We start from the raw sequence: 69,959 nt of genomic DNA, 5'->3' as shown, positions 1-69,959 counted from the left end.
GAAAGTCTCTCCAGTGCTCCCGCAGGGAAAGTCACACCAGCAACAGGGTCCTCGGTGGGACCACTAGCTCGTCTGGACACCCTGATGCGTGGAGCGACAGAGCCAGTTATTTATCACCCAGCAAAGACACCTCAGTGGGGAGCTTCTCCAGCAGCAACTCCTGCTCGCTCAGGGCAGAGGCCTGTCTCCGGCTGCAGGAGAAGGGAGTTGGAAGTGGGGCATGGGTATGGAAGGGAGGCTTGACTATAGCCTCAGCCTGGCCTGGAAGATGATGCGGGGGGGCTTCTAGGTGGGCAGAGCTCAGTGGAAGACCTCAGGCCTCCCTCCTCTTCCGCTCCCTCCAGCCCAGGGCGGGCCTGGGAAAGGTGGAGGCGAGCGCGTGAGGCTTGCAGCACAGAACTCTTCTCTCCAGATTTGCACCAGAGAAATCCTGGGTCACATTACAAAAACCACTCCTGGGGCGACTGGTATGAGGCATCAGAAACCAGATCTCTTTCTCAGAATGTGACACACAGCAGGGGAGCTTTCGTACCCCCGAGTGTAACCACAAAAAAATTAAATGATGCTGTCATGTAAAGTTAGACAGTGATGAAAAATAGATTCAAAATTCAAGCCCTGGTTTGTCTTTTTACAATGAATTTCCCAACTCTTCCCTGGCGCCACAGAAATGGAAGAAGGCGTGAAGAGTCGGCCAGAGGGAGTGTTGGGCTGGGCACGCAGCCCCTCCCCCACGGTCACCCCCTTCCTGGCAAGAAGTGACCTAGTAATACCTGAGCCCAGGAGGGACACAGCCTCTCTAGGAGGCGGGAGATGCAAATTAAGACGACAAGGATAAGGGCCCTCTTCACGGATCACATTGATAAAATTAAAACTCCGATAAGATCAGAAGTCGGTTAGGATGTGGGGAAGTTGCTACTCTCACGCTGCCGCTGCGGGGGGGGGGGGAGGGGGAGCGGTCCGGCCGCCCTGGAGGGCAGTTCTGCGCGCCTTTGAATTCGCACGCGTCCTCACGCAGCACCTCCACCTTCACTCCCCTGCTTCTTCTCTGGGAAAGAGGCGCACGCGGGCCCCAAGCAAACGGACAGGGCTGTACGCGCGTGAGCAGACAGACAAAAAACCACGGTAGGAAACTTATCCCCAACCAGCGGGGATGGAAATGAACTACAGACGCTCCCGCCCCCAGGACAGAATACTACATCGCCCTTTCAAAGATGAGCGGGGGCTCTGTCCCAAGACATGCCGCAGACGCGGTCAAAGCCACATGCAGAACTGTATGTTCCGTGTGCTCTTGTGTGCGGAACACCCTGCTGATTTCTATAAAATCAAAGCAATAATGGCAGTGACATCTTAGAAGGAATCAGGATGAGGCGGTATCCAAAGATTTAGCAGTATCTACAGAGTTTCCATTTCTTGCTTAGAAGATATATTTGTAAATTCCTTGTGTAATGAAACACACCATTTTTTTCCATTGAAGAGGGGTTTTGCTCTATAGAAAGGAAGCCCATGAGCGTCAGCCAGCAAATACTAGCAAAGCCCCGCCAAGGTTCTTCTCACATTCCTTCCTCCCTTTATCTCCCGAAGACCCGGGTCATCAGCAGAGGGCTGGGAGGGCTGGGGGTGGGGATAGGATGGTTCTCTAGCCAGTCTCTGTCCTGTTACAGTGTCAGCAGCCCCCTCTGCCCTCTGTTGGGAGGGGGTGTCTCATATTGTCCCATTGAAGAGGGATGGGAGCACCTGCTTGTCCCCCTTTCCCACCTATACTCTCCCTCCCTCTGCCTGAGCCTACCCAACCACTCTCTACCCCCTGCCCTAGGATTCAAAAGACTATCTCCCATTCCTCCCTTCCGCCCTCCCTCCCCAGACCATCTTCAGCCAGCGCGGCCAGCTTAGGAATCAGGGCCGTGTAGCAAGGGGAGTCCCAATCCCAGCCTCTTCTGGCCAAGGGAAGGCCCCACCTGGCCTGTGGAGACCCCAGGGGACCACACCGGATCTGCCCAGGACCTCCATCCACAAACAGCCCACCCCCCGCAGGCAGCCCCCTCCGCTCAGGGAAGGATAAATAAATGAATAATCCCCGTTTCTAGCCTGTCAGCCACCTTCCCACCTGTCACACTTGCATCTTCAGGTCCCCTGCTTGTCACCTGCGCCCCCTCACTCCAGCTGAGCGGGGAATGAGGCAGGGGCATCCCTGTCCTCCCCTACCTCCCACGTGCCCCCGGCTCCCGGCGCACAGCGCAGTGCTGGGAAGGCGGCAGGGGAGGGGGTCTGGACTGCTGGCCTCCCCAGGCTCCCGACACCCCCTTACCTGCGGGAAGGCTCGGAGCGCCCCCAGGAGTAGCATTCCCAGAACAGCGCGGAGGGCGCGCATCCTGCGGGGCGGCCGAGGGCTGGGCACGCCGCTCAACTCAACTAGATGGCCTGGCAGCAGACCCGCCACGCACCGCGCCCTCGGCGAACTCGGCCTTAACTCTTTCCTCTCTCTGCCTCCCAGAGGCACGGTGGTTAACCCAGACGGCTTCAAAGAACAGGCCACTGGCAGCTGCAGAAAAAAAAAGAGGGGACAGACACGTGCAAAGATGACTCAGAACAAGTCACACCCCCCTTTTGCTGTTTGAATGGCTCACCCTGGATTTGGCAGAAGGGGTTGGGGTGTCCCCAGTTCAAGGAGACTGAAGAGGGACAGCAAGGGCAGCTCCCGCCCCTGGAAGGAGGGACTCACAGGAGGCTGGGAGTCTCCAGTGGGTCCCATCTCACCCCCACTCCAAGGAAAAGCCTGAGCAGCTTCCTGCTCCTGACACTCTGATCAACTCAGACCTTCTCTCCTGCCTGGAGACTGTCTGAAGAAGGGACACTGGAGTGACAAGATGGCAGAGAAAGCCACCACCGGCCCCGCACCCACCCCCATTCACACTTTTACCGTGAGGTGGGTCAGTAGGTGGATGATAGAAGGATGAGTAGGCAGGTGGATGGGTGGGTGGATTGCTGAATAGATGCGTGGATGGGTGGATGAGTGAGTGGTAGGAGTGGGTAGGCAAGTGGGGGGGATGGGCAGGTGATTGAATACACAGCTGTTTCCCTGACCCCTGAGAGTTTTCTGCCCAGAGGAGGAGCCTAGAGTCTTACCTGAAAGAAAGAAACTATACATACAAGCTTCATTGGAATGGAGTTCTCACGAGCAGCGGGATCATTTTCCTTACTAGTGCTTCTCTATCCCATGGGTTGTCTGTTCCTTTCATTCCACACTCCATACGTATTCACTGCACACCCAACTAGGCTGCAGGTCAAGGGTTGCTGGCTTGTCTTGGGTTTGTTTTTTTCATATGTCTGGAAACTGAGGCCCGAAAACAGGCAGCCAGTTCTGGGTGCTCTGACGGCTTTGCCTGCGCCGAGAATGGCCCAGGGACCCTCATGGTTCTGCACCTCAGGCCCCCTCTTGTCAACCTGGCCCGCTAGCAGTTGTCTCCCACCAGGACCCACCCAACAAAGCCTACAACTGACCGCCCTTTGCCCAACCTCCCTTGAGCTCCTGAATTCCACTTGGAAAATTGCCTGCATTGAGTGCCCTCCCAGGAGACCCACTTCTGGGCTCTCCCCTGGCTACACCAGGCCTGAGATGTTGACCTGGGACTATGTTTTTTGTTTTGTTTTATTGTTTTTGTTTTTTTAATTTAAAGAGAGGGGAACATAGGGAGAAAGAGAGGAAGAGAAACATCAATGGGAGAGAGATACATCAGTCAGTTACCTCTCACACACACCCCACCTGGGGACCAGGCCCACAACCCACATACGTGTCCCAGCTGGGAATTGAACTGGTGACCTTTTGCCTCGTGGGATGATGCCCAACCCACTGAGCCACACTGACCAGGGCAAGCTGGGACTATGTTAAACAATAAAGGAGGTGATGAAGGAAGTGACCCTGCCTGGTGTTCACAGAACCACGCAGGGTCAGGGGCAACCCAGGATGCCTGCTTCCCAGTCCAGAGCGTTCTACTATAGAATTGCTGGTGCTCCAAATAAATGTGAGCTTTTTCAATACACACACACAACCAAACAACGTCAGGATGGCTGACACAAGGGGAAGTACAAATTAACATTAATTACACATTTTAGAAGTTCCATCTTTCTAGCAATTGAAGAGATGCAAATTAAAACAAGCTTTGATCCTGCTAAAACATTAAGTCATCAGGGTTTTTTTTTTTCTTTATAAAAACAACTATGGTAAAATCCCACCCCAAAGTAGAATGTACACTCTCACTTTGCTGGTAAATGCTACAACCCCTTTCAGAAAGCAATCAGCGATTCTTAGCAAAGTCCCCCTGACCCACCCCACAAAAAGTGTCTATGACTGTGGTTCAGTAATTCACCCTAGTAAAGAGAAACTAAGAAAGTAGTTCAATTGGGAAAAGAAAACTATAAACACAGTAATGTTTCCTAAAATATTATTTATGTTTTTTGGAAAATACCCCAAGAAGCACAGAAACAAAGAATGGTTAAGTAAATTGTGGTATATTCCTTTAATGGAATACTACACAGCCGTTAAAAATTATTGTTATGACAAAGGGCACCTGTCTCTCCCTCCCGTCCTTCCCTCCCATGGGCTTCTACAGGGACCATTCGCCAAGCCTCCTCTGAATAGAATCCTTGCAGAGGTGTGGTGGGGCCAGGGAGGCTGGGAGGTACGGTTCTCATCACCTGAAAAATTATAGCATTTACTTTTCTTTTCCTCACTTGAGGGCACTTTTTCATGGCTTTTAGAGAGAGAGGAAGGGGGAGAGAGAGAAACATGGGTGTGAGAGAAACATTGATTTGTTGCCATCTGTATGCCCCAACTTGGGGGTTCGAACCCACACCTAAGCATGTACCCTGACTGGGAATCAAACCTGCAACCTTTTCGTGTACGGGATGGCGCTCCAACCAACTGAGCCACACCAGCCAGAGTATATAGTATTTACTTAGTGGCAATAATAACAGATGCCTTTGAGCACTTACTTTATGCTAAGAGTTTTCAGGCATCAGTTTCTTACATCCCCAGGGGAGCTCCATGGAGATCCTATTTTTGTGCCCATTCTGCAGGTGAGACATAGAGTCACAGAGCAGTGACTCTGCGAGGCTGGCGTTCCCCAGCCAATGGTACTCAAGGCCCTTCCCAACCTAGCTTCCCTTTCAGCCCCTTCCCCTCATCGCTGCTCCATCCCCTCGGCCCGCATGCCCCTCCACGCCTTTGGCCACGCTGGTCCTACCCTGAGGACACACCTCAGGCTACCGTGTACCTCCTCTTTGCGGCCTTCCTGGCACTGTTCCCTCCCCTCCCCCAGCCGCCTTCCCAGTCAGAGAGGCGGTTTCAGTTGTTTTCTGTACCTCAGTTCTAGAACTGATGTCACTGGGCCAGGACTGTGATGACTGGCTCATGCATCCATTGGCCCCAGGAAACCGTGGGCACCTGGAGGCACCTGGAGAGGCAGGAGGGCTGGGACGCTGAGGCAGGGCCCGGCAGGTGGCTGGGAGCCAAGGACCACAGCCAGGGCAGGGCTGGATCCCCGGGGCATGGGGGAAGTCGCCTCTGCTGCAGAAAGTGCAGGAGCCTAGGAAAATGGCAGCTTGTGGGACTCTAAAGAGAGGGCCCTGGATGCAGGCGACTCAGGTTTCGGTGTCTTCTGCAGGTCTCAGGCATTCTGGAACCCCCAACGCTTGTGAAAGTGCTTTGAAGAGCCAGGAGGGGAAGTCCCTAGGTCCCCTGAGGCTCAGCAGCAGGCCCTGTTGTGGGATCGCAGGGGGTCAGAGGCCCCACCTGGGCAAGCTGCAGGAGCCAAGCCCCCCGGGCCTGCACGAGGCAGGCAGGTGAGCAGAGGCTGTCAGAGGAAGCGGGTGGAAGGCAGGTGCAGCAGAAAGCCCGGCCCGCCGGAGGGAACTGGAAACCGGAGCAAGCAAAGGGATGCTGAGCAAGACCCCAGGTTCTGACTTGGCTCAGGAAACTCAGGGACTTCCCCAACAGCTGGGAACCCCAGCCCTAAATGGCCCCGAAATACCCTCAGCAGATAAAGGGATTATTTCAGCCGCAGGCAACAGCAGACAGGTAGGAGGCTGAAACCCGGAGGGGGAAGGCCTGCCTCCTTCTGCTGATTGGCCCAGGTACCTTTCAGAGTACCTTTCCCAAGAGCCTGGATGAAAACAGGGCTCTTCCTCAGGGGGCTTCTCTAACTCAAGGCCCCCAAACTCTCCCCTTCTCAAGGCCCAGGACACTAGCTGCACTTGGCCCCTCAGCTCTGGTCCCCAGGACATTGGTGAGAAGTGGCCGCTGAAGGCTGGCAGCAGGGAGTTCACCCCTCAGAGTTGGGAAACAATAAACATTAGGGGCTCCCAGCTGCCTGGGTGAACCCCAGCAACACATTCCCACAAACAGAACATCCAGGCCCTGGGCCAGGCGTTGAATCCTGGCAGCAAGATTTCAAGTCAATATTGCTATCTCAACTTCACAGGTGAACAGAGTAGTTAAGTAACTTGCCTGAGGCCACACAGCTTGAGAGGGGCAGGGCTGGGATTTGACTCTGAACCTGTCTGACTTTCAAGCCTCAGCTACCTTCTCTTTCCTTTCCAGGCCACTGTGGCCCTTGCTTTTCACAGGAGAAAGATAACTGATATAGGTGTCCTGGTCTGGCCACATGACTGTGGACAAGTTGCTTCTCTTCTCCGAGTGTTTGAGTTATCTAAATTCAAAACACTCAGATTGGGATTCAATTCCCAGTCAGGGCACATACCTAGGTTGCAGGTTCGATCCCCAGTAAGGGTGTGCACAGAAGGCAGCTAACTAATTGATGTTTCTCTGTTTCTCTCTCTCTCTCTCTCTCTCTCTCTCTCTGTCTCTCGCTCTCGCTCTCGCTCTCGCTCTCGCTCTCCCTCTTTCTCTAAAATCAATAAACCTATCCTCAGGTACAAAGCCCTTTGGGATGGAAAGGAGAAATATAAAGAGCTTAGCTGCTCTTTGCTCCACTCCCCCTGGTAGCCAGCCAGCTGCTCTGGCCCCAGGCTCAAATGCTTATAGCCTGGTTGTCTCCTTAGCATTTACCTTAGCATTCCCCACTTCAGCCAAAGTGAGTCAGGCAGGGGCTGCAGGCACTGTGGCAGGACCACAGGCTGGCAAGAACTGTAAAGGTCAGAGGTCTTCCCCAGCCATCAGGTGATGCCAGAGGGTGACCATCCCCTGTGCCTCCGCACAGGCCAGCTTGCTGGTCACACAGCCACCGTGTGGACGCTGCCCCACGGCTCTGGCACCCAGGCGGGGGCTCCTTTGTGGCTCCAGCTTGGTAGGTGGCAGCTCTGGGTGTGGGAAAACTAGACGGAGAGTCAGAAGCCTGGGTTGGAGCCCGGATCTGCAAATAGCCATGTGACTTCCCCTCTCTGGGTCTCAGCATCTTGACTTGTAAAATCAGGAGCTGGGACATGATGATCTGCTTAAAGGGTCCTTTGTCTGAGGCTCCAGGGAGAGTTGGGAAGATAGGAGGTGTGCTTCCCATCTGGGCCTGGGAGGCATTTCCAGCTCTGTTCCTGGGAGCTGTCATAGACCCTAGAACCAGACAGGGTCAAATCCTGTCTCTGTCAATTACTAGCTATGTGGATTTAGGCAAGTCGCTCACCCTCTCTGAGTCTCAATTTCTTCATCCATAAAATGGAAACAATGATGTCCATAGCAAAGGGTGGCAGTGAGGATTAAAGAGGTGAATGTGAACAGCACTATGGGGGAGCCCTGCTATCCCAGGCTGAACCCAGGAGACTGCCCACCCTCCTGAGCTCCTGGGACTGGTCCCTGGGAGGAATTTCCACTGTTCTTTCCAGTTTCCAATATTTCCTCCCACCTTCCAGAGACACACAGAGGAGGAAGCCAAGACCAGAGAGGGAAAGAGACCTGGCCAAGGCCCATAGCATGTAGGGGACGACCCCATGGGCCGTGACTCCCCATCACAGAGTCCCTGTCTCCCCCGAGACTATCCTGCTCACAGGACCGTTGTGAATGGGGTTAGTCATTTAGATGCTCAGGAAACCAAGCCTAGTCCAATATTAATCATGGCACCAGAGGTACTGGGGGAAAAAAAAAAAAAACAGAAGCAACTGACAGTGACAGTAACTCTGTCAAGGGCAGTGCGTACCCTGGGCGTTGTCTGTGAGGGAAGTCCCCGATCCTGTACATCCAGACAAGGGGGCCTGGGGTAGCCCCTCAAGAAAAAAGGAACCAGCACTGACCTGGCAGCTCAGTTCGTTAGAGCGCCGTCCCCATATGCCAAGGTTGCAGGTTTGATCCCCAGTCAAGGCATATGCAATAATCAACTGATGAATGCATAAATAAGTGGAATGACAAATTGACTTTTCTTTCTCCCTCCCTCTCTCCCCTACAAAAAAAAAAAAAAAAAAAATGCAGGATGAATAAACCAAAGGTGTTTACAAGGTACCTGATACAATAGCCCTTCAAAGGGACAATTTTGAAAACACCCATGGGAAAACGGATGCTCAGAGAATCACCTGCCCAAGCCACCCAGTTAGAAAGTCCTAGAGTCACAATTGAAACCCACGCTCTAAAACGAGCCTCTGCCCCCACCCAGAGCCAGAACTTCTGCCTCCACTACCCCGCCCACCGACCCCGGTCCCCTAGCACCAGCTCCAGGCTCCCATAGTGGTCAGCTGCAAAGGATTCACTCTCCAGGAACTGGCTTTGTGTCCTCTGTCACCCCACTTCTCCCCCACGTGGCCTTGTGTCTGGCAGTCAGGTCGGAGGGCCTCCCAAGGAACAGCCGTGGACGATTTGAGGGGACCACAGGCGCCCTGCCCTCACATGGTGCTTTACAACTCAGAACATTCAAGAAGCCAGCGTGGCCTTCCTGAAGGCTGAGGACGTAGGGCCCCGAGGAGCGGCGGATGAGGGCGCTTTCCGCCGCCGGCCCCACAGCCTAAAATGTCACCATTACTGACCCCTTCAGGTGAAGGTACTGATGGCCCCTGTGAAAATGTAAATCATTTCTGGGGGAAACCGGTTACTAATTCATTAGCAGGAGTCACTGCCCCACAGGCTGGGTTCCCCGAAGAGCCTGGGTGGGGAACAGGACTCCAGGGTCAGGAGGCCGCTCACGCCCCAGTCACCAGGGCATCAGAGTGCTTAGCTTCAGCCCCAAACTCCTCACCTCAGACCAAAAGGCACCCAGGCGGGGCCCCTGCCCCCTCCCTTACCCTCTGTCACAGTGCCCTCCCTGCCCTCTGTGGAGCCACCAAGCTTGTCACTGCCCCAGCGCCCCTGTACTTGCCCATCCCTCTGAATCCTATTCCCCAGCTCTTCAAAGTGCGTCCCCTCCAAGGAAACTTTTGGGGTGACAGATATGTTCGTATCTCGGTTCTGATGGGTGCGTACTTGTGCCAAAACATATCACGTTGTACACTTTAAATAAGTAAAGGTCATCCTATGTTAATTATACCTCGATAAAGCTGTAAAAAATAAAATAAAATTTAAAAATGCTGCCTCTTCTTACCTTTCACGTGTTGGCTCGGATGAAACCCCCTCAAAAAGGCCTTCCCTGTGGCACCTCCCTGTTTATCCCCTTCCAGGGACACATTCCACCACCAGCTGACTCTGTCTATTTGCCAGTACCCCAACCTTCCTCCTAGGAAGGGGCTGTCGGCCCTGTCCACCGATACGAATGGGGTTTGGCCTAATGCACATTTGGGGGATGACTGAATGACCAAGGCCAGGGCCCCTGAGCAGCATGGCGGCCGCCAGCCCTGCCTCCCGGGACCCCTCCAGGGGCGCAGCGGGGAGACAGCGTTCAGAAAGTGAAACCCGGAACACAGCAGTGGCCCGAGAATCCCCGCCACCACGTAGGCTGTCATCGCGGGCAGGAGGTGGGAGCACCCCAGCTCCTGTTCCCAGCGGGAGCTGTCCATCGGAGTGTGTTCATTCAGAAGATCCCTCTGGGATGTCCCCCCTCAGCCCATCCATGCTGCTGAGGGAGGGTCACCCCCACCCCCAGGACCTTCACTCTCTCCAAATAGGAGCCAAGAGGCATTAAGGCCTGCTCAGGCCTGGGGCTCACCAGGCATGAAACCCTCAAGATCTGGGGAAACTGATGCATGGCCCAACTCAGACCTCAGCTAGGTCTGGAAGACTCGTGGGTACCACCCGGAGGCTGGGACCAAAGTCTGGGCTGACAAAAACCCAACGGCTATCACCCACAACCCCCGGCCACTCATTTCTAACTAGTTTCTGGTTTAGGCAAGACGGTGGGCCAGAACATGTGAGCCGACAGGAATCTAGAGACTTTGTCTCCTTCCTACCCAACGACCCCTCCCCCAACTATTTACACTGACCCTGAGGCCAGAGGTTGCAGCGAATGCGTGCAGGGGCAGCCTCAGTCCCCAGCTTCAGACCCCACCCAGCCCCATTTGCCACCACTGGCTTTATCTGCTTATTTGAAGTCTTTGGATCATCTGCCTTTCCCAGGGAGCAAAGGCTTGACCCCAGAGTTTCAGACCCTGGCAAGGGACAGGGAGGCAGAGGGTCTGCTCGGCTGTCGTGACTGCAGCGATGACGGACGGTCAGGGGTGGGGAGCCGTAGGCCTGTTTAAACGCTGCATGCCCAAATGCACGCACATGCACATCTAGGGCAGAACACACGCAGCTCCCAGCCCCAGCGCCTGCCAGGCAAACAGCCACGACAGGTTACCCACCCACCGCCTGGAAACGGGCCTGTTGTCTGCTTAGAGAGATACTGGGGACATAAACATCTCGGCAAAGATAAGAAACGGGTGTGTTGTGGGCCCATGCCCACCTCCCGGGGTCTCTGTGTCGTGGGATTGACGCTTGCATTTTGAACACCTGCTAGTTTAACTGGCTGCAATGTCCCAGAGGAAGCAGCCTGTCCCTGAGGTCGCTTGCAGCCTGGAGTCTGGCCACTTGCCAGTGTCCCACACTCGTGCTTGGTAGCAGTTAGAGTGACCACTGTCCTGGCTTGGAGGGACCCTGCACAAGGGACCAGGGCCATGGCCTCCCAGCCAAGTAGAGCAACTGTTAGCACCTGCCAGGGCCGCCACTGGGTTCCCCACCCCTGAGGTCCCTTCCTTGCTGTGCTCCAGAGGCTGGGATGGGCTGTGTGGCGTGTCCAGGAGAGCTGGGTGCCCACCAATGCCTGGCGCTCTGCCGGGCCTGCCTCTCACAGGACCCACCGATGCTGCAGCGTCTAACACGCCTGCAGGAACAAGAATGTTTGCATAAAAAGAACTTCTCTACTTGTCTGAGGGGTGAGCGGCAGAATGTTATTCATTCATTCACTCACTCAACAAACATTACTGGCGTGTGGGCACAGGCCCCGGCCGAGGTGCTGGGAATGTATCAGTGAGTATAAGACTCAAAACTCCCTGCCTTTGAAGAGTTTCCATTCTTGTGACGGGAAGACAGACAACAAATAAAATCGATGGGTCAAGTACACGCATATGAGAAGGGAAGAGCTGCCGCAGAGGAGCACGGGGAACAGAAGGCAGGTGGGGTGTATTGGGTAGGAGGGTGCAAAGTTAAGTAAAACGGGGGCCACTCGGGAGCTGGGAGCGGAGGAGAAGCAGGACCTGACCTGTGACTGCAGGGTCAGGGGAGAGGTCATGGCTGCTCAGAGTAGGAGGGAGTGGCGGGGGAGGGACCGGAACTGGGTGAACTTGAGAAGTACCATGGACAGAATTTGCTGACAGAGGCTTTGAGAACAACTCAAGGGGTCTGGCCTGGGAAACCAGAAGGATGGAGGTGTCTTCCGCTGAGATGGGACAATGGGGCAATTCGTCAATTACCCACGAGTGGCTGTTAGAAGGGAGGGCAGATGCTGCAGAAGCACATGGCAAGGGCCAGCTAACCAGAGGATAACCGGGTGGGCGTGGTGGTTAGAGAGGGCTTCCCTGAGGAGGTGACAGATAAGCTGAGGCCTGAAGGAAGAGCTCGCCTAGGGGAGAAAGGACAAGAGGCTGCTGGGAAGACCTGGACGAGGGCAGTTGGAGGGAACTTCCAGCAGCCCCAAGGGGCCGGGTGTTGCTGAGGGCCAGGAGAGCGTGCCAGATGCGGCCAGAGGTGAGCAGGACGGTTCGGGCTGCTTACTCAGCACCCAGAAGGAAGGAGGTTTGGCCCTCGAGCAGCCCAATCAGACCGAGAAATGGAGACGAGTAATAAATAGCCACAGATGAGTCATCTCAAGCCCCCATTTTGAGCCTGCCTTGTAGCACTCCCTGCCTGCATCCTCCCCAGGAGGGGCCCCTGATTTCAGAATGACCAGGTCAGGCAGACCTCAGCCCCCAGGGCCCCCTTGCCAAACCTCAGGGGGCAGAGCAGCTTTTCCTCGAATAGCTGAATCCTCATCACCTCCCCCCAAGACTCAGAGGGAAGCGAACAGCACACAGAAAGCCTCATTCAACTTCTCGGGGCTTCAAATTCAAAAGAAAAGGGAAAGCCTCATACGAATCAAATGTGAATGGAGATATCCAGGCGTTTTTAAAACAAAAGCATTTGGAAAGTCAGGCCAAGCTGGGTTCAAATCTCACCTGTCGCTGCCACACGTCACACTTGAAGCAACTGGGCCTTTCCCCCCGCTGCACCCCGCTGGGCAAAGATTAAAGATGGTAAACTTAGCGGGGCGCTGGGCACACAGGAAGCCCTCAAAGGCAGGAATCAGGGTCTCTTCTAAATACATGGCCACGCACTCAGGGTCCAGCCACACGGACAGGGGAGGACTTCTTGTCTATTTCTTTGGTGCTTTTTGACCCAGGACTCGGTGCAGTAACTATTTGATTTAATGAGCATAACCAGCCTGAGTTAATAATAATAATCGTCAAGCAGCTGGCTTGGCTTGTCACACTTCCATAGATTCAGGTGAGCTGTGTCACAGTTTAGGAGCCCCCCAGTCTCATAAGACAACCTGCTCACGTGTTGTCCAAGAGGACATTAAACTTTACGACCTGGGACAGGAAGCAAATCTCCGTGGGGGAGACTGGAAGACTCTACCCTCCTGGAAGGTAAATAAATCTGTTCTCTGAACCCACAGGGAGACTCAGTCTCTGTCCGGGACAAAAACTGGCAATAAGACGTGGAGAAACACCAGGGAGAATTCCCTCCCTATGTCAACACTGACTAGACTAGCAGTTCCTGCGTGTGTGCCAAGGGTGGCAAGACTCACCCTTGTATTAGTTTGCTATTGCTGCTGTAACAAAATAGCACAGGGTGGGTGACTTCAACAACAGAAACGTATTTCTCACAGTTCTGGAGGCTGGAAGTCCAAGATCAAGGTGCCGGCAGCTTTAGCTTCTTCTCCCCGTGGCCTGCAGATCGCTGCCTTCCCTCAGCACTCACCCAGCCTGTTCCCTGTGTGCGCGCATCCCTGGTATCCTTTCCTCTTCTTTTAAGGACGGTGTCCTATTGGATTAGATCCCCTCCCTGATGACCTCATTTAACCTTAATTACCGTTAAAAGGCCCGCCTCCTGATACAGTCACATTGGGGTTTGGGGCTTCAACGTATGGACTTTGGGGGACATGCCTCAGTCTCTAACCGCCTTATCTGCGCGAGCTCATGAGTTGAGAGATGACTTGTCCGGTGTCACATCAGAAAAAAAAGGGGGAAAGCACAATTTCCTGCTGTTCCAGGGACTAACATACTTCCCTGTGTCCCCTCCCCCAACTCCAAGTGACTTTGGAAGGAAGAGGGAGGTCCTGGGGCTTGATGTCTGAAAAGTCTCGAAGCAGGAAGAGGCCGCTTTCTCTCCGGGATTGCCTAGGCCAGAGCTGCTCTGCCAGCAAAGGCAAGGCCAGGCTGGACGGAACGGGGTGGGAGGCCAGCTGGCAGACCCCAGGCGCGGCGAGGGCTTCGACTGCTTGGATCACAGAACGCCCCGCTGAGGAGGCTGAGTGACACTCCGACAGTCCTGGGGTCCGGCTGCAACCCCAGCCCCTGCAGCTCACGTTCACACATCCTTCCTCTCTGCTGATAGGCAGGGGGTCCGGGACCCGGTCCCTGCAGAGTGGACATCTCACAGAGGCAGGAGGTGGCCCCGGGAGGTGTGAGGTTCAGGCTGCAGCCGCTGGCGCTGTCAAAACCGCAAGAGAGAGAGAGATCGAAAAAAAAAAGTCCTTCCCAGTCAGAATGAAAAGTGAGACAGAGAAATGGAGTGAGAAGATCTCGGTAGAAGAAAAGGCAAACATCGGCTTCCATGAAAGAAACACAGCCCCGTGGGTTGGTAGATGACTAAGTGCTGGGGCCACAATGACAGCGACAGGGTCTCCTGCAGCACGTGTGTGTGCGCGCACGTGTGAGGGTGAGCGTGAGGCTGTGTGCATGAGGCTGTGGGCCCGCAATGTGCGGGGGGGGGGGGGCGTGTGTGTGAGCAGGCACAAGCTGTGTGCGCATGGGGGGAGTGCACCGGAGGGTGTGTGTGCTCATGGCTGTGTGTGTAAAGGTGTGCATGTGTGCACGTGTGCGAGGACAGTATGGTCAGCACAGCAGGAAGGACCTGCCCAGTGCCACAGCAGCCTGGGCAGCAACGCCATCGCCAGGGGAGAAGGGAAGGCTCGGGGCAGGGAGGTGACTGCCAGTGTCACCCGGTGCGGGGACCACAGACAGGCCCCAGGCTGTGCGCAGGTCCCTGCTGAACTGCTTCCCCAGGAGACCAGGAGTCCAATCCAAAGCCAATACCAGGACATTTGCCACTGAGGGCACAGGGTGCGTGGATTCTGGAGTTCACGGGGGTCCGACGTTCAGTTCCAGCTTGGTCACATACTAGCTGTGTGGCCTTAGGCAAGCCACTTAACCTCTCTGTGTCTCTACTTCTCCATCTGTAAAATAGGGATCATAACCTTCCCTCACAGGGTGGTTCTGAGCTCTTAGACTAGCGCCCGGCACACAGCAAGTGCCGCCTAAATCTGCCTGGTTATCATGATAAGCGATGTCTGCTCTGGGGACAAATGAACCCCTAGGACTATACAGTCCCAAGATGCATCAGATGCTGGAACACCCAGACACCAAGGGCAGGGAGGCTGAGTCCCAGCCTGGTGGGGAGGGGAGGGCAGACAAAAGTGTGGGTGGGGGCCCTGCCCCCAGGCCTGTCTGCTGCCTGTGCCACCCATCCACCCCGGAGTCATCTCCTCCACGCATCCTCCATGTGAGGCTGGTTCCAACGGGAAGACAACTCACATTTACAGTAAGAAAAAAACAAGGCCCGGGCCAGGATAGCTTTGGGGTTCAGTGACGGAGAGGCAGGGGGACTGTACAGGTTCCCTTCCCCCGGCTTCCCTCCACCTCCTCAAGCCCCACAAGGAACTTTCTGGCATGAACGGTGTGATAGTCTGCTCAGGCTGCCATAGAAGAGTACGTTCTACAAGCTGAGCAGCTGAAGCAGAAAGCTACCTTCCAACAGGCCTGGGGCTGGAAGTCTGAGATCTGGCGTTGGCAGGTCGGCTGCTTCCGAGGCCCGTCTCCTCGGCCTGCAGAGGCCGTGGCCCCGCTCGCTGCAGCCTCACGTGGGCTTTCCACTGCACGCATGCGTCTCTGGGACCAAATTTCCCCCTTTTATAAAGGCACCAGTCACGTCGGATTATAAACACCTCACTTAGACTTAATCACCTTTTTGAGGCCCTTATCTCAAAACCATTGCATTCTGGGGTCACCCAGGTTATGGTTTTAACAAGAACTTTGCAATTTTCCAACAAAATTTTGCAATTTTCGCATTACCTCAGAGTTCTAGAAGCCGGAAGCCTGAAGTCGGGGTGTTGGCGGGGTCGGGTCCTTCTGGAGGCTCTGAGGGAGAAACTGTCCCATGCCCCTCTCTGCAAAGACCCTTATTCCAAGTCAGATCGCATTCCGAGGCTCTCAGGGGACACATGTGTTTCAGGGCCACGCCAGGGCCGCATGGCCACAGGAGAACTGCTGGCTCCTCCCAGTGCTGGAGGCCACTGAGTCCCTTGAGAGCATTTACTAGCCGGGGCCTCATCCTGCGCTCAGAAGACCCCTGCCCTGCAAGGTGCACCAGGGGAGCCCACCTGGCCTTGGACGAGAGACACAGGGAGATGACAGCCCATACAGTGGCCCGGGGCAGCGGGGGCTGGGGAGGACGAGGAGTGTGTGTGGCCAGGCAGGGAGACCGAGGAAAGGTTTGGGTGATTGCTCCTAAAGGCAGCCACGAGAGAGGCTTCCTTCTGAAGGAGGGGACAGCGGGAGGCCTGCGTGAGCCCCACGGCCCTCGCCTGTTACTTTCCAGACCATGACGCATGCTGTCACCCCCAGAATTCAAACGGGAGGTTTCCCGGCAGGGCCCAGGGGGTTTCCAGGCCTCCGACCCTCCCGGCCCAGCAGGGCTCTTCTCCCCTGTTCATCCACCAGACTCCCCCAGGCATGCAGGCCTACGGGGTCCACTCCAGCAGGGACACGGGACAGAGGCGTCATCAGTCATTACCGGAGAGGCTGCTGAGAACGTTCCCTCTTGTCCTCCCTCATTCCTCATGGCTTCAGGTCAGGTGAGGTGGACTCCCCAAAGGCAGGACCCCCATCTCACAGTACACACACGGGCCCTTGTTTTCAAATAATAAATAATATCTCACATTTATTAAACACCAAGTGCCAACTACTGCATTAAGCATTTCATTATCTGATCCATTCATTTAACCCTCAAAACACCCCTCTAAAGTAAGTAGCATTTTAGTCTCCATTTTACAGACAAGGAAACCGAGGTTCAGATAGGCCCACTGACTTGCCCTGAACCCCAGGCCTGCGGCCCCACGTCTGGTGGTCTCCCCACACAGCTGGTACCAACTCCACGGATCCGGGAGGGTTTTCCTTCACACTGCTTCTCCCCATCCCACCAGACTCTGCCAAGAAAAGGCAGGGAAGCTTATCAGAATTTGTTGGGAATGGGAAGGAGGGGCAACTGGGTCGCCCTCTGGGCTGGGGTTTTCTGACCTCTCCCCACCCCCAGCCCTGGAGGCAGGAAGGATCTCCCCCATCAGATCTGAGATCTCGAAAATTCTCAAAGCCTCCCTCTCCTCTGCTCTCCTGGCTAAGACCCAATCAGGCCCCAGGGCTAGCTGGCCTAGAACAGTCCCTGCCGTGGGAGCTGGGGTCCCTGGTATCCATCCTGTGGGGTTGGAAGGAGGCCAAGGGTCTCTGCTGAGTTTCAGAGGCTGTGCTGAGGGCTGCTGGGGGCTTCTGGTGGTGGAGAGAAAATCCCAGCCACCTTAGCCACAGACCAGGCGGACCTAAGGGTACCGTGGTCAGGGCTCAGCCTGGTGCCACGGCAAGGGGATGTCCCTAAAGGCCACCTAAGCCACCATCAGGCGCCCAGTCACTGAGACCCAACCTCATGCCATTCCCACCAGCCACAGGTGGTACGGTGAGGCCAGGGTTCCCACCCGAGACTTCCTGCGCAGCCTCAGCCCATCTACCTCACAGCCTCAAGGTGCTGGACACCACAGCCCCGAGAAGCCTGCTCTGCTTCCTGCCACAGCCCTTAGCAAGAGCCCCCACCCCCGTCACGGAGCTGCGAGAGAGCAGACAACCTTTCTATCAATTTGCCTGCTCCTGAGACTCTATTTCTGGTCCCCTCTTATCTCCCTAGGGAAGGTGTCAGCATGAAAGAGTGAGTTCAGAGAGGACAGGTATGACATGATGGGCTGGGGGACAGAAAGCGCTGATGACAACAGTGATGTCTACCGCTTATCGGCCTCTCCCGGGGTCGGCCCACGGCCAGGCTCTGCCACTGCTCCTGCTCACTTTTCCCGGCCGTTACCTCCTGTACAGATGATGAATCCAGCTACAGGGAGGTGGACAGCGTGCCAAAGACTGCAGTCAGGAAGCAGCCAAACCAGGGGACGGGGGGGCGAGGGGGGCCTGAGCTGGACCCCAGTCCTTTGAAGCCATGCTCCCTGCCCCTCTACCGGATCAGGCGTCCAACACAGCTCCCCACCCAGGTCTGCGAGCTCGGGGTGAGGCTGGCAGCAAATAGGAACTTCCGTTGCACCAAAACGCTATCGATTCTCAGCAGAATGCTACATTCAAAAGGCACGTGGGGAACCAGTTCTGGAAGACACGTAGTTTTGTTTTCTTCTGGGCCACGCAGGGCCCACCTCCCTGAGGACGGAGAAGTAAGCTGTGGCCACTCACCACTCCAGGGAGCGTCACCCTCTGGGTGGCCGTCAGGAGCTGCTTCTGCTGCTTGGGCAGCTGGAAGGGTCCCTTGGAAGGCCAGCTAGCGTTCGTTGCTCTCCATACACTACTCATCTGCAGGCAAGGGGCTAGGGCTTGCAGCTGGAGGCAGGACAGGTGCAGAAGTTCTCAGGATGGAGGTGTCCCAGCTTTCCCCATCGCTCCCCACCTCCCACCCCAGGAAGCCAAACCCCGTGATGTCCTGAAAATCAGAAATGGCCTGAGCATCTACGGCCTCCTGGTGCCAAGTTCCTGGGACACACACTCACTTCAGGTCCCAGGGCCATGTGGCCACTCATGTCCCAAGGCCCGGGGGATCATTCCCTGAATCGTTCATCCAACATCTGTTTATTCAACACCTACCACTTGCTGCGTGCTGTACTAGGATAGAGCTGAGGGCAAGGGAGGCCTGGTTCCTGCCCCCGGGATCTTACCACTGTGTGTAACCGATGACGTGAAGCGTCAGCAGGGCAGGGTCTAGGACTCAGGGTGCTTAGCTCCCCAGTTGGACCCCCAGGTCCGTGGGTCTGGGAAGGCCCGTGAGGAGAGGACGCGGAAGCCGAGGCCTGAGTAGGAGTTTGGTGGGAGGGAGAGGGAGCAGTGAGGACGGGCTGGAGGCCAGCGGGAGCCAGCAGACTTAGTGAGAACCCGAACGAAGCTTCAGCAGGGGCCTTCCCGTGGGACACGCAGGAGGAGACCCTGGGAGAGAGGGAAGCGGCGGTCTGGCCCTGCTCTGGTTTCTCCCCGGCACTGGGTGCCACCTGACACATGTATGTGTTCCCTTGTTTCAGCCCGTGTCCCAGCACTAGCATGGGGGCTCCCAGGGGGCCAGGTCCCTGTGGTCTGGCTCACCACGGTGTCTGCTGAGCCTGGGGCAGCGCCTGGCACGCAGTAGGAGCTGGCTCCGGGTGTGGCGAGTGAATGATGAATGAGTGAGTGACCTGTGCAGGCCCTGTTTCTACGCTACGACACAGGCAACGGAGAATCAGACCCTCTGTTCTTATTTCTAAAGGACAAACACAAGATATCAATTTTCAAAGTGGGTGGGCTTGCTTTTTGCCTTTGGGATTTATGCTACATTCTTGGAGGGGACAAAAGAGAAAGGACACTATTAATCTGGAGGAGGGGGACATGTAAGCTGTCCTAGGACGTGTGCCTAACCACGGGACTCGGAGGAATTAAAGCATCCCACCCATCACCTGCATGACGCAGGCGGGAAACCAGGCTAGAGGCCACATCCTGAAACAGTTTAGCCACTGCTTTAGAGGAAACAGGAAAAAAATCCAAGAACGAAACACCATCTCTGCTGTCATGGAGCTTAAGTTCTAGCAGGGGAGACGCTAAGCAATGAGCCTCACGATTAGCAATCTAATAACGTGGAAGGGCTGAGATGGAGGGGCACTGGGAGCTGGAGAGTGTGACGGGGTGGGGTGGGATCGGGGTTCAGGGAAGCCTCCAGAAAGAAGACACTGGCTGAGATGAGGAAGGTGAGTAGGAGCTGCAGGGGGTGAAGGTGGGGGACAGGAAGAGATCCCACAATCCCAAGCGAGAGGGAGGGGAGGGCCCAGAAGAATCAGAAACAGCTGGCAGGTACCTGACAGAGCAGTGGAAACAATCCATGGGCAGTTGGGATGGGCAGGTGAGGGATTTGCTGGACGCCCAAAGCTCTGTCTGGGGGCTTCTCTGCCTATGACCTTCATTCTTGGGGGCCTCGGTTTGAAAAAACCTAGTTCCCAAACTGAAGCAGTCAAACGGAGCGGCTCTGGGGAGGCAGTGTGGGCAAGACAGAGCCCATAGCCCGTCTTCCTCCAGCACCTCTCTGCAGCCTTTGCAGGCAGAACAGTAGCAAAGGTCCGGCAGAGGTGGCTGTCCCCACTCCAGCTGACTGCTCCAGACAGCCCCAAGGAGGGGCCAGCGAGGGTGTGCAGAGCCCCAAAATCAGTACATAAAAAGACCAAAGTTCTTAGGCTTAAGACTTTCTGCATCTCGTTAAGATGCAAATTCTTTCACACTTTTTCTTTAATCCTCACCTGAGGACATGTTCGTTGACTTCAGAGAGGAAGGAAGAGACAGCGATGTCAGAGAAACATCGAATGGTTGCTTCCTGTACATGCCCTGACTGGGGATCGAACCCACAACCTAGGCATGTGCCATGATCAGGAATGGAACTCACAGTCTTTTGGTGCACAGCATAATGCTCCAAGCAACTGAGCCACCAGGCCAGGGCATCTTTCACATCCTAACATCTCTGAAATCAGCACTCTGTATCAGCCAGAGTGTCAGCTTGGCAGCACTTTTCCTGGTGGCACACAGTCAGGCTTTCAGGTGGTGGTGTCACAGGCTTGATGAAACACTCTGGAGACCTCAGGCTGTGGCTTCCCACACATGCAGCTGACTAAAAGCAGAAAGGCCAGAAACTCACTAACTTCTCAGAACTGTCCTTCCAGATAAGCCTGATGATTTGATGGAGTCTGGACTTTTATGGGAAACATTTATATCTTGTTCTGCATCAGCTGAACTGAAAAACCTCAGCTGTTGTCATTTTTGTCTGACAGAAGGCTTCCTGATTCTCTTTGCCCTGTAGCCTAACAAAACCACTGACTCCCACAGGTCCTCTGACTTAAAATTACATATGAGACTACAAGGCCCTCTTCAAAAAGGGGCCCAGGGCTTAAACAGACATCTCTCCAAAGGCAGGAAGAGCCTCTGAGCACACGAGAAGATGCGCAGCACCACTAACCGTCAGGGAGGCAAACCGAAACAGCAGGGAGACGCCACTCACACCCACCGGGATGCCCGTTACCAGGCCAGCAGGGCATAAGCGCTGGTGAGGCTGTGGAGAAACTGGGACCTGTCGTTGGCTTTGCCGATAGGGGTGTAAAATGGGGCGGCTGCGACCCAGGACACCAGGCGCCCGAATGGTGTCTCATTCATAACGTCGATGAGATGTCGTGGGAACTTCTCTCTCGTCCACACCGATAAGCTTGTGGTAGAACTGGTTTCATTACACTTGTTTCGCGTACAGTCGCAGAACCTAAGACACTCAGTGAGGACTTGCAGAACAGTGGCTCCTCAAAACATTAAACGCAGAGTTACCATGTGATCCAGCGATTCCATGTCTGGGTCTCTAACCAAAAAAATCGAAAGCAGGGGCTCCTACAGATACGTGCCCACCGTGTCCACAGCAGCACTATTCACACTAACCAGAAGGTGGAAGTGACCCGTGTCCACCATGGATGGATAAACAAAATGTGGTAGATCCATACAATGAAATACTTATTCAGACTTAAAAAGGAAGGATATCCTGACCTGGCTGGTGCGGCTCAGGGGATTGAGCGCCAGCCTGTGAACTGAAGGGTCACCAGTCCAATTCTAGGTTAGGGCACACGCCTGTTTCGGGGCAGGCCCCTGCTTGGGGGCGTGCGAGAGGCAACTGAGGTTTCTCTCCCTCTCCCTCCCTCCCTTCTCCTCTAAAAATAAATGAAAAAAAATTTAAAGGTTTTATTTTTAGAGAGAAGAAACATCAATGTGTCACAGACATCCATCAGTTGCATTTCACATGCCCCCAACTGGGGGCCTGGCATGCAACCCAGGCACATGCCCTGACCAGGAATCAAACCAGAGACCCTTTAATTCACAGGCCAGCTCTCAATCCACTGAGCCACACCAGCTAGGGCAGGAAATTCTGATACATTACAGCATAAACAAACCTTGAGGATATTATGCTGAATGAAGTAAGCCAGTCACAAAAAAAGACAAACATTGTCTGACTCCACTTACGTGAGGTCCCCAGAGCAGTCACATTCATTGACACAGAAAGCAGAGTGGTGGCTGCCAGGGGCTGGGAGGAGACTGGGGAGTTGTGTGATGGGTATGAATGTCCAGGTTTGTTTTTTAAAGATATTTATTTTCAGAGAAAGGAGAGGAAGAAAAGGAAATAGACTGGTTGCCTCTCGCACACCCCCGAACTGGGAACTTGGCCTGCAACCCAGGCATGAGCCCTGACTGGGAATTGAATCAGCAACCCTTTGGTTTCCAGGCCAGCACTCAATCCACTGAGCCACACCAGCCAGGGCTGAAGTTCCAGTTTTGCAAAATGAAAGTAATTCTGGAGATGTTTGGTGGTGGTGATGACTATACAACAATGTGAGTGTGCTTAATGCCACTGAACTGCATATATAAAAATGGTAAATTTTACACAATTAAAAATAAATTTTAAAAATTCCATGTGGAAAAGGCTGTTTCTTCAGGTGCTGGAATCAAGAGGCAAACCATGACCTGCTGTGAAATCTGCCCAGACAAGTATAGTTTGTGAACTTGAAAGCCTTCGGGGGGGACATGTGCTCAGCAGGTGGCCCTGGGCCCCACCACTCCCAATCACCTCCCCTGCCTGGCTACGGACGCCATTTGAGGTTGAAACCCCAGAGAGTGAGAGGAGACTTCAGGCAAGATTCTGTAGTGCCTATTACTCTGCCAGTGGCCTCTGCGGCCCTGGGCCTGGGGCTCTGCAGGGACAGAGCTGGCAGAAGTCAGGTAACAGGACATGGGAGGACCATAATGCTCACCAAAAATCTCAGGAGCCCCCTCCACGTCCCAGCCCCATGCTGTCAGGTGGGGGGCCCAGGTGACCAGCTCTGGCCAATGAACCATAAGCAGAAGCAAACTATGTGTCAGGTTACTGGGCTAAAGCAACAGGTGATGTCCCCAGGGTAGAGCCTCCACTGGTCTAGGGCCCCAAGAGAAATCAAAAGCAGAGGCCCCACGTGACCCATGACAAAAAGGTAGTATGCACAAGTCAGCAAGAAATGAGCCTTTGTGGAACCACTGGGAACTGGGGGTTCACTTGTGACTGCGGCAGAACCCCACTTATCCTGATACACGTGCTGTGTACATGGTTAGAGAAGGGGTGTCAGAGCTTCACAAGCGCTGGGTGGGAACCACGGAGTCCACAGCCCTAGACCCGCCTCCCTATGCTGAGAAACCTCAGAAAACACAAGCAGCTTTCTCCGGGCTTCAGTTTCCCATTTCTACCTTAGAAAAATAAGAATTTCATATCTTTCAGCCTATGGAGGGAAAGATGGATGCTGCTTCTTAATCTAGGAGGGAGATCTGGGCTCTCTGCCCATGTTGCCTCTAATTCGCCCGTAGCTTCTAGGGTTGGGCTAGAGAGGGAAGGAACCATCTGGCCGAGGGACTTCAAGGGAGCCTCTCTATGAATGGACCCCAGCATCAGGGACCAAGAAGGGGAGCGCTCACTCACTCCCGTTTGTCACAACTTCAGCCTCATCTACAGGGGACAGCCTGAGCCCCTGAGCCCCTTGCAGAGATGGACCTTTAGGTCACTGACCTTGACCTCACCTTGTGTTGAGAACCCTCACCCCGACCTGGGAGGCCACCTACCCAGAGTTGGGAGCGGCACAAAGAGCCAAGCGCAGGGCACTGGATCCACCCCGTCCAGCATAGGCTCAGTGTCTCTCCCCGATTGAGGGCACACGAGGCCGAGGCCAGGGCACCTCCTGAGCACTGCGCGGATCAGGACAGACCTGGCTCACGTGGGAACCTGGAGCTGCAGAGAGCACTGAGCTTTATTTCTAAACATGTCACAGAATGCCCTTACCTCCCCTCAAAGTCCCCTTCTGAGCCTAGGAAGGAGACAGGCCTGGGAAGGAGATGCCTTACCCAGCCTAGGAGAGTGGGGCCAAGCCTACCTTCAGCTAAGGCCAGGCAGGGCTCCCCTCTCATGGGTACCCCTGCCAGAGATGAGAGGCAATGGCAGGGATACTGCCCTCCTCCAAGTGGCCAGTTCTCAGGTCTTCAGCCAGGGAGCGTGGGGCCAGGCACCTAGAGTTCTGACCAGATTGGGGTGGAGGTTGGGACCACACCGGCAGGGCCTGGATGGTGAATGAGGAGGTGTCAGAGGGCCACTTTGGCGGCAGGTCAGCCCAGTTCCAGTCTCATCCCATTCTTGATCTTAGAGTTGGAGTCCTTCTTGGGTGGGATGGGGTAGCCAGTGGGGAGTGCTGGAGCCTGGAAGGATGCCCTGGGTCAGGGCCGGGAGAGGGGGATGGGCCTCTGTGGGGAGACACCCCAATCCTGCTCCCAGGACTCTGTCATCCCTGGCATCTGTCCTCCCAGGGCACCATGGACCATACCAGGTGGGAAGGGCCCGCTGACAGCTTCTGGTGCTGGGCCTCGGAGGCGACACAGGACCAGAGGTCCAGGCTCTTGGGAGCAGAGCTTTGCTCAGGTTTTGGAGGAAGTATGTCCCAGCCCAGCAGACAGTGCTGTGGAGAGCAAGGGTTTAAGGCCCCCGGCATGGGGCAGGGCTCTCCCCAATCAGTCAGGTGTCCCCTGCAGACTGAGGTTCCCCCAGGGCAGGGGCTGTGTACACCCCCTGGGCCTCCCTTTCCTACCCGGCGACCCAGGCCCCAGCCTGACCCAAGACAGGCGGAGGGGAGGGCAGACACCGATGGAGCACTTCCTATGTGCCGGCCTCTGCCCCGCGCCCGCAGGTCTCAGTTCCTACTCCGTCTCCCCACACAAACCTGAGGACGGCATCTTGTACCCATTTTACAGACAAGCAAGCCGACTTTCCTTGGCAGCCTTTCTCCTCCCCCAGCCTCAACTGGGAGTGACTGGGGTCCTCAATGACCCCCCTCCTACCCAGGAGACACAAAGGACATTATGGGCAGCACTATGGAAGCATAAGGACCTGGGTTCAAATCCCAGCTCTTCCACCGGGCTGACCTTGGACAAGTCGCCTCCCCTCTGCCTCAGCGTCATCGGTAAAGAGGGACAGCCGTGGAGCCAGCACTCTCAGCTGCGGTGGCCCCAGGAGACAGTCATCCTAAGGGCTGTACACGCAGCGCGTGTGCACACAACACACAAGAGGCCAACACGGGGCCACTTACGCCACCGTGTGGGCAGACACTTGTCCTGGACGCCAGGGAGTGGGCAGGGCGCCCCACCCCCCGGGGAACAAGCAGAGCACAGGTGACTGAAGCAGCCTGGCCTGAACTCTGGAGATCTGAGGGTTCCTCCTCCTTGAGCTCAGCCTCGCTGCGGGGCCTTGACAACAGTCCTTGGCCCTCTCTGGGCCCCAGTCTCCACCCGGGCACCTGGGACAGACAGGGGCAGCCCCACGCCCACGCCCACCCAGGCCCCATGTGGCTGCTCACCCGGGGCAGGGCCAGCGTGTCAGAGGCATCAAAGCTCTTCCGCCGATGGATGCGGTACCGGTGCGGGGGGGCCAGGGTGGACAGTGGGATGCTCACCCTGGGCGGGGGTGACAGCGGGAACATTGCCACAGACTGAGGCCCATCTTTCTCTCCCTCAAACTGGTGGGTCCCAGGCTCTGACTCCCTCCTCGGCTCCCACTGCCCCCAGGACAGCCCCCAGGTGTCCTGCCTGCTCTGGCCACTCACCTGACCTGCACAGGGTCCGCCAGGGTCTCGGGGCCCCTCTGGTCCCGGGGCGTCCTGCACAGACGGCAGGGGGTGCCAGGATCCGCAGGCACCAGAAACAGGCGCCGGCTGACACGGTAACAGTACACACCTGGGAGGCCCATGAGATGCAGCAGCGCCCCCTCAGCCTAGATCCTGGGGCCTCTTGCTGCGCCCAACCACATGGGCCCGCAACCCCCCCAATCACATGTGAGCACACACGGAGCATGCACACAGACTTGTGCTCCCACACAAAACACAGAGCACACAGTTCTACTCAAGCATGACACACCTGTGCCCACACCCACACACCAGCTGGCATGTTGATATGTGGAAATGTCACGTGAGCAAATATGAAGCAGGGCTTCAGTCACATTCGTGGACACAGACGCACACACCTATACTTGTAACACATACGTTCACACAAACACCCCTCACACAACATGTACAGTGTACACTGCATATGCACACCCACAGCAAAGGCTCACGTGCTCACGTGACTAAGCCAGGACCCCCCCAACAGGCGACACGTGTGCAGAGGACAGGGTGTAGGAGTGGGGGGCACATGGGAAGTAAGGCAACTGAGAGGGAAACAAAGGCTGCTGGGGGGCGGGGAGTGGGGCGACCCAGGGCCGACCCCAGTCCCCACGCCCCGCCCAGGGCCTGCCCTCCCTGAGTCCCCAGCACACCCCAGCCGCCCCCCAGGCCCCCATGACCTCGGCAGGGCTTGCGCTCACATTCGTGGTCTTCCTCGGCACCACCGCCCTCCTGCGGGCCCCGGAGCTGGGGTCTGCAGGGCGAGAGCGGTGAGCGGGCTGGCGACAGGGCCCCCGGGCCGCCTGCCCGCCGCTCGCCTGCCCCTGCTCACTCGGGGTCACTGTGGACACACTCCTCCTTGTTGGCTTCCCGGAACGCCTGCAGCTTCGAGAAGAAGTCCTCGGGCCTGCTGCTGACGGGCGAGCTGCTGTCCAGGGACCCTGAAGTGGGCAAAGCACAGGGGCTACTCTGTGGCCGTGGGCCACGGCTTGGAGGACATTCGGCGCTGGCACCCCTGGCCACCTGCTTTGCCCCCATCAGGCCTCACCGACCTGAGAGGGACCCTCCACTCACTGTGACTGCTGGTTTGGTCTCAGTGTCCGTCAACCCTGAGGCATGTCCAACTGTTCACGCAAAAAGTATGTCCAGACACTGTTTTACGTGCTGGGGAAAGCAGAGAGCCAGACAAAGCCCCTGCCCTCACGAGGAGTACACACGAATATGGTGGCCACAAACTAATCACCAAAAAAATGTGTGATACCACACTGAATGGTGACACCTTCCAGGAAGCAAAAGAAGAGCAGAGCCAGGGAACCCAGCTTGATGGCCCAAGGGTGCTAGGGGAGGCCTCTCTGAGGAGGTGACCCCTGAGCAGAGACCCGAAATGAAGGAGGGAGCCATGTGGACAACCCAGGCAGAAGGCAGAGCCAAATGCAAAGGCCCTGGGGCAGAAGTGTATCTGAGGAGTGGCCAGGAGGGAAACTGGTTGGAGGGGAGTGAGGGATGACAGGGGAGGGGGTGAGACTGGGAAGCCAGCAGAGGGCTTGGGGACAAGGAGTGATGCAATCTGATCAGCCACGTATTTTTATAGAACTCCCCCTCTGGCTGCGGTTAGGCGAGGGAAAGCAGAGGCACCAGGTAGGAGGGGACCACTGGCATCCTGGGAGAGAAGTACTCGGATGCTAGAAATGTGTTCAAGGCGGGGCTACCAGGCTGTACTAATGGACTGGCAGAGCAATATGTAAAAAGGAGAGATGGAAATCAAGGTGAAACCCAAGGTTATGGCCTGACCCATTATTAGGTGTCTAGCGTTGCCATTTACAAAGATAGGAAAGACTGCAGGTGCGGAGAAAATCACGACCCTGATTTTGGACATGAAAGTAATAGACACACCTACTGTGCCCTATCAAGAAGACAGCCAGATAGTCAAGGGTGTAGTTCAGAGGGGTGCGGTGGGCCAGGTGAAAACGGGGGAGTCCAGACGAGCACTCGTTGAGCGCTGTCTCTGTACTGGTCCCTGTGCCGGCGGCCGACAGAGGAGACATGGTACAGAAGGTGCTCTCCCAGGAGGGCGAGGCAGTCAGACACTGCAGCAGCACCGGGTGGGGGCCCAGACAGGTGTGTAGGCAAACTGGGGCTCCCCTCGCAACCCCCAGGCAAGGTGTGTGCAGGGGGTGGGCCACACCTGCAATCCAGTCATAGCCCAGGTAGGGCCTAAAGCGCCAGCTCTTCTCAGGCACTGCAGACTCCTTGTCGAAGGTCACTCCTGGCTGATGAGGCAAAGAGGGAAGCGTCAGGCCAGTGGGCCAAGCCCAAATGAGGCCCCGGCTTGGGGGAAGGAAAGGGGCCATATCTTAACTTACACACTGACATGGGCCCCAGGGCTCAGCTGAGGGCTCCAGAGCTGAAAGACAAAACTTTTGGCCCCTGCCCCTCTCCATGCATGACTCTGAGTAAGTGTGGCCTCTGAGCCTTCATCTTCCCGTCTGTACAACGGGGCTCATCGCCTTCTGTCCGAAGTGCGGTGTGACAGCCACCACTTACCCAGCCCTCAGGCTGGGCTGGACGCGCCCATGGCATCTCCTGGAAAGCCTTTCACCTCGCAAGCGAAGCTGCCCGTGAGTGCATTTGTCAAGCAGGGAAACTGAGGTTCCAGGAAGCTCCTACCAACGGATGCCCCACTCTCCCATGTTACCTTGGACAGCTTGCTTTGCTGATCCAGGGTGGACCTCGGGGCCTGGGCCTCCAGCTCTGCTGAACACGCTGGGTCATCTGAGTCTGAGGTGGCCGCCAACGGTGCCGAGCATGGCCTCGGCGGGCTCAGGGACTCCTGGTACTGGCACTTGGCAGATGGGAGAGCAAGCATCCCCAAGCTGGCCCCACCAGTAGAAGACATATCACAGGGGTCACGTTGGTTGGCATCCTGTGGGCAGGAGGCTCTCGGGGCCACTGAGGATCTCTCTTGCGACGATGGCATCTCTGAGTCGCTGCTGCTGCGAGAGTCCAGGCTTGACTGGTACAAAGAGGCCAGGTCACTGAGCCACCCAGCCACTCCCCCAGCTGGCACATACGGGCATAAAGGCCTGCGTCCGCATGCCCGCTCCAGCCTCTGCACCCATCCCCTCCCTGGACCTCAGCTTTCTCATCAGTAATAAAACGGGCACGCTGCACAAGATGAGCTCAGAGACCTGGATTCTGGCCTAAGGGTTAGCAGCCCCCCTTGTCCCCTGGGAGCTCCCAAGGCGGACACCCACCTCCGCGGCTGCCTGGGCCACTGACCGCCGCATGGCATCCTGACCGACCCACAGCTGCCTCAGGAGCTCCAGGTTGAGCTGCCGCAGCTGTGCCAGGTCCATGGTCCCCACCATCCCAGGTGTACCATCTGGCTTCCCACAGAGCATGTCGGATGTCGCGGACTCCTGCGCTGTCGAGTGTCCCCAGGGCTGAGTTCCAGGCCCAGCTCTGCTACCTGCAGTCAAGACAGCATGACACAGGGATAAGGAGGTTGCCTGTGGAGCTAGAGGCCTGGGTTCAAATCCCCCCCACTCTGATACCCCCTGACTATGCAGCCCCAACAGGTTATTCAACCTCTCCTTGCCTCAGTTTCCTCATCTGCCAAGCAGAGATGATAACAGTATCACCCTCATAAGGTTGTAAGGATTAAATGAGCTACCGCGTGTCAAACCTCAGGACAGTTCCTGGCACACAGTAGGCACGCAATACGTGGCTATTATTATTCATCTGGCAGAGTGTGTTCCCTCACGTGCCACAAGGGAACGCTAGCCTTTTAGCGACCTGAACTATGACACTAGACCAGTTTAACTTACAAAAAACAATCAGGGCAATTCTACAAACACTGTACCAAACAAACTTTATAATCTGTGACTCCAACGCAAACCAAGCTTCTGAAGGGACTCTTTCCTTTCTCCTGCACGCCCTTCCTGCTTCCCTTTCTTTGAACAAGTAAATAAACCGAAGTTCAGAGAAGTTAAACAACCTTGCTCCAAGTCACACAGCCAGGAAGTGGCACAGCCAGGATTTGAACCCCAATCTAGCTCCTGGGTCCGCGGTCACGCTAGCTTTTCCCTGGGAAGCTGCTCCTCCCACTCGCAGTCTCTGCCCTCCCCCATCCCCGCCCCCACCCCTACCCCCCGCACCCTCCAGGGATCCAAGCTCAGGGATACCCGGAGGCCTCTGGAAGGAGTTTCTGCAGGCAGGCTAGGGGCCTGGCTTCCCACCTCCCTCAGATCCCCGACCAAAAAGTCTCGCTCAGCGCTCACTATCCCTTCTTAACCCGGGGTCCAGTCCGACATCCACTCTCAGAACCCCTGCCGCTGCGCTCCCATCATACCCTGCCTGGGGGCCGCCCACACCGGGGGTGAGGGGCTCCTCTGCGCCCGGCTGCAGGGGCTCAAGCGGAGCAGCCGGACACGCGTACGCGGGGCACCCCACCCCCCAGGGATGCCCCGCGGTGAAGGAGGAGCAGAGGAGATGCGAGTACGCACGACTCTGGGGCGACGCTTGAATGCCAGCGGGTCAAACAGCCGGATCCGAGACCCTGGGCCTTACCAAGGGTCCCCGTTTTCGCACCGGGCCAAAGGGAACAGCCTGCACGGCCCTCCTCCGGCTCCCGCCCAGCTCTGGAAAGCTAAAAGCTGCGCAAAAGCAACGGGAAGGCAACGTGCAAGAGAGACACGTGGGCAGCAAAAGCCCCCGAGGCCGTGTCGGCGGACGCAGGGCCGGGGGCCCCGGGAAAGGGCAACTCAGCCCACTTAGCACTTAAGAGCAAAATCCACCTTTCCCATCGCGGCCCCACAACCCTCCGCGGCAACCCACGCAGGGAGACACGCGGGGCCTCCCGCCGAGTCCCCCCCAGCCCATCCTCGGCCCCGCCGCTCCGGCACTCACAGGTCGGAAGCCCCCGACCCACGCCGCGGCCTCCCCCGGTGCAGCCTGGACTTCCGTACGGCCCACCCTACGTGACGCCACGTGGGGGCGGAGCCCGACTAGGCTGCCCTGATTGGTCGGATGAGGGGACGCACTTGCAAGCGTTAACTCTGCGTTCAGAAGCGGCAGTTTCAACATGGAGGCGGGACTCATAGCGTTATTCAACAGATAATTGGTCAACTTCCCAGGTCAATTCCACCCCCCGGCCCCGGAACGAGGCGAGCTCTGATTGGTCAGTACGGGGCCAGGAGCTGCGCAGTGTTTGGCTCAGGCAGTTTCAGAGTCTGCACCTGACCCTTCTCCTAAGCCGTGGGATGCGGCGGTCGCATAACCTGGGCGAGTGGGAATAGGCGGCACCTGGCGACCCATTCTTCCATACTTTCCTTCGGGCGCTTATTGTACCTACTTTGTGCCACGAGGCACAGTTCTGGGCACTGGGAGGCAGGTTAGAATTAAGAGGAGTCCGTACTGGATGCGGGAGAGGCAGGGTAAGATGCGAATACAGACTGTAAACTAGGAGTAAACTTACGTGGAGTGCCTACTGTGCTCCAGGTGTCTCCCACATGCCAGCTGCATGCCGGCCTTATAAGTGTGCTTTCAGGTGTGACTGATTGCCCCATTTTACAGGCAAAACAAAAAACGAGGCCGCGAGAGAAGTGACTCGACCAGAACAGTTTTAAATCAATCAATATAATTCCCCAATTAACAAAGAAGAGCCATCTCAATAGACGCAGAAAAAGCCACCATTGTCCCTTGGAAGTGGGAGTGCCACCATCTGTCTTTTACCTTAGAGAGATGTCCCAGCATTTGGCAAATGTAAAATAAAATTACAATGAGATAACACTATATAGTTATATGTCTAAAATTATGGTATGAAAATTTAAAGACACTATACCAGGTGTTGGCGAGAAAGAGGGGAAGCCGGAACCCACAGGATCTGCACGTGGGAGTGTGAAGTCTACAGCCACTTTGGAAAACAGTCTGGCAGTGTTTTTTAAAAGTTAAATATAAATTTACCATGTGACCCAGTGAATCAGTCCTAGGTATCTACCCAAGAGAAATGAAAACATGTCCACACACAGACTCGGACATGCATGTTCCTGGCAGCATTATTCACAATAGCCACACACACAAAAAAAGAAGCAATTCAAGTGTTTATCAACTCATAAATGAATAAACTAAATGTGGTATATCCATATAATGGGGACCATCAATGAAAGGAACAAAGTACTGACACAGGTCACAACGTAGATGAGGCTCGTAAACATTACGCTAAGGGAAAGAAGCCAGACACAAAGACCTCATATTGTGTGATTCCATTTATATGAAATACCCAGAAAAGGTCAATCTATAGAGACAATACATATTAGTGGTTCCCAGCGTCTGGGGTGGGAACAGGAAGTTACTGCAAATGGGAGGGATCATTTTGAGGTGATGACCAGGTTCTAGAATTGTGGTGATGGCTGCGCACCTTTGTAAACTTGCTAAAATGACTGAATTGTATATTAAAAATGAGTGAAACTTATGGTGTGTAAATTACAACAATAAAGCTGTTTAAAAAAAAAAGTTAAACATGCACGCATTATACGATCCAGTTATTCTACTCCTAGGCATTTATCCAAGGGGAAAAAATTGTCCATACAGAGACTTGCATATGAATGTTCATAGCAGCTATCCTGTAAATGCAAATATCTGTCAAGAGGTGAATAAACAAACTGTGGACAATACTCAGCAATAAACATACAGTGGACTATACTCACCAATAAAAATGACACACGCTATTGGTACACACAACGATTTGGATGCATCTCAAAATAATTGTGCCAAGTGGAAAAGCATGCATCCTGTATGTGCCCATCTATATAAAACTTTAGAAGATGTAGACTAATCTATAGTGATTGAAAGATCAGGTGGGATTGGGGGAGAGATGACAAAGGGACATGAAGAATATTTGATAGTTTCTCAGGTGCATACATGTGTCCAAACTTAGCAAACTGTACACTTGTAAACGTGCAGTTTAATGTATACAAATTGTATTTCAATACAGCTGTTAAAAGATGTGAGGCAAGTAAACAAACAAGAACTTGGCAGTACATCTGCACTAGCTGTAAAGGGACAGCTGCCCAGCTGCCACTCTTACCACAACAGGAGTGGTCCTGAAGGGCGAGGATGCAGGTTAACCCTCCCGGGGGACAGAGCTGTGAGCTGTGCAATTGTTCATCTGTTCACGATGAGGGATGAACGCTCTGAGGAACGGGATATATACAATCTCCTGAGCTGTGGCCAGTGACCTGGATGGCGCTCAGGAGTTTTGGAGAAAAAGGATGGAAGACTGGGGCCAAGGAGAACTGGGGGAAAGGAAGGAAGATGAGCCAAGGGTGACCAATCGGAGGGCCCACAGAGGATGGAATCCTTGCGTCTCGCATTTCCAATCCATCGGAGGATCTCTGCCGCAGGGCAGATGGCCAGCAAGCAGCTGGCTGGATGACGTGACTGGTGGTTGTCGGTCAGCCTGTCCTCAGCCACCCTAGTGCCGGTACAATGGGCCCAAGGACAGAAGGAGCCACAATGATGGGGGTGAAGTGCACTTCCGTCTGAGGGCTTTAGATCACCTGGTACAGCAACATGGTAACGACGCACTGCCTCACACCAAGGGACCCATTTGGGGACAATGGGTCTCTGACTAAAGGATCCACTGATCTTACCAAAAACCCCAGCACCTGAGTGGCATAGCCTGAAAGGCTTAGCTCTGGGACCAGCCCCTACAGCTCCGTTCTCCGGGAAGGTGAGGATGCCGCTGTGGCCCCTGCAGCTGGAATACATGGGTATGGGAAGCAGAGGGTGGAAGCAGTAGCCCCTTCTCCATTATTCCTGGTGACCCACTCATGGCATTTGTTTCCTGTCCCTGCAAGCATCAGTCCTGTTAGGCTGGAGGTTCCAGTGCCTGTGGGCAGGAAGCTTCTGCCAGGGGACATAATAGGGTCCCAGGGTTCCATCAGATGAAGATAAGACCATCCCCTGGTCTTTGGGCCCTTTCTGCTGGCGGACCATCAGGCAGAGAGGTGTCACACTGCTGGGGGTAATAGATCCCAATCACTGTAAGGAGTCAGGGCTGCTGCTGCTTAAGGGGGCAGGGGTTTGTGGAAAAAACACCCTTGGGTGTCTCGGTGTCTCCATACCCACCGATAACAGTAATTGGCAGTCACAGCCTAACCAAGGCAAGACAACCAAGGGCTCAGACCCCCAGGGATGAAGGTCAGGGTCACCCCACCAGGAAATAACCAGACCAGTGGCGGCATTAGGCCAGGATAAGGGAAATCTAGAATGGGGGTGGACCAGGGACCAGCAGCTAGGGCCACTAATCCTGAGGCACAGAAGGTGCTGGCTACCACCTGGAAGGGGATCCTACACCTCCCCTCTTGGCCTTCCTTGCCTTTTGTCCCAGCTCTGGGTGATTTGATGCAAACGCAAGCACAACCTGCCCCGCCCCACACCTGCCCACACCTGCCCCTGCCCCTTTCTTCCCCACCACCTACCATCACCCTTGCATTTACACACGCAACCCAGAAATGCAGAGAGTCAATCCCCCATGGGGCAAATCTTCAACCAATGGGAAGAGGAGACAGTAGATAAATTCTTCCCCCTTTCTCCCCACCAAGAAATGGTGCTGAGACTCATTTACATGGCTTCTCAGGGTCACAGTCTGTCCATTCTGCAGCCTCACTTGGTGGCAGCCAGCTCCATAATGCCTCCTCCAACTGGCTCTCCCTGCTTCCGACTTCTCTCCCTCCCTCCAGGGTTGTTCCACAGAACAAAATGAGGGCGCATGGGCCCTCTGCTTCCTGGGAAACCCCGGCCAAGGCACTGTCCACGTGCTGACTCACCAAGTATCCCCAGGTCAGACTTCACTAATCACTGAGCTCCAAGTTTGCATATCTAACTACAGAAGTGGAACCCAAATTTAACATGTCCAAAATGGACCTCCTGATCTTTTCCCCAAACCCAGTCACCCGAAGCTTTCCCCACCCTACCATGTACTCAGGACAAAAACTTGGAGTCACCCACGACTCATCGTTTCTATTTTCAAAAGGTCTCTAGAACATGAACGCTTTTCACCGCCTCCATCACACCTGCCCAGTCCCAGGCAGCATCCTCTCCTCCCTGGAATGCCGTAGTCGCCTCCAGACTAGCCTTCATGCTTCTATCCTGAATCTGTTGTCTGCTCTCTAGCAGCCTGGGACTTAGGATGTAATGTCAGCTCATGCCACTCCTCTGCTCACAATACCAATCACCCCTACCTCGCTCTCAGGAAAAGCCAGCCCTCACCCCAGGCTGCTGCTGGTTCCTTTTCACACCTTATCTCCTCCTCTCCACCTCTCTTGTTCTGCCCTAGCCACCCTAGTCTCTTTTCGTTCCTTGAAGATATTGGGCATGCTCCCACCTCAGGACCTTTGCATATGCAGGTCCCTCTGACAGGAATGCCCTGCCCCAGATAACCACAGGGGTTCATTCAAGTCTCTTCAAATGTCTTCTCAATGACACGTACCCCTACCACACTATTGTTACACCCTGCCTGCCTCATTTACTAGTCTTTGCCTTCTGACACAGGGTGTCTTTTACTGGTTGGTTTTGCCTATTGTCTGCCTTCCCCCACTAGCGTGCGGGCTCCGTAAAGGCAGCTCATTCACTGCTGTGCCTCCAATGTTTAGAAGCATGCTTATTAGCACACGTAGTATACTCTCCAATATTTTGCTGAATTCATGAGCCTCCTCATTTCTAGAGAAAAACAGGCCACTGGGTTTTTGAGGGAATTTGGGTTCATGCACAGAAGCGTGACACATGGAAAGCTCACAGTAAAAGCTGGCTGTTCTCATCTCAAGCTTAAGAGTCTGACTCAGACACAGAAAACTATTCTGGAGGTCAGAGTGAATTCAGCTGACGCCTGTGACGATGGCCCAGAGATACAATCCTGGAACATACTCTGTGATTCAATGGGGACACTGTGTTGAGAAAGCACAGGAGTGAGCTTGGCCTTGCCTGGGAATCAAGAACCCGGTGGGGGGTGAGGGAGGCGACATGGGGTAGAACACCCTTCTCCAGCTGCACAGATCGCCACCCAGGAGCAGCTGGTGAACAATTCAGCGAGTTGCCAACAGCTGCTTCGTAGGGAGAAAGCACCTGGGGATTGCAGACAGCGTGATGACTGATGTACAATTTTTGGTTTCACTTACACGTATATGTGTTTACTGGATCATGATGTGCACCTAATTGTGGGTCAGGGTGAAAAAATAAGTTTGAAAGTCACCGGGCTCGTGCAAATTAGGTCTTGGACTCCATCCAATCCAGGCTCCACCACCCATCCCACCACCGAGACTGGAACACTTGGGAGCCCCCAGCATGACCTACAGGAAGCTTCCGGTAGCATTTGTTCCGTCCCCTGCTGCTAGAGGGCTGTTAACTGTGTGGCCTGCTATGGGGACAGGACGCATTAACTCGGCACGTGGTCACTGAGCTGACTCTGTCCAGGCACTCGCCTAGAGGCTGGGCCCACACCAACCAAAGAAACAGGTGAACACTCGGCCCTTCAGAGCTTACATCCCAGCAGGTAGAGGCATGTAACGATACTGCATGTTAGAGGATGAGTGTTATGAAAAAACACACGTGTTACACACATGGCAGGGTGAGAGGCCTTGAAGTGCTGGGAAACAGGGGCAGAGGGCTTTTAAGTAGGATGGTCTGGACAGACCCAGAGAATGAGGTGGCATTCCGGCAGGCGTGGCAGGAAAGGAGTTAGGTAGCTGTGACGAGATCTGGAAAGAGAGGCGGATGGTCAGGCAGGCAAAGGACCTTGTGAAGTGTGTCGCACAGTTTCAAGAAATGGCAAGGAACTGGTGTGGCTGAAGCGGAGGCAGCCGGGAAGTGAGGGGCGGCCGGAGGCAGTGCAGACCCTAGAAGCCACAGCAAGGACTTGGGCCTTGTTCTGGGTGGGATAGGGACCAGAGCAGTGTGCGGAGCAGAGAAGCAACATGATCTGAGTTCTGTTTCAAATCTATGCCAAGGTCACTCTGGCTGCTGCGTGGACACAAACACAGGAGGGCAAGGGTGGGAGGCGGGGCCAAGCTAGATGGCAGTAACCTGGGTCAGGGGGTGGTTGTTTGGGGGGCTGGTGCGGGGGAAAACTGGTCAGGCTCTAGAAATGGACAGGTTAGATGCAGCATATTCGCCCTGGCCAGGTAGCTCAGTTGGTTAGAGCATCATCCCCATACACCAAGGTCATGAGCTCAATCCGCAGTCAGGGCACATGCAGGGATCAGCCAATGAATGCAGAGATAAGTGGAGCAACCAAAATCAATGTCTCTCTCTCTCTCTCTCAAACCAATAAAAAATAAAGTGCTTTTTTATATGTAGCATGTGACAGTGGAGTCCAGGATGGCGCCACGTTTGTGGCCTGGGAGTCTGGATGCTGGGGGCCAGGCCGCCACCCACCGACATGTGGGCACCTCAGAAAGGGGCCAGCAGTGCAGGCAGTGGGCGGTGCCTCTGCCCAGGGACAGGGCCGAGGGCCAGGGGAACGGACTAGTCACGTCCTAGTCCACAGCCACTGCTAAGGCCCCTTCCAAAAAAAAAAGAAAGAAAAGGTCACAACCAAGTTCTCAGAAGGCAGGCTAGGGAGGACCAGTCTGAGTCACAACTTTTTAAGTGAGTAATGAATGGGGTTAGAGATACCATGAAATCTGTAAAGAAATCACTCTACATTTCCTGGTCCTTAAGAGATCAGTTACGCCCTTTTTCTTCTGAGAGTTATCAGATTCCTTCTAGGAGTGAGGAGGAGCCCACAGGCAAATGACAGAGGGAACTTCCCCTAAACGAAGTTAAGGTCGTTTTAAAAATACTAGCCTGTAGATGCACTTCTGTCAGAGGGAGTGTGCAGAAGAACAGCAAACGGAGAAGACCCCACAGGGGGTTCCCAACCAGTTTTATTTTAGTTTCCAATATTATCAGCAATGATGCAGGAATAATTCAAGCAAATTTATCACCTTAAATACATGTCTCGCACTCCAGCAAACAAACCTAAGAACAGAGGACGAAGTCAGCAGCATTGTATTGAAGTGTTTCTTCTGCCACGGCTCTTTCAGAAACTCTCCCCCTCGGTGGCTCGTGTCTCGTTTTCCTCACTGCATAAGCTTAAAATGTCTTCACTGCCCAGGGGCTACATTCAAAAACATTCATGTTCAGCTATACCTAATTAATTTTCTCCCCCCAAAGCACAAAATTCGCTGGACTTGGGCGACAATGATGTCTCCTGACCCGCTGTGCGGTGACGGCCAGCCAGGCCCGCAGATACTCAGCAGCCCCCCTGCCGGGCTGGCTTCAGCCGCGCCCCTCCCAGCAGGGACCTGGATAGGACGTCCCAGCATTGCCAGAGGAGGCCACAAACTCTCGTTCTGATGCCAGAGAGCAGGTGGACTCAAAGGAGCAGGACAAGCCCCAGCTGCCTGCCTGGGCCCCGCCCCTTGCTGGAAGAGGCTGCTTGTTTCTAGCATGTTCTCTGACCTGCATGCAGAGGCTGCCCCCAAAGGCTGCTTGCCCAGTTAACACACTGGAGATAAGAATCTGCCCCCACTTTAACCAGTAACAATCCCTAAACCCAACAATGGAAAACATTTCTCAGAGATAACAGGAGGCCACATGCATGTCGGTCCGAAGCTCTGGGATTGGGGAGCGCGGGAGGTGGGGTCCCAGGGTCCCCACATGGCCTCTTGGCAAATGCAGCAGGACTGGCACAGGAGACTTGGTGCACAGGACGGGTGGCCAAGGGCAGCTTGGGCCAAGCTGGGGGTGGGTGGGGACATGTCTCTTAGAGGGCATAACAGGGATGCAGTCAAGCTCGTGGGGGGGCTCTCAGACCCCAGGAGTCCCTCCGAGTGAGGGCAAACGGAGGGCCCTACTCTGCACTGACCCCGCCTTCTCCAGCCGTCCCCAAAGGGGGGCCCGCTCCCCGCAGCCTGCTGCCAACATCCTCCTCCTTCCACTTCCTCCTTTAACAACCTGGACCAAATCTCCTTCCACTAATAACAGCACCAGACTCCGCAGGCCACGGACCAAAACTAGAAAAAGGACCAATGAAGAGCAGAGGCCCGTCCCTCCTTGCCGTGGAAACAGCCACCCCTCCGACACACATACAAGCTCCCTAAGCTATTCTCACCGCTCTGCTCCCCCTCCCCCGCTTCGTGACACAGGACGCGCTGCACCAGAACCCAAAGTGTCCGCACGGAGCCCCGCCACCAGGACGTGACCGAGAGGCGCTGCGCACAGGACAAAGCGCGGAAGCGGAGGGACTGAGCCGACGCGAGCCCCGAGTCCCTCTGGGACAGAGCCCTGCCAGTGCACTCTGCGGAGAAAGCCCAGCCCCCCCTACGGCGGCCCTTCTCTGCAGAGTGCGGGGCACAAGGCGTTCAGGCCTGCAGGAGGCAGCTCTAGTGCTGGCCGGAGGAGGGGTGTGCCTGGCACCCTGAAGGGCTCCCAGCAGGCATTCTGCACACCGGGAGACCCCGGGACCCTATCAAGCACGCCCATGGTGCCCAATCGTGTGACCCTGACAAAGCAGGGAGAAGACTCGACTTAACTCCTCGGTGCCACACTGCCCACAGTCACTGCTTAACACGTCCCCTTTAGGGGCGGGAGCCGGAAAATCTTCCCGCGGCGGCAGGCGGGTGGGGGGGGGGGGGAACTAGGGTCGAAGGGCTCAGAACGGTGTGAGACTCTGGTTTCACTCTCACGGTGGCGGCCGGCCAGGAGCAGCGTGTGGCCCTGGTGGCGGTCCCACGCGGCTGGCAGCGCCGCCCTTCTCCACGCAGGCCCCGGCTCCAGACTGCCCACTATCTGCTGGGCTGCAGGTACTGGTGCATGAACATGTTGAGTTCACTGTCCATCCAACCACCTTTATTCCTGCAGAGAAATGGTGATTTTGCAGCAGTAAGAGCTGATAATAGCTAATAGCATTACATGGCAACCCCTATTCTTGGCAAAACTCTCCCCCAAAACCCCCTCCTTACACATGAGGAGGTGACAGCTGCCTGCGGGTCTGACCCGCAGGCCGTGTCTGCTTCACCCTGGACCACGGGCAAGTCTGCGTCCTGGTGGGAACTCAGTTTCTCTGCCTGTCCCATTTCAGGTTCACCCTGTCCCCGTGGCTGACAAACAGCACACACTCCCCACACACAGCCTGAAAGTTCCCAGGGGATGACTGTGTCCCTGGGAAATGGCGCCCCAGGTGCTGAGCGGGGAGGACACAGGGGTCCCGTGAGTCCACCTCCCTGGGGTTGGAGCCCCTGCCCATGAAGCAGCTCCCCGAGAGCTGCCGTCGGGGGCAGGGGCGGGAAGCCCAGCATCCCGTGAGCTGAGGTTACCACCGGCTGAGCCAGGACCTCTGCGCGGCACTGTCCCATTCAGCGCTGTGCCTGCGTCATGAAACCTCACTCCTTGCACAGGTGAAAGAACACAGTGAGACACAGGGAAGCTCAGTGATCTGCCTGAACACCAGAGCGTGGACCAGAACCCAGGATCTCTGACTCCTCAGATCAAAACTCTCTCCAGCAAACTCGGTTTCCACAGATCTGGGTTCCAGCCCGAGTTCTGCCAGTTGCCTGCTACCTAACCAGCGTCCCTGTGGGGAAAAACGCTGACATGCCTCTCTTCCTGAGCTCAGAAGGAGTAAACGGAGTGGGGAGGGTCTAGCCCGGGTTCCCAGCACCCAGTGGCAGGGGGCCCCGGAGCCAGGCACGCCTGCATTCTTCTTCTTCTCCTAGCTGGACCATTCGCTGTGAGGCTCCCGACAAGTCGCTTAGCCTCTGCAGTTCCAACCCCCTTTCTCTAAACTGGAGATGGCACTGTGGCCCCGAAGCGAACTGAAGGCTGAGTGGACGGCTGCAGCCAAGTGCCCGAGCTGCTGCATTGAGAGAAGGGGCCAGTGAGCTGCGCCCTCATGGTCCCGCACAGCTTAGTTCTTCTGCTGTCGCCGTCGCTGTGATGGCAAGCCCTGGGGGGCAGTGACTGCGCCCTGTTGAGCCCCCAGTGCTGGCAGCACACTGCGTACCCAGCAGGTGCTCGGCAGACGCCTAACACAGGAGCTAAATCCCCGCCAGAGAGATGTGTGTCTACGTCCACGACGCAGACAAGCGCCAGAGCTACCACTGCACGTGCGCCGCACGCCAGAGCCCACGCCTCCCGCCGCCCAGGCCAGGCTCACCTGAGCAGTTTCGCTTTGCTCTGAAGCGAATCAAGAACCTCAATTTTCTGGTTCATAGCGGCAATTTCCTGCTCCAGGTTCTCCCGGGTGATATCGACTTGCTGGCACAAATGAGCAAAAGTCCCAGACAGCTCCCTGAGGAGGAGAGAGTCAGGGTCAACCTCGCATTGTGGGTGTTGTGGCTAAATGCAACCCACCCAGAGCAGGACAGCAGCCAAGCCCATCTGCCACCTGCTGGCGGTGCCACTCTGCCCTGCCCCAGTCCTGGCTGGGCAGGATCCTCCCTACCCATCCTGAGACTGCGCATATCCCAACCAGCGCGTGCGCAAGCACACACACACACACAGTACACACACACACACATGCACGCACACACACACAGACGCGCTCACACACGCACGCATGCGCAGTGTGGGAACCAGGAGCACAGGACAGTAAACCCCAGCCTGGGCTCAAGAGACTAGGAGTCAGATCCTGACTCTGCTGCTTATCAGCCCAATGACAGGCGACAACCGACTACTCTTCAAGTCTCTCTCTTCATTTTGAAAAAGCAAATGCCAAGAAAAACGTCTACCTCTAGCTCTGACTGGTGTGGCCATGGGTCGGGCGTCATCCCACAAACCAAGAGGTTGCCAGCTAGATTCCCAGTCAGGGCACGTGCCTGGGTTGCGGGCCAGGGCCCCAGCTGGGGGCATGTGAGAGACAACCGATCGATGTGTCTCTCACACGTTGATGGTTCCTTCCCTCTCTTTCTCCCTCCCTTCCCCTCTCTCTAAAAATAAGTAAAATCTTTAAAAATAATTGTTTTAAACTCTGCCTCTAAAGTGTTGGAGGAGAAAGTGCCCAGCGAAGGGCCTGCCACATCGTGGGCAGCATTCACCCCGCCATCCAGACCAAGTGACCCACTCCCACCTGACCAGAGCTGTTCCATGAAGAACGGGTTGTGCCTTAGGATTAAAGCGGCATCAGCAAAGCAAGCCCCTCAAGGCAACCTTTAAAAAATCCTACAAGTGACATCCCTCATCTTCCCACGTTCTCCTGCCTCAGGGAGCCAGACTGCTACCTGGTCCCAGCCCAGGACAGACGTGACCCTGGAGAGAGGCTTCTCCCCATCCCTGGCCTCAAGTTAGCCTGCACAGCTGAAGGTCAGTGTCCGGTGCTGTTCAGGCTGCGTTTGGAAGGGAACCCAGAGGGAAGCTGCCCAGGGGGCGGGTGCTGGGCTCCAGGCTGCTGGCACTCACTGCTGGACTTGGTGGCTGCAGTTGGAGCCGGTGTAGCTGATGACGAGCTGCAGCTTCTCGCTGGCGTACTCCACGAACTGGCGCTTGAAGGCCCTCTCCTTGGCCTTCGTGGTCCAGGTGAGACGCTCATAGACGTAGAGGAGGCCGTAGAGCCCGAAGGACAAGGCGATGAGCCGCCAGCCCACCGCCTTCCACACCTGCAGAGGCACAGCGGTCAGCCGCCACAGCCTCTCCGCCGGCCCCCGCCCGTCCCCTCGGCCTGTCCCTGCCGGGACTGTCCCAAGAGCCCTTTGTCCTTCGACTCAGAACACCTCTTTCAATGTCTCCTTTAATCCTGCAGAGGCCAAAGGAGCAGGGACCGGCTAGTTCAGAATAAGGGGACTTAGTGTGTGCACACGTGACTGTGCACAGCAGGGGCAGAGGGATGAGGGGGAGCAGTACGGGCCCAGGCACACAGCGCTCCTAAAACTCCATGTTCTGAGGACACTGGCAGGCCGGGTCCTACACAGCATTCCCCAGCAGACGGCTTCTCTCCTGGGCAGGCTTGTGAAACTTTGCTTCAAGGCAGTGTGGCCTTATTCAAAGAGCACTGGACCTGGAGCCAGAAATCACGGCTCCAGTGGCCTGCCACCCTGGCTGTGTGACCTTGGGCACGTGTCTACACACCTGTTTCCTCTCAAAAGCAGCGTAACAATGGTCTTCCCCCAATCCACAGGGTTGTTTGGGTAAACTGAGACAGTGTAAAGCACTACAGAACCACCCGGTGTCAGCGTCTCAGCTGAGGACCCTTTGCCAGGTCACCGCTGTGAAGGAACCAGAGCAGGTGCCTCTGCCACTGAGGGGGCCAGGGGCCTGGCTGTCTCACCCGGTCTCACAAGCTGAGAACACGATTTTGTTACATTCTGCCATCACTTGTACAAATCAAATGTCCAGGACACACAACTTGCTCACATCATCAAGAAAAGTCAAGGTATAAGTTTTCCTGGCTGCCATGTCTCTCAGATCAGGAAGCACAGACACCTCAGTGATCAAGAAGGCAGCCTGCAAGGTCAGGCCTGAGGAGGGAAAGGAAAGGGCCATAAAACTAGGAGATGGAGAGACAGGGTTCAGAGCCGGGCTGGGCCTCTCGTCTTAAACCCTTTGAAGTCCGCTCTGATTTCCTTGCCTACGAATGAGAAACTCCTGGTCACGCCCACCTGTCTGGAACCCGGCCTGTCGGCTTCTCGGGTCATTCCCTAGCCGCCAGGTAGTACAGTCCGGCCTGAGTCAGCCGCGGCCAGAGTTCAAATCCTCGCTGTGCCTGCGGCAGGCCAACCACAGGCTTTCCTCCTCTGTCAGATGGGAACAGCGCTACCTGAACGTCAGCTGCGCGAGACACATACGTCGGCACACGTGTGCTGAAGGGCTGAGGCCGCAGAGCCCCCCGTGGGCCAACGAGGCGCACAGTCACCGATGGAGGGGAAAGCGCGTACCCACAGCACAGGGACCGCCTGCACCGGGCCCTCCACCTGCAGCCGCCTGCCCTCCCCACGCCCCGCCGCGCCCGGGCAGCGCTTGGACTGACCACGCCTCCGACGACCAGAATGCCCATGGAGGTCCTGGACGTCAGGGAGGCCAGGCCGGTGACCATGGACACCATGAGCTCTTCTTGGGTGAGGGAGCCCTGCGGCAGGGGGGGCATGCTGGGGTTGGCCGGCGTCAGAGGGACGGGGCGCTGAACCTGGAGAGGGAAATGAGGAGACGGGTGAGAAGAATGGGGCTCACTCAACAGAACCCTCCGGGACCCTTGAGACCAGGGGTCCTGGAACAGGGACAGGGGTGGCTTTTCAATTTCCAAAAGGCCCACAGCGGGGAGTGGGTCTCACAAGTGGGAAAGAAGATGTAAGCTTCATAGAGAACTGCCAGCCCGAAGGTGGGCACTGTGGGTACCCCGAAGGTGGGCACTGTGGGGCACCCTAAAGGTGAGCACTGTGGGTACCCCGAAGGTGGACACTGTGGGTACCCCGAAGGTGAGCGCTGTGGGTACCCCGAAGGTGGGCGCTGTGGGTACCCCGAAGGTGGGCACTGTGGGTACCCCGAAGGTGAGCGCTGTGGGTACCCCGAAGGTGAGCGCTGTGGGTACCCCGAAGGTGGGCACTGTGGGTACCCCAAATGTGAGCACTGTGGGGCACCCTAAAGGTGAGCACTGTGGGTACCCCGAAGGTGAGCGCTGTGGGTACCCCGAAGGTGAGCGCTGTGGGTACCCCGAAGGTGGGCACTGTGGGTACCCCAAATGTGAGCACTGTGGGGCACCCTAAAGGTGAGCACTGTGGGTACCCCGAAGGTGGGCACTGTGGGTACCCCGAAGGTGAGCACTGTGGGTACCCTGAAGGTGAGCGCTGTGGGTACCCCGAAGGTGGGCACTGTGGGTACCCCAAATGTGAGCACTGTGGGGCACCCTAAAGGTGAGCACTGTGGGTACCCCGAAGGTGAGCGCTGTGGGTACCCCGAAGGTGAGCGCTGTGGGTACCCCGAAGGTGGGCACTGTGGGTACCCCAAATGTGAGCACTGTGGGGCACCCTAAAGGTGAGCACTGTGGGTACCCCGAAGGTGGGCACTGTGGGTACCCCGAAGGTGAGCACTGTGGGTACCCTGAAGGTGAGCGCTGTGGGTACCCCGAAGGTGGGCACTGTGGGTACCCCGAAGGTTGGCACTGTGGGTACCCCAAATGTGAGCACTGTGGGGCACCCTAAAGGTGAGCACTGTGGGTACCCCGAAGGTGGGCACTGTGGGTACCCCGAAGGTGAGCGCTGTGGGTACCCCGAAGGTGAGCGCTGTGGGTACCCCGAAGGAGAGCTGTGGCCAGCTGGGAACATGTCAGCACCCTGCAGCGTGGCCGCACGCAGCAGCAGTATGTGCCATAACTGAAGCTACACAGAGAGGTGGCGTAAAATCTAAATTTTACAGTGACATATGGAGATATTTTATATCACCTAGATTTCAGTTATATTATTATAATAGTTACTTAAAAGTACTTATTGTAGTACAATTTAATAGTACTAATAGTTACTTTCCCATGCATTAGAGAAAAATACAGCTATCATTTATAATTTCACAAGTATCAGTGCCTAGGGTAAGACTAGCTTGATCTGTGGGAAACCCGACCGTGGGGTAGTGTGGTGGCACATGTATCACAGCTGATGGCCTCCGGGAACCCCTTCCAGAGTGGTCCGTGCGTCTGGACACGGGGTGCAGACCCATCTCCCACAATGCCCAAGGACAGGGGCTGTGCTTGCCTGATCATTGTAGCCCATCAAGGCCCGGCGGCTGCTCTTGGGACCCAGGAACCTATTTACTAGCATGGTCCACCCGAGAGAAAAATGGAACTCGATGTCCTCCTGAAAGTCAGCACACAGCTTGTCACAGTTCAGGTCGTAGCTGAGGGAGAAGCACTGCCGAGGGACCAGCATGTCAACCTGACTCCGCGCCGATGCGGGAAGCAAGGGCTTCAAGCCATCTGTCAGGGAGAGAATGGGGAGCAGGCACCTCAGCTCTGCCGTGTGCCACCTAGCACCGAGCCTCAGGACGGGGGCTGAGCCGGCTGTGGCCAAGGACGCGGCGGCCCTGCCCAGAAACCGGGCCTAGACGAGCGGGCTGGTGCGGCCAGGGGCGCCGCGCTCGGGGCGGTGGGCCAGCTCTCCCAGTGGGTGCAGACCTAGGCTCTACCCTGCTACCGTTTGTACCTCACGTGCATTAAGGAGCAGGCCAGACCCTCAGCCGGTGACAGCCCCGTGTGGTAACACAAGACGGCTCTGAGGTCTGCATGTGGAATGAACTCATGACATCACCCAGAACCTGAAGGTATCGAGTTGACTCATCATAAAAGGTGGCAGATAAGGAAAGGTCACTGTTTCTGTAGCCTGGCTCCGAAGCTGAGCTCTGGACAGCCCAGGGGGCAGGGCCTGCGTCCCCTGCGCACTGACCTATCATCTCCTGCTGCATGGTCTGCAGGGAGCTGGTGATGGCCGTGGAGCAGCGGTCAGACATGTTTCGGCCCAGCCCTTCCTCTATGTGGCGGTGCAGTTCCTGCAACCAGAAGAGAAGGTGAGGGGGGCGGCCCGCCCTACCCCGCCAGGACTTCCTTCTGGGGAACCCAGGGGCGAGGAGGTCCGAGGCTGGCCAGGCCGCGCCCGCCGGCCGACCGCAGAGGGCTGAGGCCTGGGTCTGCCCTCCCCGACCGAGGAGCCCGGACACCACCAGCAGGGACTGAACTGCTGCGTGTGTGCAGACAGCACCCAGTGGCTAAAAGGAAGGGGTGGGGACTGCTAAACGAGAGCACGGCTGCCTGGCGACTTACATTCTTATAAACCTTGAGGACGACTGGGGACGGGTGGAAATCCATCTGGTGCTCGTCCACCAGCACAGAGAGGCGCCTGATCTCCTCGGCCATCGCCGTCGACACCTACAGAAGGCAGCGCCAAGACGCCAAGGAGGACGTGGTTCACCCCTGCAGCCTGGCCGGGGCTGACAGCTTTCATGTCCTGTACGCCCTCCCCGCAGGCCAGCGGTCCCCGCTGCTCACCATGGAGGTAAAGCTTTGGGGGCAGAAGGGAGTGAGACTGGCTGACCAAGCACTCAGCTAAGACCTGGAGAAGGGGTCCAGGAGGGGACCTGCCCGGGGTCACACGACGGCACAGTGAACCCAGGGAAGGCTCTGCATCCTTGAACCAGGGCCACAGTTCCTTCTGGAAGGCTGGGAAGGCCCCTAAGCTGAGGAGGTCGCTTTTTCTCCTCGCCAGCACCCTGGACGCCACCCTGGGTCCGAATCTCCCCAAGCGCCTTCTGCGGGTTCTCACCTGCCTTTCGACTTCCTCCGTGATCTGCTTGATTCGCAGTTTGTAGTCTTGCGCCAAGAGCTCCAACTGTTTGTCAATGAATCTCAGCCGTTCCTGCCGCTCCTCTCGCATTTCCAGGCAGTAAACCCTGAGAAAGAGCATGCTGGTTACAAGACCCACGTCCCCGCTCAACTGAGCAGAGGAACAAGAGGGGCTGCCGGAAAGCCTGCGAGTGCCCAGCTGGGGTCCGGCTGCAGCGAGGCTGGGGGGGCCTGGGCAGTTTCACCCACACGCTATGCATGTGCCTTCCCCTTCCCAGGTATGTGGGAAAGATGGGGCGCCCACTCACGCACTCACTGTCAGGTCTTCTGTTTGGAAGATGTGGTGGTGACAGCGGAGGAGGTGCCTTCAGGGGGGTTAGGGCAAGTTCTGACAATTAACACAGGAAAGAAATGCTCGACCCTAGAAGCCTGGCAAAAGTCCCCCAGTCTGAAAGACTGTGAGGGTCGGGGAAATGGGAGCTCCAGCACGTACTGCTGGGGGGTCTGTGAACAGACTTGGATGTTTCAGAAAGAAACAAAGCAGAATTGGGTAAAACTCAGAAGGCATAATACCCTAAAACGACCAGTTCCACCTCCAGGAATTAACTCCAGAAAGCGGCATACAAATATGCTGGAAGGGACACCTATATTGGTACCCACCGCAGAAGGGTTTGCAATAACAGAAAAGTGAAATCTAAAATCAGCCAACGGAAAATAAGGAATTCAACTTCCGGCCAAGATGGAGGCGTAGGGAGACACGCTTCGCCTCCTCACATAACCATAAGAAGGACCACAACTACCTCAAAACAAAAAAAAAAAACACCAACCAGAACTGCTGGAAAATCAAACTGTATGGAAGTCTGGCAAACCAGAGGTCTAAAGAAGAAATATCCATCCAGACGGGGGGGGAGGGGGGGAGCCGGGGAGCGGGGGTGGAAAGGCTGTGGTGTGGTGGCAGTGAGGTGGCAGTGAGGCAGTGGTGGCCAGGCAGGAGCTGTGGCGGTGGAACAAGCGATCCCACATTCATGTGTGGCGAGTAAAAGTGAGAAGGGACACCTGGGGAGCGATCCCAGCCCCAGGCTGGACCACACAGCACCGGGGAAATAAAGCCTTGTAGCTTCTGGCAATGAAAACCAGTGGGGGTTGGGGCAGCAGAATAAACTGCCCATCCCCCAGGAGAGTTCGTTTAGAAGGCCCCACAGTGCTAGAATGTCCGCAAACCCACCCAATCTGGGCACCACCACCAGCACAACAGCTAGAAGGGCACCAGTCACATACAGAAAGGGGATGAAGTAACTGGAAACAGGGTGAGTGCCAGCAAGCCTGCAGTAGCCAGGCAGCAGCACTGTCCCCTGTCTGACCCCTCCCCCGCATACAGAGCCACAAAGCAATAAAGTGGGTCGCCCGGCCCTGGTGAATACCTAAGGTTCTGCCTCATACAACATAACAGGTGTGCTAAGACAGGGAGTCAAAGTAGGTCTACCTAATACACAGAAACAAACACAGGGAGGCTGCCAAATTGAGGAAGCAAAGAAATACGACCCAAATGAAAGAACAGAACAAAATCCCAGAAAAAGAACTAAACAAAACAGAGACAGCCAACCTATCAGATGCAGAGTTCAAAATACTGGTGATATAAGAATGCTCAGAGAACTCACTGAGTACAGCAAAAGCATAAGGGAAGAAATGAAGGCTACACTAAGTGAAATAAAGAAAAATCCACAGGGAACCAATAGGGAAGGGGAGGAAGCTGGGGTTCAAATCAATAATTTGGAACATAAGAAAGAAATAAACATTCAACCAGAACAGAATGGAGAAACAAGAATTAAAAAAACTGAGGAGAGAATAAGAAGATTCTGGGGCATCTCCAAAAGCGCCAACATCCAAATCATAGAGGTGCCAGAAGAATAAGCAGACGAGCAAGAAATTAAAAACTCATTTGAAAAAACGAAAGAAAACTTCCCTAATTTGGCGAAGGAAATAGACATAAGAGTCTGGAAAGCACAGAGAATCCCAAACCAGCTGGACCCAAAGAGGCCCGCACCAAGACACATCATAATTAAAATGCCAAAGATTAAAGATAAAACCTTAAAAGCAGCAAGAGAAAAGCAGAGAGCTACCCACAAAGGAGTTCCCATAAGCCTATCAGCTGATTTCTCAAAAGAAACTTTGCAGGCAAGAAGGGACTGGCAAGAAGTATTAAGAGTGATGAAAACCAAGGACCTACAACCAAGATTACTCTATCCAGCAAAGTCATCATTTAGAATGGAAGGGCAGATAAAGTGCTTCCCAGACAAGGTAAAGCTAAAGGAGTTCATCATCACCAAGCCATTATTATATAAAGTGTTAAAGGGCACATTTAAGAAGAAGATCAACACTATGAATAGTAAAATGACAACAACTGAATCTAAAAAACAAAAACAAACTAAGCTAACAATTAGAACTAGAACAGGAATCATAGATACTGAGGTCATATAGAGGGTTATCAGCTGGGGCGGGGCGGGGGGGGAATGGGGAAATGGTGCAGGGACTAAGAAGCTTAATTGGTTGGTACAAGGTAGACAGGAGGATGTTAAGGATAATATAGGAAAGGGTGAAGCCAAAGAACTTATATGCACGACCCATGGACATGAACTAAGGCAGGGATTGCTGGAGGGAAGAAGGGTACCGGAAAGTGGTTGGGGGGTGGGGGGGCAAAGGGGAAAAAAATTGGGACAACTCTAATAGCATAAGCAATAAAATATACTTTAAAAAAAATGAGGCATTCACAATTCGCAAAGGAACGCTCTACAGCAGTTAATAGTCAGGAGCTCCAGGTACATGTACCCATAAGAACGCAGGGCAGTAACACACACAGAATGCTGTATCTGCACAGTTAGAACATATGCAGAGGGATACTACATGTTCTTGAGGACTCACGCAAAAAGTACTTTTCAAATGGATGACGGCAACACAAACTCATGACCACGGTTGCCTCTGAGGAGTGAGCAGACTGACCCCGGGTCCAGGGGCTAAAGAATCAAAGGTATTTAATACTTTTCCCATTTTATTTTAACTAAAAAACAACATAAGGCAAACACTGGCTGTCAATTCTGTGTGGTGGAAGCAAGGTGTCTTTATCTTATTCTCTATAATTTCCTACATTTTAATCTCTCTCAAAAAAAAAAAAAAGTTTTTAAAAAAAAGTGGATTCTGCCTGATTCGGCTCCGGCTACGGCGCCCCAGGCAGCCCCAGGCCAGGCCTCCAGCATGGGCCTGCGGGGGCGGCACTGCAGACGCCCGGGGGGACAGACGCCAGCGGTCCCCTCACCAGGCTGCTCCCCATCAGTGTGGCCTGGCAGCCGGTGCCGGGCACCTGCATGGGAGCCCAGAGGCTCAGCTCTGCCGCAGGGCGCGAGACCACCACTGCTCAGTGCCCCCACCCCCCAGCCCGGCCAAGGTCCCGGGCGCTCACCGCTGCTCCTGAGCCGCGATGTGCAGGGAGTCCATGATGAGGCGAACGGCCTCTGCAATCTGCTTGGCCCGGACCGTGTGCTGCTCAAATTTCGTCTTCACTGCAGACTGGGAGATGCATTCCTGGAACAGACAAGAGGTGCTGAGACAGGCCACCAGGGGCCACCAGCCAAGGGCCAGGCTTGGGTTTCCACTGCCAGGAACACGGCCGGTGGCAGCTGGGGAAGCCCAAAAGCACCAGAGACCAGAATCAAAGGACTCACCTCAAACCTTCTCTCAAAATTTTGGAACTCGAGCATCCTCACTTGAAAGCCTTCGGCAAGAGCGCCCCCTAGGAGAATTGCACAACATGCGTCTGCAAACAACGTGGCAGCAGGTGAAGATGGTAAAACCCCCCAGAGCCCAGCCTACGGGGCACTCGGTTAATCGCTGGCTGGGGGCAAAGAGCTCCTCACTCAGGCTCTTCTCACCGCCTCCTCCTGGGAACTATTTTCTGCCGGCTGACTTAGCACGAGACAAACGCCTCAGGCCTTAGGGGAAAGGAGGAAGTCCGTCCCATCGTCACCTCCTTCGGGCATGCCCTGGGCCTTCTGGATCCTGGCGTTGAGCACCTCCTTGGCAGACACGAAGAAGATGCGGTCTCCAGCCTGGCCTCGGTCCACCACGCCCAGCTCGTCCACCAGGAAGCCGGTACAGCGCTCCATGTGCTGCCGCCGCACCTGGGGCCCAAGCAGGTGAGCACATGTGACCCAGTGGGTCCCTCCGACGGGAGCCCTCAGCCCCTGACAGCTTCTTCTCTCAAAGAGGTAACGTGCCCCGGCCGGTGTGGCTCAGTTGGTTGGAGCATCGCCCATAAACCGAAAGGTCACAGGTTTGATTCCCAGTCACGGCACAGGCCTCGGTTGTGGGTTCGGTCCCGGTCAGGGTGTGAACTAGAGGCACCCAATCAATGTTTGTCTCTGACCTCGATGTTTCTCTCTCTCAATAAACATGTTGTTGGGTGAGGATTAAAAAACAGGTCATATATTCATACAGTTCAGTATTTAAAAGGTACACACAGTGGACCATCTCCCACCATTTCTGCTCTCCTAGGGTAAGGTCTGCCAGAGGCATGTTATATACATAGAAGCAGAAATGCTAAAGCATGTCCCGGCCTGCCTCTTGTTGGGGCCTGCACACTGCCTCACTTTCGTGCCCCAGAAGGAAAGGAACCGTGGTTAAGAAACCTAGACCTGGGCTCTGCGCTGACCAGCCGCGTCCCCGGCGGCCTCGTGTATGAACTGAGCAGGGAACGCCACATGGTCCCGTCCAAGGGTTCTCCTGCTACAACAAATGGTGACAGCCCCTGTGCACACCTGCCACCTGCCAGGTGCTTTTCTCAGTATTGAGGTTTCATCCTCACTGTAACTCTATTACAGCCATCTCACGGGTGAGGAATTTGCCAGAAAGGTCCAGGAACGGACCCGAGTCACACTGCCCGATGTCAGCCTGCTGACGGCACAGTCCGTCATCCCTTACGCCTGATCTGCGGCTTCTCTCTTTATTTCATTTCACACATGAACCAGTTACTCTTTGTTTCTCTTTTAAGCTTCTCGGCCGATGTCTTCCTAAAGCTGAGCCCGTTCAATGACTAATTCTTTATGACCGAAGTGAGCACTGGCCCCACACAAGGGTGCCACTAATACGGTGGGGACACTTTTCAGACCTGGAGGAAAGCCTCCGAAGAGTGGAGGCATCTGGGAAAGTGAGTGGGAGAGGTGACGAGAGGGTCTTTAAAGCCAGGAGAAGACCCCACAGTGACCAGAAGGAAATCCTTCAGGGAGGCCACAGAGCTGACGCGGCCTAGGAACGCATGCAGGGGCTCTGGGTGTGCACGTGGGGCGGTGGTCCCCAAACGGCGGCATACAGGCACCAACCTCCTCCATGTACTCGGGCTCCGAGGCAGACGCGTCCCAGCGGTTGTTGAGGATGAAGATGTTGGGGCGGGACAGGCGCTCGCTCACCTTGTGGAAGAACTGCTTTTCCTGGGCGAGGGGGAAAGACCTCAGTTGGGGAGGGGCCGAGCCAGCCCAGGCCATGGGAGTGTGGGGACAGCGGAGGAGGGGTTACCGTCTGCATCAGGGTGGACTCCGAGTTGGCCACCAGCACAAACACATCGGCGTCCAGGCAAAACTTGTCAATCCAGCTGTCCAGCTCTGTGGTGACGTCGATGCCAGGGCTAGAGGTGACAGAGGTAAAGCAACATCAGGCGCCCAGATCCCTGTTCTTCCTGCTCTGACCGACCTGAGGCAGCCGAGCAAAGGGAGGAGACAGCTACAGAGGGGAGCGCAAGGGGGCCTTGTCACCCCTCACTGAAGGGGTTTTTACTTTTCAATTCACATTCCAGACTGTCTGAAAATGTGTTTCCTGCCACATGCGTCTATCATTTTTACAAAAACACAATGGTTGATAATTTTACTTGGGAGACAAACAATTAAGATGAAGTGTTGTATTTATGTGCGTCCAATAAGCACTATACTACCGTATTCCTTGGCATAGTGCAACCAGTCCAAGCACAGGAGCATAGGAAAGTGCTCTTTCAACAGAAATAACGTACAACACGGACCCTACCCCCCCACACACACTAACATTGGGCTGAGGCTTTGGCCACCCTTTCTATCCCTCCCTACAGATCATTCACGGGGACATTTTCAGGGTACTGATGCCAATGGGCACAGTAACGAGATGCTGGAGGAAATCCACAAGGCATGAGGGTCTGGTGGAGCCTCTTGGAAAGGCAGTGATACATAAGCAGAGTAACGATAAGGCCCAGGGGACACTGGCTTGAATGATCAGGAAATAAGACATCCGGTCCTCCCGGTGTCCCAGGGAGGCACCGTCCCTCTTACCTGTCCATCAGCACGAGGTCATCCTTCAGCAGAGAGCACTTGGAGTTGGGCCACATCACGCTCACCAGGCTGCCGGCATGAAGCTGCTCATCCTGGTGGAGGGCGTGAGCCAGCTGGTTCACCGTCTGGTGGGGGGCAGGGGGAGAGGGTTCAGGGCCAAGCGCCAGCCACCAGCCACACTTCCTGCACTGCCTGGCGTGGCACCGTGGCCTGAGACTGCAGCCCACTCTGCTCCGCCTTTCCTTCCATTTCACACATGAAAAGTCAGGAGCTGGGAGCTGCCAGGAAGAATCAACTACTCTTCACTCCTCTTTGGAGCTTCTTCCTTGGATACCATCCTAAAGCGGACAATGTTCTGCATTAAGTCTTTACGAACCAAAATGAGCATCTGGTCCCCAACAAAATGCAACTGGCTCTCAGAAAAATTAACACGTACAAGCCCCTAGCCGCTATGTCAGAACCACAGCAAACGCAGGAATCGCTCCCCGGCAACCCCCCCAAGAGCGAGGCGCATGGTATCGTCGTGCTGAGAGGGAAGTCGGCCGGCCTGCTGGGCAATCCACAGGGACTGCAGACTTCCGGCACTCAGTGCCCCAGACTGCAGAGCCCCCCGGGCACAGGGCTCCCCACATTCCACCACGGGGCCCCACCCTCCCCTCAGAGGTGCAGCTAGTCCTGGAGAGCAGACCGGGTGCCCAGGGCCGCCAGGCGGCCCCACCAGCCCCCGCGCCGCACCCTCACCTTGATGCTCCTCTTCTCCTCGGAGCCCTCCGTGAGGAGGAAGGCCTCGTGGCCGTCTGTGCCCTCCACCCGCAGGAAGCAGTTGGTGGTGTGGCCGATCCCGGAGGGCAGCACTTTGTCCCAGAGCATGGCATTGATCACGGTGCTCTTCCCATTGCTTGTCCTGTGGGAAGGAGACCCTGGCTGTCAGCAAAGCCCCCAACATCCGCACCTGGAGCTTTCACAGCGAAGCCACCAGCCTGGAAATCGAGAGTCTTGTTCTCTGCAGTGACACCAGCGCCCGGACAGGCAGTGGGTGCTCCGAGTTCATGAACAACGGTTGGACGAGCTCCTCTGGCCTGTGCCTGCGGCAGGCTCCTGGTCCATCGCCACGGACCACCATGCAAGTGACTCACACAATGCGGTGACAGCAAGAGGACACTTAACCTGTCCTTAAATACGCCTGCCACCGGCCGTAAGCCTCCCGGCGTCACTATGGAGGCCACCTGAAGGAGACCCACTCCTTCTGTTTGGAACCACTGACACCCTCAGTCTAAGTGACCTCAGCTGAGTGACCCCAATGTCCCTGGTTTCCCACGAAAGGCCTGTGGTGCCACTCTTCTCCCCTGTGCTCCCCCGGGCTCCTCCTCACCCAGGAAGTCCCCCACGTCCATCCCAGCTGACAACTGCTGGCAACAGGGGCGAGGGGTTGCATTCTTGCCCACCATGTCCTTTCCTAGATTCTGGCGCCTGAAAACAGCTCTACTGAGCAGACTCATCATCTGGTGCGACCTCACTGGAGGTGACAGCCACACCTCCAAGGTGAGGAAGAGGCGAAGACAGCCCAGAGGAGCTGAGGGCCGCACCTGAGGTGATGGGTCATCAGAGGCAGGGCTCAAGGCAGAAACCTATTCCTCAAGCTACCGCTGTGTGCAGGAGCTAACCCGTCTGGGTGCCTTGTTTTTTCTTTCCTATATGGGATTTTAACTTTTCTGAGATGCTGTGGTATAATAAGAAATATATTTGTCCTTGCCCCAGGTCCCGGCTCCTAAAACCTTTAGAATTTCCTGAGTGACAGAAATGTCTTTTGTCATTCACAAGGAGCTCCGTTTGAATACAGCTAGTTATGCTAATAAGGTGACCCATAGTGGGGTCCCTAGATAGTCTCAAGGTGGGCTGGTCACCAAAGACTAAGTGATTAGCAGGTGGGAACTTTCAGCCCCACCCACCAACCTCTGGTCAAGGAAAGAAGGGGCCACTGATTACACCCCATAAAGACTCTTGAACCTGAGATGTGATGAACTTCTGGGTAAAGGGGGCATCACATGCCTGGAGGGTGGTGCAGCCCCATTTCCCAGGGACAGACGCTGCTGCACGCAGACCCTCCCAGACGTCTCCCTGTGAAACGCTGCAGCTGGCTGCTCCTCTGTACCCTTCACGGTGACACCACTTACAATGAACAGAAGACAGTGTTGCGAGCTGCTCTAGCAAACCAGTCAAGCCTGAAGAGGTGGTCCTGAGCAGCGCAAAGGTATAGCCAGCCAGTCAGAAAGCGCAGGATTCCGAATGGTGTCTGAAGTAGGGGCAGTCCTGGGGGACTGACCCCCCCACTTGTGGGATCTGACCACCTATGCAGGTAGATAGTATCAGAACCATGTCACTTTGTAGGACGTCGGTCAGTGTCCACTGGGCACTGGGGCACGGCTAAATGATACAGTAAACATTCCAGATGTGATGTCTAGACTCCAAAGTGTAAGAAGCAGCAGATCTGATGGCTAGAACTATGAAACTCTTAGAAGAAAACATAGGGAAATGCTTCATAATACTGAATGTGCCAATTTCTTCAATATGACACCAAAAGTACAGGCAACAAAAGTATAAATAAGTTGGACTGTGTAAAAATTAAAAACTTCTGTGCATCCAAGAACACAGTCATCAGAGCAAAAAGGCAACCCACAGGATGGGAGAAAATATTTATAAGTCATGTATCTCATAAGGGGTCAATATCCAGAATATATAAAGAACTCTTACAACTCAAAAATAATTTTAAATGGGCAAAGGACTTAAATTGACATTTTTCTAAAGAAAACATAGATAACCAACAAGCACATGAAAAAATGCTCTGCATCACCAATCACCAGGGAAAAGCAAATCAAAGCTATGCAATACCACACACACCATTAGGATGCCTACTGTCAAAAGAACATGAACCTCGTGTTGGGATGACATGGAGAAAGTGAAAGCCGTGTGCACTGCCGGTGGGAATGTCAAATGGTGCAGTTGCTGTGGGAAACAATATGGTGGTTCCTCAAAAAATTAAAAATAGAACTACCACATGATCCAGGAATCCCACTGCTGAGTGTACACCCCAAAGAACTGAAAGGAGGGGCTCAAGCGGACAGCTGTCCACCCACGTTCGTGTTCACAGCAGCATCACTCACAATAGCCAGAAAGCAGAAGCAGCCCGCGTGTCGCCAAAGGATGAATGGAAAACAGGATGTGGTACAAGCACACATTGGAATATTATTCATCCCTGAAAAGAAAGCGGGCTCTCACACAGGCTACACCATGAGTGACCATGAGAACATTACGCTAAGTGAAACGAGCCAGTCACAAAAAGACCAGCCCTGTGTGTTTCCACTTATATGAGATTCCTAAACAGAGAGTCAGAGGCAGAAGCAGAATGGTGGGGTGGGTACCGGGGGCTGGGGGAGGGGCAACAGGGAGTTACTGTTCAAGGGGCATAGTTTTCATTTTGCAAGATGAAGAAGTTCTAAGAAATGGATGGCATGATGGTAGCACAACAATGCACATGTATTCAACTCTACTGAACTGCACACTTAAAGAGTAATGATGATGGTGAATTTGATGTTGTGTACTTTGCTATAAGTAAAACTTAAAAAATAAGAAAAGCACCTCGGGGTGCTCAGACCGTGGTCCGGCACTAAGCAACTCCCTCCCTCCCTCCCGGCTGAGAAGAAAGAAGGGGTGGGGGCTTCAAGGACTCACCGGCCAAAGAAAGCCACTTTCATGTGCCGCCGGGCCAGCACCTCACTGATGCCTCTCACTTTGGACAAGTAACCTTTGACGTCCAGAACCTGTTCTTCTGTCGTAACGGGGTCCAGTTCTGCATTCCTGTAGGTGTCTGGAGGCGGAGATGGAAAATGGGTCAACGCCGGGTCTAAGGAGTTCCACCGTCACATGTCACATGTCTCCCTGCTGTCGTGGGGCCAGGAAGTCCTGCTCTTACCTCGCCTGGCTTTGTGACCTCAGGCAAACGAACCCTTCTGGGTCTTAGCTTCCTCACCCTTGATATGGAGATAACAGTACTACCGCATGTGAGTGTTTAAATAAATTAAAACACAAAAAGTGCTAAAAATGGTGGCTGACGCATGATGAATACTCAAATATTAACTGCTGTCGTTTGCTTTTATGTTTATTACTTAACAAACACTTACAAAGTTCTCACTACATGCCAGGCACTGTTCTGATCCCTCTTCAAACACGGTATCCTCTGCAATCTCAGAGCCGGTCAACGGCAGAGCCAGGAAAGGTCCCAGGCAGCCTGGCTCCACAGGCCTGGCTCTCAGCCACCCTGGGCGCCCTCCTGAGGCCCTTCCTAGTCGGGCCCTGCCTCCGGGCCCTGCAGGGTCTCCTGCCGTCCTGCTGCCTCACACTCCACCTCTCCACGTCCCTACATGCACCGTGCTGCCGCGTCACTCTGGGCTTTGCTCAGCGCTGCCCCCAACCCCCAACCCCCACTCTGAACAATGAATGCACTGCCTTGGGACCCTCTGGTTCATTCCCACTTAGACTGCACAGCCCCCAGGGCCCCCTCGTCTGTGCTCCCGCGGCACTCTGCTTCTCCCGTCTCGGCACTTACCGCCCCAAAGTGTAACCGTCTAGCCCACCTGTCTGCACCATCTACCACAGGAGGCCAACTCTGATCCCCGCACCCCGTGCCCAGCAGGCGTGCAACGTTTGCTAAGCGTGTGAACGCTGGGATCGCTGCTCTGTTCCTTCCCAGTGGCAGACGGGTAACAAATTATGACAGATGCGAGCAACCGAGCAAGCCCCTGCCCCAGCCCGCCTAGTACTTGCACCAGGAAGACGCACCAGCGGGCTGGAGAGTAGACAGGAGCATGGCCACCCGGCACACCCTTGCCGCAGTGGACTCAATACTTCTGTCCCCTTCGTGTGATATATACGGTATGACGGCCTATGGAGGGGGAACCTTCAGGCGGTCATGATAGTGAAGCCCTCACGACTGGCATTAGTGCCCTTATAAGAGACCCCAGAGGGCTAGCCAGCTCCTTCCACCATGCGGTTACATGTAAGAGTGCAGAGAAAAGACAAGAGTCTAGGGAGCTGGCCCTCACCAGACACCAAGTCTGCTGATGCCTTGACCTCAGACTTCCCAGCAGCCTCCAGAACTGTGAGAAATATATTCCTGTTGTTGATAAGCCATCCACTCTATGGTGTTTCTATTACAGAAGCCCAAACACACTCTGACCCTTGTGAACCACTGGGCTGCCAGGCCCAGCCCCGAGCGCATCCCGCAGCCTTGGAGCACACGGGCACTGAGCTTCCTTGCAGCTGGTGCCGTCCTAGGAAACCTTCAGCAAGCACGTGTTTGCCCACAGCACCATCTGAGTAAGGGACTCAGAGGGTTAATCTGGGCGCTGGGAGGGCAGTGGCCTGGTTGGCCCCATCCCCAAATACCCACTTCCAGGCACACCAGAACCACCACTAAATAAGCAGGTAATGACCTGGGATAATTTCAATGAACTGGAATAATTTCAACGACCAATCTCCAACTTTAAAATTCAGATTTTTAAATTTAACAAATATTTAGGAAATACGCTCTCTTGCATCAAGCACCATGCTAAGGGCAGGGTACAGATAGCCTACTCTTAGTCTCAGTCTGCTTGGGCAGCTATAACGCAGTACCAGACTGGGTGGCTTACACACACCAGAAAGGTACTGCTCGGTTCTGGTGGCTGAAGACTCAGATCATGGTGCCAGCCTGGCTGGGTGAGGGCCATCTTCCAGTTCGCAGACTTCTCGCTGGGTCCTCACCTGGTGGGAGGTTAGGGCACTCTGTGGGGTCTCTTTTATAAGACCACAAATCTCATCCATGAGGACTCCACCCTCACAGCCTAATCGCCTCCCAAAGGCCCCACCTCCTAACACCATCACATGGGCCTTAGGACTTGGGGGAACCAAACATTTAGACCACAGTACTGGACACACTTCCTTTTTTTCCAATGGCAGCCTGACCTATAAACCAACCAGAAGCCAAGCCACTCGAATGGGGAACAGAGTGAAGTGTGTCCTGGGGGCATTCCCACTGGACTTCTAAGGGTCTGTGATGAGAACCTGAGAAGCACTGGAGACCAGTCGCAGGTAAGACTCAGCCACTGGGTCTTCACTGACAGTCCCAGGACCTAGAGCCAGGTGGCCTTCTAGAGAGGGAGTCTGAGAAAGTGAGAGCCGGAAGTGGCGCTCAGACTGAGTGGGCCCCTGGAAACCAGGCCTTCTCTGCTGAGAGAGCAGGGAGGACAGGCTGGGCTCAAATTAGTAACTAATGACAAAGGTGCCAAGAATGCAAGTTTCCTATTCATAGTCCTGTTGCCTAAAAATATCAGAGAACTCCCTGGTCAGAAATAAACAACCCCCAGGAAGAGCCTGGGCTTTGGGGTCAGAGACACCTGGGTAAGCCTCCCTGTCACTTACAAAGTATCACACAACTCATCTCAATATGCTTGCACTTTAGATGGCGATGAGTCACCCCCCCCAATACACAGAATTCTTAAATGACAGGTCTCTTGTTTTCCTGGCCAATCGCCCCAGAGCCTGACTGCACGTGCTCCCGAGCAGAGCACTACAGAAGGTGAGCACCCATCTGGGTACAAGCTCCCCGAGGGCAGGGCTGTTCCCACCCACCCCCAAAATAACCAAATGGCCAGGAGTGGGCCTGGCTCAGTAGGCTGCCCGTCTCACCGTCCAGGAAGGTGGCACTCTCTTGGATGTAGGCCCCCAGCTGCTCGAAAATGCCATTGATCTTCTTCTTGGCAGTGACAAAGTGCTTGAGCGGGGAAGCATTCACCTCCGCCATGTGTCTCTTATCCTTCTTGACGGTGCCAATGGAGTTGCATCGAGAGAAGAACAGGGACATCGCGCTGCAGGAGGAGACAATGTGCGTGAACCCAGGAGCGCCCAGACCCGGATGCTCCGCTGGGGGTGTGGCAGGTTGCAGCAGGCGGAACTGGGACCAGCCCTCGGGTCCATCGAGAACACGGGCCTCCAGGACCAGATCAGGGCCGGTGAAACAAGAGCCGCATCTCAAGAGCAGGAAAGGACCTCTCAGGACACTAGGACCAGTCCCCCCGTCACCCAGCATGGGCACTCAGAGCCTGGAGCCAGGCCCCGCAGTCAGGCCTGGTGCTGGCTGCTCCTTGCCTGCCTTCGTCACTACAGAGAAGCCCTCCTCTGCGTCTCAGGCAGAAAAGCACGACAGAAATCTCACTTATTTCCTATAACCCGAGCTCAGTGCCCGTGACCCCCACCGCTCTCCCCAGGCCTCTCTGATCTCCAGCTCCTGCCCGCCCTAATTTCTAACAGATTTGGGTTGGGGGGTTGGGGGGGGCACAAGGATGATCCCCAAGGAAGGTCTCTCTCGTGATCAATGTGTGCACAGTAACAAATGTGGAAACTGAAGGTAAAAAATCTAGAACTCCGCCGTGAACAACAAAAGAGGGGCGACGCAGTAACCCCGACAAGCTGTGACCAAAAGTAACCTCACGATTTTTATACACTATTTTAAGAACATTTCTCCTGTATCTTTGCAAGCATATCAAAACTGTCATGGTTGCACTATAAATTACATCAGCATCCCCCTTTTGGTGGCTGTTGCCAATTTAAAGTTATAAATAAATTTAATGGGATCAAACAAATAAATAAAAAAGAAATTAACTTCACAGGATGATCTGATGATAAATCCCTAACTGGGTAGGTCCTGGTGGGCAGCTGCACCTCAAGCCTATAACCTCCTCAGTAGTTTAATCTTTGCTTTAACCTTTTTTTCTTGGGTATCTAGGCCAACACATATTTGAAATACCCTCATGAGAGCACACGTCTGGTTATCTGAATACCATAGCGATTTACTGTAGATGTTAAATGTTAACTATTCTGTCCCACCAATGTAAAGAAGCATGCGTCTCTCCATTTTACTTTTTATCCAATCAGAGATTCCCCAGTTTATTAGTCTGCCACCAATGGATTTCACATAATAGTCCTTTCGTTCCCTCCTTTGATCCGAAATGCATTAGAGAAACTGCAAGACTGCACCCGTCCATGGCACTTTCTCAGTCTCGCCTCCGGGCGTGTCCTCAGTGTGGCTCTGATAAACTCCTGTGAAGTATTTCTATAGGTTTGGAGGTTCTTACGTGGATGCCACCATCCTGTGACAAGCACTGTTAACACTCGTTGGTCCCCACAGTCTGAGTCTGTGTGGGCAGCCCTCCTGCCCTCACCCAGTCACACACACAGCTTCACAGCCTCATTTTTTTCAGATTACAACATGTTAGGGGCTGTACGACTTGACTGCAAAGTCCTCGAGACCTTTGGCTAAAGTCAAAAGGGCAGAAAGACTGGAGACGGTGGCACCCAGATGCGGCTGGGAATCTCTGGTCCCAAAAGCAGACCGCTCCTCAGAGATCCCACTACACACAGAGCCACCTCCCCAGCAGAGCCCTCAGATCCTGGGAAGTCAAAGGGAAAAGGCCTCTCCAAGGATGAGGCATAGTGTGCGCAGCTGTGTGGGTGCACCTGCCCCACCCTCCCGAACACCCGGCAAATTCCTGTCAACCACTCCCTCTCCAGCACCATCAGCTCCCCGGCCCCCCCACCTGCAGCCAAGCACTCCCGCTCCCTCCCTCCCTCTCTCTCTGAGGAGAAGGCGCTGCTCGTGAGTGAGCATACTTGAGAAACTTGCAAAGGGTGCCAAGGGTGTTGAGTAAGTTCCTGAAGCAGAAAGAACACCCAGAAAAAGTGGATTTAGCATGCTAACCGAAAACTGGCTCTTAGGAACTAACCATCCCAAACAGTGGGCAGAAAGACAGACAGACCCGCAGGGAGATGGGGACCTGTATGTTCTGCCTGGGCCTACAAGTTATTTTGCGCCGTTAATGGTTTCTGGGGAGACAGAAGTGACTATAGGTCCATCTCTACCTTCCTCCTCGGAAAAGCACCACAATGGTGGGAGAGGTTTCCTTAGCCTGGAGGCCATGTATTAAGGCCTTAAGTAAGAGAGACAGCAGAGCTCTGGGAAGGAACTGGGAAGAAAGGCCACTGGCTCCTCCAAAGCTGACAAGGAGAGAGCTGAAACCAGGCTGACTGTGGCCCAGCAGTTAAGACTGTCAGAGAAATAGGGACGCACGCATGTAAGAGACGAAAAGCCCCAAAGGGAGAAGAAAAGGGACCTGAGATGGGGCCATGGTGTGGCACTGCAGATGACAGATCCTGGAATGACACACAGCTGGGTTCAAATCGTGCTTGGTCTATTTCTGGGCTACATAAACTTGAGCGAGTTATTTAACCTCAGAGCCCCGGATTCTTCAGGTGTACAAGCATGATAGCACAGATGGAAGACAAGGTATGACCTAGTACAAGCTCAAGGGTAGCTTTACAGGTTATCAAGCAACAACAAACTAACCAGCAAGACTGCAACACCCAGCCTTCAGGGAAGGGCAGATGCAACCCCAGAACACACCCCCAGTTCCCCCACCTGCTGCCAAGAGGAGGGAGTCAACAGGTCTGCTCACTGGTGAGGATCAGCAGTACTCAGCCCCACAAGTGACTGCCTTGCTGGCAGCAAGTTCTCTGAAATCAGCTGGGCTTTTAGAAGCAAGTGCTTTCAAGTTCTGGTCATTGTTTGTAAGCCCAAAGGACATGAAACCAAAACTGTTAGTGCGCTCTGGGCAAGATTCAAAGGCATGCACACTAGTAAAAGTTTAGTGGTCTGACGTTACAGGATCTACTGGGACTTCAGCTTGTCCAGGAGGTGGCCTGCTCTCACCCTTCCCCAATGTGCAGCTGCATGCCCAGGCCCCAGATCGCTCATGTGGAAACCTTTCACATGGAACCTCTTACCCCTCCAAACTCCAATTTCTCTAGTTCTATTAATTCCCAAGCTGAGATTCCATGTTTGTGTGGCACATGCCTGGACTCCTCGTTCCTTTTTCTCCCATTTGACTTCTACTGTCCTCCTTGACCCAACTCTAGTGTCACTTCCTCCATGAAGCCTTCCCTGATGTCTCCATGGGGGACATACAACCTTCCCTGATATTTCGGTTTTTTACTACACTGTGTCTCCCTCACTAGTCTATAAGCTTCTAGAAAGCCAGTCTCTGACACAGAGCAGTGACCTATTTCCATTTCTACTTTCCTCTTCCACAACTGTGAGAAACATGGTTTGAGTTAGTGAATGCCCCTTATGGGCAGTACCTTCTTACCTTTCTATCCCTGGAATACACAAATCTACTTTTTTTCTTAAAAAGCAGCTTTTGACTAAGCATCCGTTTTAGTATTTGGAGCTGAGTGAAGAGTTGAACAATGGTTTCAGATTCCAGAATTTAATCCTTCCAAAGAGTGAGCTGGACATGCATAGGTGTACAAACAAACCAAAGTTGCAAAATATATGCACACAAGCCAAGAGAGGGCCCCTACTATCTTGAGGCTTCGCCTGCTGGCTTCCCAGCCTTCCAGAGTGGTGGGAGGTGGCTGGGTTCCTGTTCCTCCTCTGGAAAGCCCTGATAATCCCTGCTTTACCGCAGGGTTCACTATGGGCTTGTGAGGCCTGTCCCCAGGCCTAGCTGGGCCAGAGTCCAGCTCCAATATCAGCTACACGCTATGCTTCAAGATGTTGTGACTGCTGTAAAGTACCCTTAAGGTCACGGTTTCAGACAGTTTACGGCAGCATTTCCCTAAGTGTGGTTGGTCCACAGCTCTCGAGTGCACCCAATATTCCACGTAGAATCAAGTTTTACAACACTGTATATGCTTCATACCCCTTTCACTGCAGCACGTGGGCGCAGTAAAGACTTTGGGAAGCAAGGCCTATTGTAAAGACACTAGTTTAACTATTTACGTAATGCAGCCTTTCAAAAATTTATCTGAAGAAACCTTCTTCTATGTAACAATTTTCAAAATCCTGACAATCACACTTTGGGAAAAGCCTCATTCATCCTGGCGGTCTCCCACTTCTACCCCGAAGAACAGCTGAGGGTACAATGTTAACATATTGTTATTAATGTTAACCTAAGGCCAGAACCAAACCCAACTCTAAGATGCAACTACTAGCAAGCCCAGATAATCAAAAGCTTTGCCTCAACTTCAGCTATTAGTAGAGAAGAATTAGGTGTTTTGGGTACAGGGAGAGCAGTAGCCAAATTCACTGCCAGGTGTGTTTGGACCCCAAGCACAGTCCCTGGATCCACACCACCTCCTTACCCAGATTTAGGTACAGCAACTCCTAGCAGGGAAAATAAAATGGATCCACGGATCGTCTGCTGGCAAAACTGGAACAGAGGAGAAGCTGAGAAATTGAAACAAAAGAGTATACAGGGTAAAAGGGGGCAGAGCCGACTCCTAGAAGAGCTTGTGATAAGGAGCCAATCTCCGGTAGGCAAAGAGGGAGAGGGTGGAGCCAGCACAACAGAGGACAAACAAGCAAGACTAACTCTTCCCAGAGCCCCAGCTACTTTCTGACCTGTCAACCTTCCAACGGGCTCTCTCGGCAACCAGTGACCTCCTCCATGTAAGCAGAAAGAAGCTAAGTGTTTAAACACAGCTCTGTGCAGAGATGACCCCGCCCTAGAGACTTGTCACTGGATGACTAACAAGAGCATGTCCCTTTCCACTCAACCCAGATCCAGAGTACCAGATGTCACAGCCACTGCTTACTTCTCGAGTGGTGAGAGACCTTCACAAGGTGGGCATCGTGAACGTGGCCGCGTCAAAAAAAGACGAAAAGCATTTCAGGTCTCCTCTGCCCTATTCTCAGGTTGAGGTTGGCTGCTGGTTATGTGAACGCCACCAGGTCCAACTCTGGAAAGAAAAAGGGACATGTCAACAGACAGCAAAATAAATAATAAATAAATATATAAAAAGCTGGTGTGCGAAACATGTCTAATTGGGTATAAAGCCAAGCAAGCTCATCCCTGAGGGAAGCTTACTCATGGAGGCAGTAGTCCTGGGCGGTATGTGAGGTGCGCTGTGGAAAAACCCCACCCGCCGGTATGGGGCCCATCCTGGGTGCGCGCGCGCACACACACACACACACACACACATTCATTCGGTCATGGGGTGGTCAGCCACGTGCTGGGGAGAAGCAAGGGCACTGGCAGGGGCCGATCCAGAGGGGCGAGGGGCGGGAGAGTAACGGAGACCAAGGACTGGGCTTGAGGGCTGTGGGCTGTGGGCCGGACACAGAAGGACAGGGATGAGGAACAGAAGTGGAACTTAGTGAAAACCTGTGTGTGCGCCAGATGTTGTAAATGTCTTGTTAATTCTCAGTTCTAGGCGCAAAGAGGAGCTCGGCACCCTGCAGCTGAGAACTGAGTTATCACGTCCCTCTGACTCCGACTTGTGTTCCACTACGTGAGAAGGGCAATAACCCGAGCCCCTTCTGGGAGGAGGGACAGGAAGAAGGGAGAGAAATTAAAGAAACGGGGCACGGGAGGATTGTAAGAGAGAGGAACGGGCAGTTTTGGCTTCATGCATCCAAACAGCTAATTGCTCGGCATTCTCTTCGTGCCGTTTTTGCGAGTGCTAGGCCTAGAGCCAGGGATAGGCAAAAGGCAGCCCCTGCCCTCAAGGGGCTTACGTCCGGTTTGAAGTCAAACAAGTGAACAGACAACCACACGGGAGTGTAAGACGCGCCCAGAGTAGGGGAGATCGGCGCAGGGCGCTACGGCGAGGAACGCGGGCCCTCGTCCTCTGCAGAGTAAATGCTAGCCAACAGAAAGGGCTGGGGAAGAAATGGGGAAAGGGCGGGGGGTGAAACGTGGCCAGGAAGCCTGTGAAGGCGGGGACCACGAGGAGCCTCAGGGGACCCCATCTCGATTCCCACCCCCTCCTCTCAGAGCCGAGGAGGATCCGGCGGCGAGGCCAGAGCGTGGGGACGACCGCCCGCCGTCCGGAGCTATAAGCTCAGGGGCCCCAACATCCCACCGGCCCGGGCCGGGCTGCTTAGCACTCGCCGGGCTGGGGCCGGGGCTGTCCCCACCACCCCGGCGCTCGCCCTCTCACCTTCACCTTCCCGGCCTCGCGGCCGCCATCATACTGCCAACGTCATTGGCGAGCGCCAGTCCGAGGGGAAGCGGGAGCAGAAGGAAGGACGCGCGCGTCACCAGCCGCCGCAGGTTTGCCGCTGTGGCCGGTGACTTGCAGGACTCGCAGCTCAGGTGGCTTACCACTCTTTCTGAGTCAGGGGTCCGTCGGCTAGCGCCTGGAGAGGCGTCTCTGCGCGTTTCTTCACCGGTCGGGCGTCCTAAGCCGATGACGTAAGGCTGGGGATTCCCGCTGCCTTATGGGGGCTGTAGTTCCGCCGGGAGCCTGTCTGGGCCGGGGTGGGCGGGGCCTCCAACTGTCAAGAGACAAAAAACAAGGGCGTGGATTAGAGGTTCCGGCTATTTTTTTTTCTGGTCCAGAGCATGATCCCAAGGCTTCTGCTTTCGTTTTGTGACTTTAAAGAAGCTCTGTCAAGAGGAAGGCAGGAAGCACGTTGGGGCCTGCTGCCCTTCAATTGACTTTGAGAAATAAGAGCAGTAACAATAGTCACTGAGCTGGTACTTAACAAACCTCATTTTATTTAACCTTCACAACAGTTCTAGGAGGCTCAGAGAGATCACCCCAGCTGACATATGGCAGATACTGAGTGGGCCTCATTAAGTGCCAGGCACTAGGACACAGCAGTAATAAACAGGTCTTCTGATGGCCTCAGTCACTGCAGGGAAGGTCCCAAGCCTGGGTCCCCCAGTATGGCAGCCACTAGCCACGTGTAGCCTTGGCCCCCTAGTGTGAACTGAGGCGTGCTGTAAGACTTAGTACCAAAAAAGTATGTAAACGATCTCATTCATATTTTTGTGTTGATTGTGTTAAAGTTGTAAACGTGAAAAGGGGTTTCTATGGGAAGTAACCTCACCAGGTGATCTGAGCATAAATTCCTAACTGGGCTGGTCAGAGTCGGCAGTCACGCCGCAGGCATACAACTTCGTTACTAAAAGGCCTATTTTTGCCTTAAGCAAACTGTGTCCATTGTTAACACACCTTTCAGGCCCCTCAAAACAGCATATATTCTTAACTATTCTGTAATCCAGATTGCTTCCTCTCACCTTCAGGTAACCTTCCTTACTTTCCCTTCTTAACTTCAAATGCATAAAAGAAGATGCCAAACTTATTCTCCAGAGCATCTGAGATCTTGCTCCCAGACATATGTCTTCAGTTTGGCTCACATAGTCTTACAAAAAAATACAAGTTTGGACGTTTCTCACATAGCCAAAGTGATAATATTTTGGATAAATCGAGTTAAGTAAGATGTATAACTAAAAATTAAGTTCACCTGTTTTTTTTTACTGTTTAAAATGTGGCTACTAAAAAATATATAAAATTATATAAGTGGCTTGCTGTGATATTGTGGCTTATAATAAGAAATACATATATTTGGTCTTTGTCCACTGTTCCTGGCACATAGCTCTTGAAATCCTTAAAATTTTCTGTTTAAGAACCAAAGGGCATGGTTACATTTGTTACATTTACTTTTGTCCTCAGTTCCTGAAATAGCTCTGGAGCTATGCAGATAAATAGATGAAAGTGTTGTCTTGTTATTTGCAACAAGTCCCTTTCAACCCCCTCTGAGTTGATGTTAATGAGTAACTTTTAGAAAGCCTCTAAGGATAGGAGCTGGTTGCCAGGAGAACCAATGATGTGATTAGAGGGTTGGAACTCTCAAGCCTCACCAGTCCCTCAACGGTCCTGGGACTGGGACATTGACTTGATCACTAATGGCCAATAAATGAATCAAATATGCCTCGGAAATGAAGCCTCCATAAAAATCATTGAATTGTGGGGTTGATGTTAGTGAACACTTGGAGGCGTTGGGAGGGTGGCGCTCTAGGAGCTAGCGTGGAAACCCCTCGCCCTTCCCACATACCTTGCCCTGTGCATCTCTTCCATTTGGTCATTCCTAAGAATCCAAGGAGGGGGTTGTGGGAATCTGGTTTATAACTGGTCAGTGTGGGAGAGGAAATATAATTTTTCCTCCTACCCTTTTAAGTTCTTCTGGCTGGACTAATAATCAAATTAACATGAGAGAGACTTACAGGAGAAAGTGACCAAATTTATTATGTATGTATATGCATGGGTTCCATAAGACTGAGACCTCAGAGCTGCAGGTGGAGGCTGGGGGCCGGGCTCTTGGTGATCGCAAACAAAGAATGGGACTGACCGCACATATTGTAAAGCAAAGCAAGTGGAAAATTCATTAAGGAAAGTACACTCCCCAAGACAAGGGAGCGGGCCACCTCTGGCCAGGGAAGGGCTCTCTTCTATTGAACGGTTACCGGCTTTAGGGAGTTTTTACTTAAGCTTCTACACATGAGATTTCCCACAACCCTTCTTGATTGCCCCCTCAGGGAGGAAACCACAATGCTAATTATTATTAGGTGTCACAAGGAGGTTCTTGGAAACCAATGCTGACAGCTGCAGTGTCTCAGGATTTCCTATTTCATCTCCTGTCTCATCAGGACAGATGGGACGGTTAAGTCTTATATGCCATCTTGAGCTAAGGAGAAGGGTGGGGGGTGTGATTTGGGACTTCAAAGGCAGGAAGGCAATTCATGTGGAAACAGAAAAGTAAGTGTTTAGTTAGGAGGTTAGGGGAAATGTCAGAGTTTCTCTCTGAGTCTTTTGCTTCTTAAAAATAACCAGCTTAATTCTCAAATTTAAATGTCACTTCCTCAGTGAGGTCTTCCCTGACTGCTCATTTTAAAACTGTTCTCCATGAACTCATACCTGACTCAGTCATAGAAGTATTATTACATCTTTTATAGTAAGTTCCACAATGGATTGTCAATAGTTATTTCCTATATGTGTATTAGAATATAACCCAAAAGAGACACCTGCCTCCTTTCTCACTCTATGCAAATCATGCCCCCCCCCCAAAAAAAAGCTTAAAATAATCAGTATCCCAAAAAGCATGTTTTGGGTGGCAAACTGCTTCTCCTCATAGGCCAGCAGCCTGGATTTGTGGTGAGTGTTTGAAGTGGGAAGGGAAGTCTTGTGGGAATGAGGCCTTAACTTGTTGGATCTACTGCTATCTCCAGGTAGCGTCTGAATTGTGTTAAATCTGTAGGACACCCTTTTGGTGTCTGCTGAGAATTAGAGAATTAGCTGGTGTGGAAAATCACACACATTTGATGATCAGAAGTTTCAGAAGTGGAGTATTGCATGAAGTGGCAAAGAAAACAATAGTTTTATATTTCTGCTAGACAGCGCTGGTCTGTAACCACGGGACCGTGTGGCCACAAATACCTCAGGAAGCAAACTGGTACCCACTGGATCTGCCAGCTTATCAGTTCCCAGTGAGGCTGGTCAGAGGACACTGCCCTGCCATACTGCCCTGAGTGAGCCAGTAGCCTCGTGTCCTGAGAGTCAGGCTCTGGACCATGGGTCTGCAACGAGACACTGCCTCGGGATGTAGCCAGGCCTCTGGGACGTGACTCACATCAGGCCTGTTTCATGCTGCCTTGTAGTATCGCTGTCTGATTGCTTCCTTCGAGCTCCCTGGCCTACCCAGGGACATTGTCAGTTCTGCAAGGGCAGGCACTGAATTCCATTTCCTTTCCCTTCTTTGGCAATTTTGCCCAAGCC

The 69,959-nt window shown here is 54.4% G+C and overlaps 2 protein-coding genes across 2 annotated transcripts; both read right to left on the bottom strand.

Moving 5' to 3' along the window:
- Nucleotides 1-23,762: 23,762 nt before the first annotated feature.
- On the bottom strand, nt 23,763-30,303 carry MIIP (migration and invasion inhibitory protein). The gene is made up of 10 exons (XM_090268613.1): nt 30,243-30,303; nt 28,928-29,142; nt 28,369-28,686; nt 27,859-27,943; nt 26,506-26,614; nt 26,375-26,427; nt 25,620-25,749; nt 25,374-25,470; nt 23,880-24,479; nt 23,763-23,837 (listed from the first exon to the last, which is right to left on the bottom strand). The coding sequence occupies exons 2-9, from the start codon at nt 29,072-29,074 to the stop codon at nt 24,306-24,308; spliced, it is 1,113 nt and encodes a 370-aa protein (XP_090124739.1). The 5' UTR covers nt 29,075-29,142; nt 30,243-30,303; the 3' UTR covers nt 23,763-23,837; nt 23,880-24,305.
- A 9,035-nt stretch (nt 30,304-39,338) lies between these two features.
- Nucleotides 39,339-66,595, bottom strand: MFN2 (mitofusin 2). Its single transcript, XM_090268612.1, has 20 exons — nt 66,339-66,595; nt 64,992-65,135; nt 64,539-64,623; nt 60,030-60,208; nt 57,036-57,171; nt 54,048-54,210; nt 53,307-53,431; nt 52,528-52,636; nt 52,335-52,442; nt 50,984-51,137; nt 50,682-50,749; nt 50,420-50,541; nt 46,946-47,072; nt 46,447-46,551; nt 46,073-46,175; nt 45,386-45,606; nt 43,675-43,830; nt 42,111-42,307; nt 40,870-41,004; nt 39,339-39,569 (listed from the first exon to the last, which is right to left on the bottom strand). The coding sequence occupies exons 4-20, from the start codon at nt 60,202-60,204 to the stop codon at nt 39,500-39,502; spliced, it is 2,274 nt and encodes a 757-aa protein (XP_090124738.1). The 5' UTR covers nt 60,205-60,208; nt 64,539-64,623; nt 64,992-65,135; nt 66,339-66,595; the 3' UTR covers nt 39,339-39,499.
- Nucleotides 66,596-69,959: the final 3,364 nt, after the last annotated feature.

Source organism: Furipterus horrens, unplaced genomic scaffold (genome assembly GCF_987537825.1).
Source record: "Furipterus horrens unplaced genomic scaffold, mFurHor1.1.pri manual_scaffold_3, whole genome shotgun sequence".
Lineage (NCBI taxonomy): Eukaryota > Metazoa > Chordata > Mammalia > Chiroptera > Furipteridae > Furipterus > Furipterus horrens.
Note: the sequence above shows the minus strand (reverse complement) of the source record. Positions and strands in the feature narration are given on the sequence as shown.

Coding starts and splice junctions, on each gene's coding strand:
- MFN2 (XM_090268612.1), bottom strand. CDS start 60,204: ATGTCCCTGTTCTTCTCTCGATGCAACTCCATTGGCACCGTCAAGAAG. Junction 50,750..50,983: donor CCAGGGCATGCCCGAAGGAG/GTGACGATGGGA, acceptor CAATTCTCCTAG/GGGGCGCTCTTGCCGAAGGC. Junction 42,308..43,674: donor TTCTGGTCGTCGGAGGCGTG/GTCAGTCCAAGC, acceptor GTGCCTCTGCAG/GTGTGGAAGGCGGTGGGCTG.
- MIIP (XM_090268613.1), bottom strand. CDS start 29,074: ATGCTCTGTGGGAAGCCAGATGGTACACCTGGGATGGTGGGGACCATG. Junction 27,944..28,368: donor AGCAAAGCAAGCTGTCCAAG/GTAACATGGGAG, acceptor TTGCCTCATCAG/CCAGGAGTGACCTTCGACAA. Junction 25,471..25,619: donor GCGGACCCTGTGCAGGTCAG/GTGAGTGGCCAG, acceptor ACCCCCGCCCAG/GGTGAGCATCCCACTGTCCA.